Genomic DNA, 60,948 nt, shown 5'->3' with positions numbered 1-60,948 from the left:
AACCCCGGCCCTGTTCTCGCCCGTCGGATGCTTTCTCCCTGGGGGGCCACTCAAGGAGCCCCAGCAATTGCGTTTTCGTGATCTTGATCCTGCTGCACAGGGTCTCAGACCAGGAAGTGTCTCAGCGGCCGTCCGAGCCAGTTCAGGCCCGTCCTCGCGCTGACCATGCTCTGTATATCCTTCTTCCTGAAGGAAGGAGAGAAGGGGCAGAGGTGAGCGACTGGCTGTTCATGCAGGAATTTCTCCTTCGTCGTTATCAGACAGATAAATTTCTGGGCAAGGGCATCCAGGGAGGAGGGGCTGGCGCCCTGACTTGCCCGGGGGAGAAGGTGGAGGGGCATCTGATAGTGGGGACCTGCCAGAGCGCACAGGGGACCCGCCCAGCGTGCTGTTTGGACGGCTGGGGTCTGATAACACGGCCACAGCGCTTTCCCGGGCCCGTCTCCACGACGCCCTTGACCTCCGATGGGGGAGACTATAAAGCCAGAGGAGGTCTTTCTCCTCTCAGTCTGCAAGTGGGGAGCAGCCTCACCCTGCAGGAAGGGGGCCTCCAGCAACAGGGACGATGGCTGCGCTGCAGGAGAAGAAGTCGTGCAGCCAGCGGATGGAGGAGTTCCGGCACTACTGCTGGAACCCAGACACGGGGCAGATGCTGGGCCGCACGCTGTCCCGCTGGGGTATGTGTGGCGGGCAGGTGGGCAGGCAGGGGCCGCTCAGGGGAACGGGGCCGAGGACTACCCAGCAGCAGCTCAGGGCCGGGATCCAGGTGCCCAGGACCCAGCCCTGCCCCAGCTTCCGGCCAGGCCTCACCTCCCTCACCAGATGACCCCAAAGGCCCATTTCGGCTCTAATATCCCTGACAGCAGGCGCCTTCGAGGTGGGAATGTCTGAGGACTGGCCCCAAAGGTGCCGCCTTAGATTTGAGAACAGTATTTTCAAAGTCATGTTCCTAAAACTTAAAAATTTTAGAGCGACTTTTAAGTTAAGGGGGATAGGGTTTCTCTGGGCGTTGGGAATGTTCTGGAACTGGATAGAGGTGACGGTTGAACAACAGAGTGTGAGTGCACTGAACACCGCTGAGCTGCTCGCATCAGGACATGAGATGGGGAGCTCACGCTGCGTGTCCCCATGATTGAGAAGCGTGTCGGACCCGCCTCTGCCCGCAGTGTGGATCAGCCTGTACTACGTGGCCTTCTACGTGGTCATGACCGGACTCTTCGCCCTGTGCATCTATGTGCTGATGTGCACCATCGACCCGTACACCCCCGACTACCAGGACCAGCTGAAGTCGCCAGGTAACAGGGTCGCCAGGTACCGGGGCCACCAGGTACATGGCCGCTGGGTAACGCGGCCGCTGGGTATTGGGGGAGGGGGTGGGGGGGGCGGGGCTCGTGCCTGGACACAATGACCCTGCACCGGGCTATGCCACAAAGTCAGAACACAGCACTCAGGAAGGAAGCCCAGAGCCCACGAGGGCCTCCGTGCCACCTGTGGCAGGCCCAGGGCTTCAGGGTTACAGCGGGCGTGGATGGCTCCTCCGCTGCCTTTGATGAGGCTGATGACCCCGGATTATAAAGTCTGCCTTTGGGTTTAGTTTAATCATCAAAACAGAAGGTTTGATTACGGAGACAGTCTTTACAGCACTTCCTTTACACGCTTACAGGCCACAGAGAACGCTTCCGGGAGGCACACGAGAGGCTGCCCGTGGCGGACTGGGGAGCGTGTGCCCGCTTCACGCCCCTCGGCTCTGAGGCAGCTCTCCTGGGGCGCACTCAGAACCCCCGGTTCTCCCCAGGGCACTCTGTCCACAGTCCTGTTCCTCAAGGGAGCGTGGGCTTAGGCTGAGCGTCCGCTCTCCTCTCCTGAGTTGGCCCCAAAATGACAACAGGACTCTAGGGCCTGAGACCTGGAGGCCGCAGCCCTCAAGCCCAAGGGAAGGCGGTTTACCCAAGACGATCGCATGCGGCCCGTCTGCCCAGAGACCAGAACACAGCCCAAGGCGGGTGCCGCCCCTCCCGGCACCCAGCAGCTCAGCGTTTATCATCTCGGTAACAACCCAGAACACCCGCAGCGGGGTCGCTGTGACCCAGGGAGGAAAACACAATCCACAAGCTAAGAGAAGGCAGCTCAGACGGGGGGCGCACCCACACTTCCCTCAGGCGGGCGCCCCCGGGTCGTCCTCTAACAATCCTGACCCCAGACGGCTGTGCCGGGTGACAGTTTTCAGAATCAACCAACAAAGCACAGGATTTCACTGTAATTCCAGAGCAGAACGTGACGTATCACAAACTTGAGAACGTGACCATGATGTATGATATGCCTTTCAAAACCCAGAGGATGGAGGGCAGGCCAGGTGGTCACGGGAGGCGGGACAGGCGCCAGTTGCCAGCTGGTGAACGCGCTACTACAACACGAAGAGGCCGTGGGGTGTGCCCAGACGGCAGTGGAGAGCTGGCCCTTTCCTAAATTTAGACCTTTCTGACGGCTTTTACTTTAAACCACGCACAGCTGTCACCGTCACAGCATCCGTCTAAACAACAGATCCCTCACTCACTTACTTAGGAAGTCACCCGCAACAACTGCGCACTGGCCAAATAAACCGCGCAGCCTTCCAGAACAACACACGACGGAGCAGTCGTGGGAAGGAGGAGAGTCGGGGGAGCCGCCAGGGAGGATGAGGACCCACGTCGGGAAGTGAGGAAGGCGGGCCAGGCACAGTGCAACCCAATCACGTGAAGGAGACAGGACACACATCTCTGCATCTGGAGTCACAGAAACAGGAAGCTGAAGGATGCACCCTAGACGTGAGGTTGGGGGATCCGAGGGCTGCCGCGTCAACACTTGTACACGTCGACTCTTCCTGTTTTACAATTAATAGGTTGTTAGGTTGCTTTTTCACTCAACCAACACCAGTCACGAGTTTTCCGATGTGCCTTCAAATACAACTTCACTGGGAGACCAGGGTTAGACCCTGTGTTGAGTTGGCACCTGCAGAGCGAGCGTGGCCACCGGGTGGCGCTGGCACAGGCCTCATGTGCACAGGGAGCCCGCCCACCTCAGGCATCGGACAGGCCTCGGTGCTCCGACTGCATGGTTCCCAGGTGGGTGGGCAGGGCCCCGGGGCCTCCTTGTGGTGCAGAGGGACGCCTGGCCACAGCCTCCTCACCTGGGACCTCTGAGAACCAACCAGGCGCAGCCTGGACCACAGCATCCTACATCTACATCCCACGCTCGCCTCCAGGCTGGCTTGGCTCTTGGGCCACCTGCCCATGCCATGGTGAACAGCGTGGATGTGGTAAACATTTGGGGAAGCTAAGGAGGAGTGTCACGCTCTCTTCCCAGGGGTGACTTTGAGGCCGGACGTCTACGGGGACAAAGGCCTGGACATTTCCTACAACATCTCCAATAACAGGACCTGGACAGAACTGACACTCACCCTCCACAACTTCCTGGCAGGTAAAGTTTAAAATGCTTCCACAGTCCTATTCTTTCTTTTTCTGAGAGAACGTCACCGCAGGACGTGGGTGTTGCCGCCCTCTAGACCACGGTGGCGGCTGCGGCTGGAGGCAGTGCCCTCGTGTGTCTGTCCCCACAGGCTACTCGCCAGCATCCCAAGAGGACAACATCAACTGCACCTCCCACAAGTACTTCTTCCAGGAAAGCTTCAGGGCCCCCAACCACACCAAGTTCTCCTGCAAGTTCACGGCCGACATGCTGCAGAACTGCTCGGGGCTGGTGGACCCCAGCTTCGGCTTTGCAGAAGGAAAGCCGTGTTTTATTATTAAAATGAACAGGGTGAGCAGCGAGGGGTCCTTGGGAGATGGCTGTGGTATGGGGGTCAGCCTTCTCGTGACCGTGCACCCTCCTGTCCAGGGCTCCAGGGGTGGTGGGGCTGGACTTGCACAGCTGCCCCTCCCCGCTCTGCACCTCCCACAGCACACACCTGTGGCCTTGGCCACTGAGGCTGCGTCTCTCACACACAAACTGAGAACCGCCCGTTCAGACACGGCACTCAGGGGGCCGTGGCATCTGGACGCCTAGCAGCAGAGCACAGGGCTGCTCAGGGTGGCCGGATGCCACGTGTGCACAACAGTGAGACAGAAGCCAGGCTGTGTGCGGGTGCTGGAAGGACACCTGGGAACTGCCCAGAGCAGAGGTTTCCAACCTGGGCCCGGGGCCCACCAGGGCTGGACACGCAGGGAGGCCGACCGTGAGAACAGAGCCAACTCAAGCAAACCACAGGAGGGCATGGTCCTTTAGCCACCCGGGTGCAGGGGAGCAGCGGCATCTTGGCCCAGACCCGAGGAGGGGCGGGATCTGGCTGGGGGAGGGGACCCGCTCCACGCTGACCAGCAAGTGCAGCCTGGAGGCCAGGACCTCTGAGCGCCTGCGTGGGGCACCACTGATACTCCTTCCTGAGGCCTAGAGGAAGCCATGCAGTCGTGCACTGCACACGCGTCCCAGGCCCAGCTGGGGGCTCATTAGGGCTGCCCAGCAGGTGTGAGAGCAGCTCACCTGCCCAGAACAGGAGGGCTGTGCACACCGGGAAGGTGTGCGGGGGAGGCAGGCGCTCTGCTGGCCCTGGGAACAAGGAGGCACAACCGAGGGCCGGGATGTCAGGAGGCGAGAAAGGCATGAACGGGGAGACAGTGGGCCGGAGAAGTCTGCCCGGGTGCCGTGTCAGTGCCCGCAGAGCGCCTGGGAGCGGCAGCCTCAGCTCTGACACTCCTGCCCAGCTCGCCAACCCCCAGCGCCCAGACCTCAGCCCTGGGGCGGGGCTTCTGGTTTGAAGCAGGAGCTGGCGACAGCCGCCAGGGTGACGGGGACAGGAACCCCCCGGACCCCTCCCAGGGCCGGGAGCCACAGGTCCCTCTATGCTCGGCCGACATGAGAGCTGCCAATGCCTTTCCTTCCAGATCGTCAGGTTCCTGCCCAGCAACAGCACAGCCCCCAGGGTGGACTGCGCCTTCCTGGTGAGTGCGGCCGCCCGTGCCGTCTCCTTTACGTGAGCAACCTGCGGGGGTAACTTCCCTGGTTTCCCTAGAACGTCTCAACTGCAGCCTCATAACCAGACACACGATCGCATGAACCACCACTTCAACAGTTTTATTACACAGGCTCAGCACCCAGGAAGAGAACAATGCTCCTTAGTTATTGTTTTGCTTCAAAAAGCATCGGGGACAGGACATCACTAACTTCAAAATGTTTGGGGCAGTGTGGAAAAGCCAAGGTACCTCCTGGTTTTGACCTTTTATTTGCTCATTTACAGAAACGTGCCGGACCACAGCAGCTACAGTTGTTTACAGTGTGTGTACACAGGCCACTAAGAGCTGGCATTAATTTATCACAGTTTTCCTCAAGTCGTTTTTAAGTACAAGACGAAAAAACTAAATGTCTTCACTGAATATTTTCTAAACTTTATTTTCACTGTTACACCCTCAACTGTTGCCTCTGGCAGTGGGCACCCCACACAGGGATTCCACACACCAGACCCCTCAAAGCAGGGAGCTCCCCGGGGCGCAGGGTCCGCCTGGCACACACGTGGGCTGACTTGAGATTTTAGCAGACACCAGGGTTCCTTCATCTGTTCTTGACAAGCTCCAGCTCTCCATCAGGCAACTCACTGACTCTGACAATAAAATGAAACAAACCCCACGAGCGCATGTTGACCTCACCCCAGAGAGTAGCCCACACAGCTCTTCCCCACCGTGCGAACCAACAGGCACGTTCTTGGCTCTGTCCGCCTTTATTATCCCACAAGGACTCGAGAAGGTAAAAATGCAAGCTTGAGAAGTCACCAGGGGTGCTGCAAACTGACAAACTGCACCCCTAATGGGATCTTGGTGCTGACTGTGAAGATGAGATCTGGTTTACGGTAACTGTGCAATAAAGCGTTTACGTGGTCACCTACACAGTGCACACACATGCGCACTTGCACACAAGGCACACGCATGCACGTTATACACAAGCAGGCACATTAGACACATGCAGACACACACACACACACCCAGATGCTGCCTTCCTCAGGCGGTGGTCTCTGCCCCCAGGACCAGCCCCACGGGGACGGCCGGCCCCTGCAGGTGGAGTACTACCCGCCCAACGGTACCTTCAGCCTGCACTACTTCCCCTACTATGGGAAGAAGGCCCAGGTAGGTGTGTCTCCCCTTTTCCCAGACAGCTGCTGCTGAACCGTCTCAAACTCAGCAACAATTAGCACAAGGAAACACTCGCCCCACAAACGTGAATGCAAGGAATCGCTGAGCTCACCTTGACCTCCAGTGCTCTGGTCTTCCCAAACCCGCGTCCCCATGATGACCTGAAAACACACCACTCTCACAGAAAATGCTGAGTCTAACTCTTTTAGGTTCTGAGGGCCTCCCAATCCTTTTAGGACCGTATATACATTTCAAAGCATTTCCTCCAAAGCTCTTGCTTTTCTGTTTTATTTTTATTTTTATTGTCATCAAATACAATTTGGAGCTGTTGCTGGTACTGTCTGTCCCCTCCAGACCAGCCCTCCTTGTGGTGAGGTGGGGAGACATTTATCCCAGTGGGGGCGGGCATGTGGCAGGCCACGTGCTGGCGACACGTCACTCAGGTCTTACAGGGACGGAGCCACAACAGGGTCACCCCCGGGCCACCCGTGCGTCGACAGTTGCCACGAGGCCCTAACATGTGTGCTCTCTCCACACGCCCTTCTCAGCCCCACTACAGCAACCCTCTGGTGGCCGCCAAGTTTCTCAACGTCCCCAGGAACATGCAAGTCGTCATTGTGTGCAAGATCCTGGCCGATCACGTGACCTTCGACAACCCCCACGACCCCTATGAAGGGAAAGTGGAGTTCAAGCTTAAAATTCAGAAATAAAGGAGCAAGGAGGCGCCTCACAGTCCACCCATGGGCCCCCAGGCCAGCTCTCCAACGCTGACCACCACAGTGCAGTGCGCTGCTAACCCACGGGCACAAGCACGTCAAGCACTTGACATCAGAACCAACTGTTTCTCATTAGATCTTTGCTATTTTTCAGATGGAATTTGTAGCTTTGATAAGCATGTTGGCTAACGTGGCCACCCTAAGGCAGCAGCTGTCCCACTGACAAGACCCTACAACGCTTGTCTCCCCTATCCAGTCACAGCTGTCCTCACTGTCATTTATTTTTCCCATGTCGATAAGCTACCACCCACGTTAATATAAAGACCATTAACGCGTTACCATGAAACGCGACTTACAAGTACACTCTGAATGCTTGCTTTAGAGAATACGACTCCTAAACTGTAAAAATGACACATATTAAAGTCACTCTCGCTCTGCGTGGAACAGTCCTGTCTTTCCTGATAAGGGGAAAAAATTAACTAAAAAACCAAACACCTCTTTCCTTAAAAATCTCCCATTTAAAGATTCAATTGCAAGTTGGGGAAATCACAGGACAATACTGGAAGGCGTCCCGAGTACATGGGCTGGTGAGGCGTGAGGGTGTCGCCCCGTGATAGAGCCAAGGACAAGGGACTCACAAAGGGTGGCCAGTGTCCCGCTCACAGCAGGTCCCCCAACCCAGACATGCGGTCTGCAACGCTTGCCCCTCCGGAAAACCCGGAAGGAGAACATTCTGTCCAAACACACAAATGGCCTCAGCGTGCACAGCGGTTTCTCACCCAAACCAGAGCGTGAGGCCTGGTGTCCTGACCCCGCTAGCACCAGCGCCACGTCACTGCCACAGAGTGACAGAAATGGCTCCGTGCAGCCACTGGACAAGAAAACCCATCTACCCTAAACGCCAGCAGCCCCAACACAGACTCAGGAGAACAGCAACCCCGCGACTTTCTGCAGGAACGCTGAATCCGCGTCCACTGGGCGTCTCCACCACGAAAGACACTGGGGAAAACGGCTCCATTGCTGACCCTCAGTAAAAACTGCTTGAGGCACCTCAGAAATGTCATGTTATGTCAGAGGTCAGAAGTCAGGCCACCTCAGAAATGTCATGACCCACCAGAGGTCAAGCTACTTTAGAAATGTCATGTCAGAGATCAGGTCAGCTCAGATATGCCATGACACACTGGAGATGAGCGGTGAGGCCACCTCAGAAATGTCATGTTATGTCAGAGGTCAGGCCACCTCAGAAATGTCTTAACACCCCAGAGGTCAGATGTCCGGGGTCTGGTCACTCCAGATGGGATGACTAGTCCACACACATCAGGCTGTACTGGCTGACCTGGTGCCAGGCCGCTCCTACCGATGGTCCATGTGGCCAGTACTGCTTCCCATTTCACTGAGAAGGAAACAGGCCAGCAGGCCTGAGCCTGGCAGGGAGGGGCCAACCAGCCTAGGAAGGGAAGGGCACGTGAAATTTCAAACCCGCTGCATCCAGACCACAGACTCCCCTAGGAAAGGACTTCAGGGAGTTTCCCTCAAGTCAATGTTGAAAACACAGAATGACCCAAAGCCTAGGGGAGGCGTGGCACAGGCTCTAGGGTCAGAGGTCAGAGGCCCAGGTTGCTTCTCCTCCCCAGCTGACCTGAGCCATTCTGCCTCGTACCAGCATCACCAGGGCACTGGACACATGTTGGCACAGGTGGGGCACACGCCAGCACAGGCCGGCACACAGAGGCACATGCTGGCACAGGCGGGCACACACCAGCACAGGCTAGCACAGGATGGCACACACTGGCACAGGCCAGCACACACAGGCACACGCTGGCACAGGTAGGGCACACGCAGGCACAGGTGGGCACACATCAGCACACACTGGCACACACCAGCACAGGCGGGCACAGGTGGGTACACGCAGGTGCTCAGACACCCAGGATCACTGTGGTGCCAACATTTGCAGAGTCAATTCTTGGCACAAAGAGTCACCAGTCTTCTTGTTTTTAGAAACCCAGCACTCAGTGTTTTAATCCTTGTAAAATGTGACCTTAGCAAACACACACATCCCCTAAAGGTCACACAACACCATGGGGAAGTCAAGGACCAAAGGGCACAGGCATGGATGCCCTCATGGGGGACGCTCTCAAGACACAGGATGAGATAACCGGGCCATGGCCAGCCACTGACAAGGAAGAGCAGGTGAGAGGAATCGCCTGCCCAGGCATCTTTGAGCAACCAAACCAGCCACAGGGTGGACCACAGCCCTGCTCGCCCACCTCCAGCCGACACACCCCCAGCCTTTCTGCGGTCACTAGAGCCCTTCGCTGGTGGAAAGTTGGTGCTACTTCCTCCCCGGCCCTTCAGAACTGGCTGCCCTTGCACGCGTCACCGCCTTGCACATGTCACCTTGGTGGGACTCAGCTGGGAGACACACCCAGCCCCACCCAGGCACAGTGGAGTGAAAGAGGCAGCAGGGACTTAGTGACCAGGGGCCGAGGCTGAAGACGCGGGGCTGGCTGCGCGTTCACCCACAGGGCACTCTGAGACTGTGCCGCACGGCGCCGTGCCACAGCCCTCAGGACGTTACAGGAAGTCCCCCAGGAAGGAGCATGTGCTGCCACTTCCTCCTGTGGGACATCTGGCCCCCGTATGGCATCCACAGCCTTTCACTGAGACATCCACTGATTCACTCAGCCAACTCCAACAGCCCTAACTCTCCTTCCCCACTTGCAAACTTAGTCTTTTTCTGAAAGTCAAACCCATCAAATCTGTCTCGACTCCCAGGTTCAGAAGAAAGGCAAGGAGCAAGCTCTCCCCACCTCCAGCCACTGGGGAAGCGGCCTCACTCTGGTCAGCGTCCACTGTGACCCCTTCCTTGGCCTCGTCCCTGGGCAGCTGCTGGACATGCTGAGGGCCAAGGCGGGTCTGGCCACCGCTCCTGGGCCTGGCAACCTCTCCTTGCTCCAGCAAAAAGCCAGACCAACAGTGTAAAGTAACTTCTAGACGGTCATCCTGAATTAGAGAAACACAGAGCTTGTTTAAAATGCCCATGCGAGTTTTATTAATAAAAACTAACAGTGCCAAGTTAAACAAGTCGAACAATTAAAGTCTCTTTATATTCCATAAAATATTACAGAAAAGTTTATTTGTGTTTCAATAAAAAGACTATTGTTTTAGAACAGGCAGCTAACAGCAACTGTGCAGTTAATGGTTCTTGGTGAATAAATTTTAAAAGAGACTACTGCCTGTCCCGAAATTCCTTTTTCCTTTTATAAAAAAAGAACTATTAAAAATGATTGACAAATTTTGAGTTAAAAAACTGTTAAAACATTCTCTATATTTAATTTCAACTTTATAATAGATTACAGGAAGATGCTGACGAAACAAATACAACATTTGTTTCCGTACGTGTCTTTAAACCATAGACTTATAAGTATGTAAACAACTATATAATAAAAAGTCTCCAAACGCTGCCTGTAAGAAATCAGGCAAATTTTACCATAAGCAACAAACACCCCATTCCAAACCTCCAGACAGTCCTCCTGGCTGCACCAGCGCGGCAGGACATTTCCCAAACAAAACGAAAACAAACAGAAATGAGACAGCTTCGCGATTTCTCTGCTGTGACACAGCAAACACGCATCACCTCGATGGAATCGCACAGTTGATATAACTTAAGGGAAACAGTTATAACGCAAGTTGTGGCGCCTCACGCGGATGCAGACGAGCAGAGCCCTGCCCTTCGCTCAGCTCCGGGACGCGGCGCTGCGGAGCCTCACTCCGCCAGCAGGGGCGCCACTCACAACGGCTGCAACCAAGCGGCTTCCGGCTGCACGGGCACAAGCGACAGGACGGCGTCTGACTTCGTTGATGAGCGTAGAGCACTTCTTCAGTAAACTCAGCAAGAATCGTTAAAGGGAAAAAAACAAACTCCAAATTTAAAAAAATAGAAAATGAAAACACAAAATCCTACACAGTGAACAGGCCCTGCATCAGCACACGGCACCCAAACACACCGCGGGCCACCTGCGATCCTACGGAGACACCCTCGCCTGCTTGTCGGAGACGCACGTCCAACTCAACAGCTTACAGCGTCTTCTTGGGAGGAGGCCAAAAGGAAACAGAAAAACCCACGCTAAAAAGTGTTTCTCCTGCACGTGTTCCTGAAGCTGGATGTGAGGGCGGGGCCGGCAGGCAGCATCAGTCCTCCTCATCGTTTTCATTGAAGTCGTCCTCGTCCTCATCGTCCTCCCCGACGTAGGAAACGGGGGTCTCCACCCTGGACCCGCTGTACTGAGACCCGCTGGAGCTTGTGGCCAGCATGCCGTCCGCACCATTGGTCAAGTCACTGCAAGGACAGGAGGCAGACGAGGCAGTCAGTGATGCACGTCCATGGCTCATGCCACAGACAGGTCCGCATTTCAGGGAGGTTTGGGGCATTTCAATTATAGAAACAGAAATGGAGGGGCTGGCCCGGTGGCGCAGCAGTTAAGTGCACACGTTCTGCTTTGGCGGCCCAGGGTTTGCCAGTTCAGATCCCGAGTGTGGACATGGCACCACTTGGCACGCCATGCTGTGGCAGGCATCCCACATATAAAGTAGAGGAAGATGGGCATGAATGTGAGCTCAGGGCCAGTCTTCCTCAGCAAAAAAGAGGAGGATTGGCAGCAGATGTTAGCTCAGGGCTAATCTTCCTCAAAAAAAAGAAAGAAAAAAAGAAAGAAACAGAAATGGAAAATTTCACGCATCTGCGGTACAGAATCCCTGCACTCTGCTGCGTTCCAGCTCTCAGACCCTCTTCCCGTCCTCCCTCTTGAATACCCCACAGATGAAACGAGGGGGTACAGCGGGCCACAGTATTTAGTCTCCCCCTGCACCCTGTTTATTCCAGTGCACAAACCAGAAAACCACCAGATCTTGCCTTCCAGGCCTTTTACTTATGAATCTCCTTAACCTCTGGGGAAAGGTGGAAACCGATTAGGAAAAAGAGGCCCCAGAAAGGATGACATGGCGCCCTCCAAAGAAAGGCTGCCCAGACGGCAGCATGTGCGAGGGCGCCCCACGAGCCGTGTGTGCACATGTGTGTGCATGTGAGCATGTGTTTGTGCGTGTGATAGTGTGTGCATGCATTTGTGTGTGTGCACACGTGCATGTACACAACGTCCCCTGGCCCCACCTCAGCTCCTCTGGCACCTGTGCAGAGCCCAGGAAGCTGAGCTGTGACAGATGGGTCTCACAAAGATGCTCTGCAGCCTGCAATTCCAGGAATGCTCCAAGGACCCACAGCTTTTTAGCTTTGTGAACGGCATTTGCTGAAAGTCAGTGGGGCTGGCCCTGGGCAGGGGCCACAGCTGCCGGGCTGGGCGCTGGTGGGAGGCAAGGCTGCCAGCCTGACACCCCGGTCCTCGGGTGGGTGTCTGGAGCCCACCTGCATTATGTTCCTGAGAGTCACAACCGGGACATGTGACAATACGGCTGTCACAACCTGGGGGGAGGTGCTGGCATGTGAGGCTGCTACCAAACGCTCCACATAGCACAGGGCAGCTCCCACAAGAGGGTCATCCGACCCAGAACGTCGACAGTGCTGAGGGTGAGAGCCTAGCTGAGAACAGAGAGAGGTTTAGAGCTGGGGTCCCAGGCCGGGCCAGTGGTGCAGTGATTAAGTGCACACGTTCCACTTTAGCGGCCCGGGGTTCACCGGTTCAGATCCCGGATGTGGACAAGGCACCGCTTGACACGCCATGCTCTGGTAGGCGTCCCACATATAAAGTAGAGAAAGATGAGCATGGATGTTAGCTCAGGGCCAGTCTTCCTCAGCAAAAAGAGGAGGATTGGCAGTAGTTAGTTCAGGGCTAATCGTTCTCAAAAAAAAAACAGAGCTGGTGCATAAATCAGTAGCATTTCTATACACTAACAATGAACTAACAGAAAAAGAACTCAAGAACTCAATCCCATTCACAATCACAACGAAAAGAATAAAATACCTTGGGATAAATTTAACCAAGGAAGTGAAGGATCTATACAATGAAAACTACAAGACTTTCTTGAAAGAAATTGACGATGACATAAAGAGATGGAAAGACATTCCTTGCACATGGATTGGAAGAATAAACATAGTTAAAATGTCCATACTACCTAAAGCAATATACAGATTCAATGCTATCCCAATCAGAATCCCAAGAACATTCTTCACAGATATTGAACAAACAATCCTAAAATTCATATGGGGCAACAAAAGACCGCGAATTGCTAAAGCAATCCTGAGCAAGAAAAACAAAGCTGGCGGAATCACAATCCCCGATTTCAAAACATACTACAAAGCTACAGTGATCAAAACAGCATGGTACTGGTACAAAAACAGGTCCACAGATCAATGGAACAGAATTGAAAGCCCAGAGATAAAACCACACATCTATGGACAGCTAATCTTCGACAAAGGAGCAGAGGGCCTACAATGGAGAAAAGAAAGTCTCTTCAACAAATGGTGCTGGGTAAACTGGACAGCCACATGCAAAAGATTGAAAATTGACCAGTCTTTTTCACCACACACCAAAATAAACTCAAAATGGATCAAAGACCTAAAGATTAGGCCTGAGACAATAAGTCTTTTGGAAGAGAATATAGGCAGTACACTCTTGGACATCAGTTTCAAAAGAATCTTTTCGGACACTGTAACTCCTCAGCTGAGGGAAACAATAGAAAGAATAAACAAATGGGACTTCATCAGACTAAGAGCTTCTTCAAGGCAAGGGAAAACAGGAATGAAACAAAAAAACAGCTCACTAATTGGGAAAAAATATTCACAAGCCACTTATCCGACAAAGGGTTAATCTCCATAATATACAAAGAACTCACACTGCTTAACAACAAAAAAACAAACCACCCGATCAAAAAATGGGCAGAGGACATGAACAGACATTTCTCAAAAGAAGATGTGAATATGGCCAATAGACACATGAAAAGATGTTCATCATCGCTAATCATCAGGGAAATGCAAATCAAAACTACACTAGGATATCACCTTACACCCGTTAGATTGGCAAAAACATCCAAAACCAAGAGTGACAAATGTTGGAGAGGTTGTGGAGAAAAAGGAACCCTCATACACTGTTGGTGGGAATGCAAACTGGTACAACCACTATGGAAAACAGTATGGAGATTTCTCAAAAAGTTAAAAATAGAAATACCCTATGACCCAGCCATCCCATTACTGGGTATCTATCCTAAGAACCTGATATCAGAAATCTCAAGAGTCCATTGCACCCCTATGTTCATCGCAGCATTATTTACAATAGCCAAGACGTGGAACCAACCTACATGCCCAGAAACTGATGATTGGATAAAGAAGATGTGGGATATATATACACAATGGAATACTACTCAGCCATAAAAAAAGACAAAATTGGCCCATTCACAACAACGTGGATGGACCTCGAGGGCATTATGTTAAGCGAAATAAGCCAGTCAGAGAAAGACGAACTCTATATGACTCCACTCATAGGTGGAATTTAGTATATTGATAAGGAGATCTGATCGGTGGTTACCAGGGAAAAGGGGGGGTGGGGGGAGGGCACAGAGGGGGAAGTGGTGTACCCACAACATGACTAACAAAAATGTAAAACTGAAATCTCACAAGGTTGTAATCTATTATAACATTAAAAAAAAAAAAAAACAGAGCTGGGGTCCTGGTGAGCGGCCCCTGGGCTCAGCCACCACCCGGCCTCCCAGCACCGAATGAGTCAGACACAATGGGCCAGTTATCATCTCAGGGCACTGACCAGTGACAGTCCATGCCAGCCCCGAGGGGGAGGGACAGACACACGTTCCACTACGAATCAGAACGTACTTACTGGGTTACAGTCAGAAGTAATTTCGATTTCTTAGTATCTGAGCTGAGCAGGAAGAAAAGCATTCTGGACTCAGAGATGCCTCCTGTCAGTGTGTGGAGGCCTAGGTGCCCTGGGAGCAGCCTCACGCACAGCTCCCTCCAGGCAACTGAAGGCCTTCACTGCTTCCCACAAACTAAGGAAATCATTTTTTAAACAATAAATCCAGTTACAGATAGCAGGACACGAAAGGGTCAGAACCCCACTGGAACTGCGGCCGTTACACCCAAGCAGAGGAGTCCAGGGGTGTGCCACCATGAACCGCACGTGGGGCTCTAACCCAGCAACAGAGGTCAGGAACCTGAAGGGCCGTGGCCACAGGCCAGAGCCGAGGCGCGTCTGCCACAGAGACGCTCCTATCCAGGCAAAGCCACAGGCACACGTCTTAACACCTCTCACTGGTATTACTAACGCTACACAACAAAAACTACCACGTTACACTCTTTGACAAACTAGTTCCACAGCCGAGAAATCAGCGAGCGACAAGCCAGAAAGCGTGAGCAGTTCAGCCACAGAGCTGTGCACTGGGGACGTCCGGCCACGGAGGGCAGCCCAGAAAGCACCGTGCCTCCGTAAACACCGTTAGCGCCAGCTCCTCTGCAAGGGCAAGGGCTTTGCTTCGCTCCTCTGAAAAACTGACGTGAGTCTCCAAAAACTTAATCAACAGAAGAATTTCACGAAGATGAAAGTTTAGAAAATACCCAAGCTCCACCTCTTGGGATAACCAGTGTTCAGCATTTTACAGCCTGACTGCTGCAGACACACGAGGCAAGAGACTCAGAATGAAAAACTGTGCTGACCTGTCGAAACCTGACCACGTGCCAGACACCCCACAAGGAACTTCACGCCTCTCGGCCCACAGAGGAGCAGGGACTGACCACCACCAGCCCATCTCTGGGGAGTGGGCCAGGGCCGCAGAGCCGACCCCGGCCACGCCCTCAGGCCGGTGCCCAGCGCCCTCAGGGCCACACTGCATCGATGCCACGCACACGCTGCCATCTAGTAGATCAGTCCCGTTCTGGAGGACCTACAGACTGCTAGCTCATCTCATATTTTAAGAAATTACACATTTACTAGCATTTAGGATTAATATAAAGTAATATACTTGATGTACAACACAATATAAAAGTTAATAAAACCATCGTTTTGTCAAAACTTAATGCTGAAATTTATCTTATAGTTACTTTAAAAAACTAAGATAAACGCTCAGGGACGACATAATTCTGCTCTATGGATTGCTAGGTCAAAGATTAAACACACACTGGTTTAAATAAAAAAGTTCCTTCAATAACATAAAAAATACATACAATAAGAGGTAAAGTGAAAAAAAGCAGAGAAAAAATCACGTGTACGTTGTGACTCAAGAGCATTAGAAAGAAATTGGAGGAAACGCCGGGGGCGCCCACCACTCGGGCTCTGGCAGGGGCTCTGGGCAGTTTCTGCACCCACTTCCCTGTGTGCTACTTTCTAAAAATAAAAACCACGTGTGACTGTCCATTTTTGGAGGGAAGAACCCTTTCCACATGGGGTCAAGCTACGGGTGTGACTTTGGGACCCATGGCTGATGTCCCCCAGGTGGGGAGAGGGTCCTGTCTACACAGAGTTCAGTCTGAGCAGCTTGGAATCGGGTGGCTGATGCGAAAGCTGGGGTCCACTGCCCGCCCGCCCGCCCTGCAGTCACCTGGCAGAGAGCCTCGTGCCGTTAGAAGTCGACACTGACGACGTGACGAAGACACCGCCGATTGATCCCTGAGCCATTTCTGGAAAGAGAAAGAAAATAAATCACACGTCACAAAACAGAGACCACAGAGACAAGGACACACGCTGATGCCGCATGCCACGCCCACAGCTGTACTGGCCAGCCCTTCTGTGCTGCGCCACCACAGGAAGCAGCCCTGCTGGTCTGGTGCATGGCCAACGGGCCAGAGGTCTGTCAGACCTTCCTTCACATGCAGGCACTGATGACAACCCAGCCGGGCAGTGCACCAGAAGCCATCATCATGAAGCAGAGCAGACAGGGAAAGGACCATCACCCACTCCCATCCTGGAAATGGCAGTCTGCACCGTGGACAGGGCCAAGACAGGGGATGTTAGGGACACGTCGCCTTGCGTGTCCCAGCCGGGTGGTGGCAGGGGTCTGGGGGCGGGCAAGAGTCAGTCTCAGTGGACGACCAGATGCCTGCGGCCAGATGCCCACTTGCTCTGGACGCTCAGGAGCCCTGTGTCCCACCCAACACAGAGCTCTCGGGAACAAACCCACACTGCACTGTGGGGCAAAGACGGCAGCTTCTTGCCACGACACTCCTTCCTTCCCGAGGCCAGGACCCGCCAGCTCAGCGAAGGACTCGCCAGACTGAGAGCCGGAGGCCCCACTCGCCCGGGCAGCGCCTCCGTATCCCACGCTACAGGGATCCATCAGCACCCCAGGGGCACGTCCGAGCCCGCCAAGCTCCTCGGCAAGTTTCACTCTCCCCACCAGGCCCTGCCTGGAAGGTGACATCCTGACTCACACCTCATCACAGAAACCGCACGGCAGGCCACAAATGCACGTGTGGACAGCCGCGCCCATGGCCTGCCCACTTCCGCGGTCCCCGGACGCTCACGTCCCTGGGCTGGAGGCTGTCCCTTGCCCTGGCCACACAGCTGCCGTGGCCGTGGGACACAACTGACCCGTCACATAGGGCTCCAGCGCTTTTGGTACCAGGCTCCTCACTACTTTCAGGTCTTCGGCAGAGCAGCTCCCGGACTCCAGCCCGCAGGCCATCCCCATACGCTTCAGCACCTCGATGTCATCGTGGATTTCAAATGTGTTGTCAAAATTGAACAGGTACTCGAATCTGGAGGAGAAACTGACTGTCAGAGAGGCACCACCTTCACGATGGAGACCGATGCGTTCGTTCAGGGCCCAGAGCAGGGCACCCGTCCACCCCAAGACCTCCTCGAGCTACCCTGTATCTGCTATCTCTACAAAACGCATCGACTCACAAACAGTGACATGAGAGGCTGAGACAGCCTCACAAATCCCCCCAGTTCAACAGGCCTGGCCCCAGGAGGTGGGACCGTCCACCTGCGGCTCGGGCTGCCTGCCGCCCAGGGACGGACAGCAAACACCGCCCGCTGTCTGTGCCACGTTTACACGGCTGTCCTAATCACAATCCTGATAGGTTTGACTTCTCTTTTCAAAAGAGACGCACAATCAGGGAAATGAGAAGTGAACCTAAGTGAATTACGCTAAGAGGCAGTATTTCATAATTGTATCATGAACACGTTAACCAGACGGCTAGTCTCTTCTTCACACCACTGACTGCGGCCTCCGTCACGTCTGACTCGAGACTCACAGCAGAGACTGCAGGGCGGACAGAACCTACTTGTCATTAGAAATGCTGCAGTCGATGACGGTCTTCTTGCTGGTGTTCACGAGGATGAACGGCAGGTGGATGACAGAGTTGGGCGGGGGTGGCCGGCTGGCCTGCTGCTCTGCCTGGCGGTTTCTCTGCACCAGATTCTTGAAGGCAATTTGCTGAAAAAGATGAGCGATTGACACACCACTGGTACCTAACACCTTCTCCCAGCGTCCATGATGACCCTCCCCGAACCCCACCAGACGGCAAGGGGGTCTGGGCCCCCTTAGAGATCAGAGCAAACAGCTGGGGTGCTGCAGGCCCCGGTAGGCACACAGCACAAAAAACGCACCCTAAGAAACCAAATACCCAGAGAACTGAGCCCCTGGAGATGCAGGCCCTCACAGTGTTTAGACAGAAACATCCTCGCAAAACAGGAATAAAAGATGCATCGGCTCTGGAGGTTTCACTCCTTGCCCTCTCTGGGAAGGGGCCCTCAAGTGCCTAAGCCAGCCCACCCATGCATCGCGGCCTCAGAAGGCTGGGGGGGGTGGGGAGGCAGTCGTGGCCCTGGAGCCTCCCAGGAGAATAGGTGCGCCCCGTGGACCTGGAGGCCAAGGGTTCCCCTCCAGGGCTGAGTGCTCAGGCCTAACACCAGAAAGCCAGGTCCCGGAGCGACGTCTGCCTTCAAGGTAACTTTCCTGCTGCTAATTTAAGCCTGGAAAGGTCCCCTCCCTCCCCGACTGGCCTCTCCAGCGCTGCCCGGCTATGGGACCCAGGAGCCGCCTTGGGTTTTCTCTAAGTAGCGAGGAGGCACTATGGAGACAGGAGGGAACAAGGCATTCTAAGGGGGCAGCCGACTGGAAGGAAGAAGCAGGGGTCGAAGGAGCCCCGACCCGGTGCAACCTCCCTGCCGGCAGTTCTGTCCATCTGCTCTTCGTTTCCTGCATCTCCTCTGCCCCCTTGGCCCTTGACTGCTTCCCATCCACCAAGGCCACCCTCCCCTCGGCTGGCCCCCAGGGAGAGGGTCCCAGACACCTCTCCTGAGGACAGTGGAGAGACTGAGACTCAGGTGAGGTGCCCCGTGCTACACACACCGGCCCAGGTGCCATGCTCACCCTCAGCCGGGGTCCACAGGCTCTGCGGGCGCTGGCTGGCCCTCCTGGCCTTTGCCCAAGTTTTGAGACCTCCCTCCCTCAGCGGCTGGGCCTGTCCCGCCCCTGTGCTTCCTCCCAGCATCCTCTGCCTGCCTCAGCTTCTAACACCCCGGTCCTTGGGTTCATGGACACACGCCCCCAGGGCCCAATGCCCTCTGACCTCACACAGGGCCTGTGGCCTCATGACCCTTGGGGTCCAGAAGCAGCTCAATAAATCACTGTGAAGCCACCTGCCTTCCCTTCCCTGACCAACCGCTGCTTCTGCCGGCAGCTGTCCCCACCCCGGGCCCCCGCCAGGCTGCCTCAGTCCAGGACCCACGCCCCTCCAGCAAGCAACTTGCACGCCATGCGTGCGCTTTCGCTTCCAACTCCGAATACACATCTCCAGAACCCAGCAGAGCTGAGGCCCGTGCCTGGGGACGTCTCTGCCAGCCCAGGGGATGGCAGTGTGCTCACTGACACACGTGTCTGAAGGGACAGGGACAGTGGAACGCTCACTGACACGTCTGAGGGGACAGGGACAGCGGCACGCTGACAATGTCTGAGGGGACAGGGATGGCAGCGTGCTGACACGTGTCTGAAGGAACAGGGACGGCAGCATGCAGACACGCGTATCTGAGGGGACAGGGATGGCAGCGTGCTGACACATGTCTGAGGGGACAGACACAGCAGTGTGCGGACATGTGTCTGAGGGGACAGGGATGGCAGCGTGCTGACACATGTCTGAGGGGACAGACACAGCAGTGTGCGGACACATGTGTCTGAGGGGACAGGGATGGCAGCATGCAGACACGCGTATCTGAGGGGACAGGGACAGCAGCGTGCAGACATGTGTGTCTGATGAGACAGGGACGGCAGCGTGCTGACACATGTCTGCAGGAACAGGGACGGCAATGTGCGGACACATGTGTCTGAGGGGACAGGGACGGCAGCGTGCTGACACATGTCTGAGGGGACAGGGACAGCAGCATGCAGACACGCGTATCTGAGGGGACAGGGATGGCAGCGTGCTAACACGTCTGAAGGAACAGGGACAGCAGTGTGCTGACACGTGTCTGAGGGGACAGGGACGGCAGCGTGCTAACACGTCTGAAGGAACAGGGACAGCAGCATGCAGACACGCGTATCTGAGGGGACAGGGACGGCAGCGTGCTGACACGTGTCTGAGGGGACAGGGATGGCAGCGTGCTGACACGTGTCTGAAGGAACAGGGACAGCAGCACGCAGACACGCGTATCTGAGGGGACAGGGACAGCAGCGTGCAGACATGTGTGTCTGATGAGACAGGGACGGCAGCGTGCTGACACATGTCTGAGGGGACAGGGACAGCAGCGTGCTAACACGTCTGAAGGAACAGGGACAGCAGCGTGCTGACACGTGTCTGAGGGGACAGGGACAGCAGTGTGCTAACACGTCTGAAGGAACAGGGACAGCAGCGTGCTGACACGTGTCTGAGGGGACAGGGACAGCAGTGTGCTAACACGTCTGAAGGAACAGGGACAGCAGTGTGCTGACACGTGTCTGAGGGGACAGGGACGGCAGCGTGCTGACATGTGTCTGAGGGAACGGACAGGACACGCTGACGCGTTCTCTGACCATACTTGCCAACCTCTGACTGGTAATTGCCAAGACGCACATCAGGCCCACGCGCAGCTTGCATACTTAACCTGGGGCTTGCCGCTCAGAACATGCTTCACATGTGTCCCCAAGATATCCCCCTGCCACTTAGACATTGTGAAAAGTGATACACAAGCTCTCAAGTGTGCACATGCTCACGCTCACACTTGCACACTCTCTCTAGGAACAGGGCCCATGTCTGCAAGAGTTTGTGTCAGTGACCCCGCCACAGGAGGAGCTCCATGACTCTATAAAACTCGCGTTCCACACGTCCAAGCAGAGATTTTATTTACCACGTAGGAACGTACTGTTGTTGAGAAAGAACTAAATTATAGAACGAATAAAAGCTACCGTGCCTCCAAAGATAAGCATCTCATTACCTGCAGAATGAGTTCTTGAAGCTGGGACTGTTTCTGTTTTATTCTTTCAAGTCTTCTCTGTCTTTCTACCTTCAAAAATAAACCCCCCATATGGGAAGTCGTCACGACTTGTTTAACACAGGACGTTTCAAAACCCCCATCAACACAGCACCGCCCAAGCAGGCTCTTGCCAAAGACGTCGGCCCTGAATCTAAGGGTGGGGACAGACGGATCTAGAGAGTGGCAGGCGCCACGGGACACGGGAGTTTCTCTCCAATCTCAAAACGACACATTCTCCTCCTGTCTTCTCTGGTTTTCTGGATATGGTTAATAACGATATTAAAAAAAAATCCCACAAGCAAGGGTTCAGAATTTACCTACACTGAAGACCACGTCCTGACAGGGCCGACCACCCCCCGCCCAGCGCGCATCTGCAGAGCCCAGGCAGGCTGGACGGAGAGCGCGCCGACATCAGATGGGAAGGGACAAGCCTTGACCAGACACCTCAGGACACGGAAACCACCTGTCCACCTGCTCCAGGCAGGCCTAGGGCAGATGGCACAGGCCCTGTCACAGGGAACAGAGCTGCAGACAGCGCTGCTTTAAGCAGACAGCTCACAGATAATCCCCAGGGATATCTGGGAGGTGACGGGCCAGGCCGTACCTCCAGGTTCTGACATTCCTGAGCCGAGTTGGTGGGCAGGCCGATCCACTTGATCTCCTTCTTCTCCTTGGAGATGATATTCATGGCCATGAGCACGTTTAAGGCATCGTAGACTCGCCGTCTTATGTTCTTCTGGTCGTAAGCCTGGGAAGATGCGGGGGATCCCAAACGATCCGGAGCAGCTCACGGATCAACGCTCACACGTCAGACCCCGCACACACTCAGGGAAGGGTCTCCACTGCAGCTCGCACATCAACGCTCACACGTCAGACCCCGCACACACTCGGGGAAGGGTGTCCACTGCAGCTCATGGATCGACATACACATGTCCGACCCCGCACACACTCGGGGAAGGGTCTCCACTGCAGCTCATGGATCGACATACACACGTCTGACCCCGCACACACTCGGGGAAGGGTCTCCACTCGCCCGTGTGGTATAAACTCATCGCAGCAGCTCCCAGCATCACTCCTAAGAAGTCCACAGACCCCGCATGGCTAATGACGTAGGGCGGCCGGGAGAGAGCGCGTTTCTGTTGGGGGAGGTCACCCGACACACGGCTGGAGCCCACGTGTGGGAACATTTGGGGACGATGGGGCGTTTTACCCACAAATGTGTGAGGAAGGGTCCTGCAGTTCTCAGGACTTCTCCATACATTTGCAGTCGTTTCAAATGGAGACGGAGCAGGCGGTGGCTGCCTGTGCACTCTGCTGCTCGGGACCCCGTGCGTGCAGCACACTTACGGACTCGCTGGGCAAGATGTGGTTGTCGGCGGCACTGAACTCCGCCACCAGCTCGTCGGCCACCTCGTTGTAGGACGTGGTCCCCTTCCTCTGCACCTTCTCACAGACCTTCATGGAGAAGTGCCGCAAGCCCTTCCCGTTCTTCTCGCCCTTCCTGTTGCGTTTCCTGTGGACGCACCGGGGGAGGCAGCAGCCTTAGTGTTCGTGGAACCGGCCCTAAGACGCACGCTCACCTCCAGGGTGCGAGTCCTGCCAATGCCAGAGCCACACGCAGCCGGGGCCCTGGCTCCACCTCAGCACAGCGGCAGGCGTTGACGTCTCCTTGCTTTGAAGACCAGAAAACCAACTTCGAAGTGTCCAGCCCTGATATCTGTACCTTTAACTCTCAGGAAAATGGGGCAGAAGTCCAAAAGGGCAGGACAGGACCAGCACCTGTCTGCTGCGCCTCAACACACCGAACACCACCTCTTACAAGATGCCGACCAGCATCAGGAGTTAGGCGAGTTCTGCCACAAACTTAGGAACTTTCAGGGCGAATCTGAGGAAGCTGAGACGGGCCAGTGGGCATGCCACGCTGAAAAGCAGGGTGGCCTCAGGTCGGGGGCAATCCAGCATCTTGACTCTAAGTCACCACTCGGAGGAAGGGTCCTGACCTCCTAACTGGGGGGACTTCAGGGCTAATGGGTTTGCTCTACAGCTAGCCAGACATGGTTCTGCGGCTTTGTTTTTGTTTGTTTGTTTTTAGGGAAAGTCACACAGCTGACCTTCGAGTAAAATCGTCTTCACATCAGTTTGCGTTAGTGGAAGAAAGGATCTAACGGTGTGGTGGGCCATGCAGTGGGGCTGTCACTGAACAGCAAAGTCATGCATGGCTGCAGCGGGTGAAGCTGCAGAGAGACCATCGCATTCACATGACAGTCCTGAAATGCTATCCCTCAAGGCAGACAACGGGAACCTCAGTTACCCTGTGCTGAGAAGCCAGCTTCCTCCTCTTCCCACCAAGAGCTGACCACCTTCTACAGCGTAGCCGTCACCCCACAACCACAGGGGTGGCTCTCCCTCCCACTACAGTGTGGCCTCCACCCCACAGCCACAGGGGGTGGCTCTCCCTCCCACTACAGCGTGGCCTCCACCCCACAGCCACAGGGGGCTCTCGCGGCCCCCACAGCGTGGCCTCCACCCCACAGCCACAGGGGGCTCTCGCGGCCCCCACAGCGTGGCGTCCACCCCACAGCCACAGGGGGCTCTCGCGGCCCCCACGGCGTGGCCTCCACCCCACAGCCACAGGGGGCTCTCGCGGCCCCCACGGCGTGGCCTCCACCCCACAGCCACAGGGGGCTCTCGCGGCCCCCACGGCGTGGCCTCCACCCCACAGCCACAGGGGGCTCTCGCGGCCCCCACGGCGTGGCCTCCACCCCACAGCCACAGGGGGCTCTCGCGGCCCCCACGGCGTGGCCTCCACCCCACAGCCACAGGGGGCTCTCGCGGCCCCCACGGCGTGGCCTCCACCCCACAGCCACAGGGGGCTCTCGCGGCCCCCACAGCGTGGCCTCCACCCCACAGCCACAGGCGCCCCTGTAGCTGACCTGTCCTTCACAAGGAAGAGTGTGCCATGATGACACATCTCTTCCAGGCGTGCGGTGGACATTTCTCGATCCTCTGGCATGAGGCAGGCCCTGTGGCCAGAGAGCAGGGTTACTGTTCTGGCAATGTGCTTACCCGGCAGACCAGGGTGAAGGCTCTGAAGGCTGGTTCTGGGAGACAAAGTGGGCGCTAGGCGTGTGCGGGCTTCCGACCACTATCGTGCTGGGCGCCGCAGGCCGCTGAGGAGTACCAATCACCTACAGCCAGAAAGACAACCAGATAATGAGGATCCATCCCACAGGCGATGCTGTCATCTCATCATTTCTCACCGCCCACAGCCAGTGCTGAGCTTTATAACCACGCACATCAGAAGGAAAGGGACAGTGTGAGGACCCCTCAGCACCTGACTGCACCGAGAGCATCCAGCCCGCTCTGAACGTAGCTTTATTCCCATCAGCCTCAGGCAATAACATCCCCAGCCAAACAGAAGCACAGAAACATCAGGCAGCCTGATGGGCCGCCCACAGGGCACACACCTCAGGGCACGGCCTGGATGGGGTCACGCTCAATCTCATCGTGTGGGGTGTGTAAATCGGGCGTCCCAGGCATGGACCTCACGGGGGACCCCACACGCCCCCATCTCCCTCTCGGCCTCTCCTACTTTCCTTCCTTCATTGAAATGGACAGGACAGAACTCTCTCCTCCAGTGGTGCCAGAGAGAGGCCAAACAGGGAACAACTCTCAGAACAAAAGGGACATAGGGTAGGACACGTGGGGCCCACCAGGTCATCCACGTGAGGGGAGCCCCATCCCGACAGCAGCTTTGTAGGGGAGCTGGGTACCCCAAAGGCAGGGGAAGGGAGGCAGTTGGTGCTAGGAGCAAAGGCAGGGCTCCCCGCCCCAAGGGACGCACGCGGGTGAGCACACCTCAGGGATGCAGCACGCAGCCGCCCCCCGCCACGGCATGTCTGGCACCAACCACCTGCTCCACTGAAGGACAGACAGCCCTGCTGTGTCTTTCCACAACAAAGATTGAGAACGTGGGTCCCGTCAGTTAATAGTCAAACGTCAACACCAGGACACACAGTCATCGCCTTGCCCAGACAAGGAAAACCCCAGCTTCTCAAAGATCTTATTGCATGACTTTATCTAAACCAATGAACTGAAATTACTCAGAAACGCCATTTCTCAGTCACCACACAGCACAGGGCCAAGGGCTGGGTGGCCCAGCGGGAGGGCGGACCACAGCCTCAGGACTCAGTGCAGCCGCTGCCCAGGCTATTTCAAGCTGGATGCCCCCTCCAGTCCCCTTCTTAGTGGGATAAGTGTGTTACCTGCGCAGCCCTAATTCAGCTGACGGGGCACTCAGTAAATTCTCCCTAAGCCCAGGTCACCTGTCAATGTTAATGACCCACAAACCATGGCAAGAAAAACAGCTCCACCAGATTTCATCTTTTAATTCATATTTCCAGTGATGAAAGCTTCGTCACAGTTGTTCAAACCATAGGTCAGCCTCATTTGAAAGCCATGAAATCAAATAGCAAACTTTCTGAAAAATGACACAGGAGAGAGAAGAGGACAAATCTCCCTGAGGCGGGAACGTGCGTGAACTTCTGCTTCTGTCCAGTGAGTGTGTGACGGGCACGGGGGACCCCTCCAGCTGAGGCTCGTGTGCACAGTGTGTGCAGCACGGATCCGTCCCTAGGTTCCACCCGGACCCGCTGGCCACACTCTGCAGGGAGCAGATGCACAACGCCAGCACCCCTGCAGCAGGCAGAAGCAGACGTAATTGGCCTCCCGTGCTTGCTCCCCCAGCAGAGGGCTACCTAACTCCAGACAAATGCCCTCCCTCTCGTCCTCGCCCTGAGTTCACTGTCGTGCAGCAAGCGTGGAAACCCAGAGAGCCAGGTGTGACCGCTCACAGGAGGGCCTCCCAGAAGATGGACAGGTGAGCCCCAGAGGCTCCTAGTGCCCACGGGCCATCACCTGTGGCACTGACATCTGCGGGTTTCTCTCCTTTGCTGTTTCAACTATTTTACATGGAAATCTTGTCCCGAGGGGAACAGTCTGGGCCATGAGCCAAGTGCCCACCACCAGTCAGGGGAGGGGGCCCACAAGCCCCGGTCACGTCTTCACTCGTGTGAGGATGGAGCCTTGGCTCCAGGCAGAGCAGCCAGCCCTCATTTCTGACCCTGTGACATGCAGGATCCAGGAGCCATGTAAGGTGGGCGCTCCAACTCACAGCACCGGGATCTTGTGAAGGATGAATTACCTTTACAAGCTCCACCCAAAACAGCTTAGCATCACCGATTTAACTTCAGACTGATAAAGTTTAAGGTGCACAACAGAAAAACCTTTACATTAATTTTCCTCCCTACTATTTATACTGACAATAAGAACAGAACTGTTCCTATACTTGATGAGGTTTATTCCCAGCCTAAACCCTACTATAATACACAGTGCCCATAAAATAAAATTGTATGCGTCACAAAGTAAAACATAAAATGGAATAGTTTATACCAAAAGACATTTATTGAAAAGCTGTGATGTGCCGAATATGGCCTAGGACTTCCACACACTATCGCTTTCAAAACCACCACAGCAATTCTGCTAAGAAACTGTGGTCACATTTTCCTGATGGGCTGGGTGACGGGCAGCAGCTGCACACCCGCCTGGGGTGGTTGCCTGGAATGGGAGCAAGCTCAGGGGGCAGTAAACGCCCTCCTTTCTCACGGCCCAAGAGTAGGGATGACTTCAGCCTGACCAGCATTATGCCTCGAAGAGGGCCAATAAGTCTCACAGGTGGAGCTGATCATGGGTGGGGCACACAGGAGGGAGGGCGCCAGGCATAGTCCCAGGAGCACAGACTCGCCCTGGACCCTCCTGTGGGGTGTGACGGGAGGGGACAGGCAGGGACACGGCCATCCTGCAGAGCGCCAGACCCACCGTGAGCTCCGCACGGACACCACCCCCGTTTCCCAGGCAGGTAAGCAACGTCCACCCTGATGAGGGTCAAGGCCACGCTGCCCTGCCCTGGGCTGGGTCCCACATTCCAGCCGCACAGACGGAAGCCCCAAGAGGGGGAGGACACACAAGCCCCGGGAAACCCCTGCGCAGAGCCAAACGCTCCCAACGTCTGAGCAAGGGGACCTCCCCGCCCCGCAAGCACTCCGCCACAGACCGCAGTGGCCGGCCTCCCACCCAGCCTCCGCGCGGAGCCCGGGGCCACCATCCCAGAGCCGCAGGCCGCCCGCCCGGCCTCACCACTTGCTGTGCGATGTTGACGTTGGACTGTCCGAACGTCTTTGGCAGGAGCTGCTTCCCGAGCGTGTTCACTGTGGACGGGTGGACGGCCACCAAGGACACAACACCTGCAACAAGCAGAACGCAGTCGGTTGTCTCCTGAATTGGGGTAAAGGCGACAGTTCCAGGACGACGCTGCTTCTAATTAGAAACCCACACTCCCCCACTTTCACCATTTTAGATCTGTGGTCAGCTGCAAGCACCTCTACGAGGCTTAATTCTCAGTTTGGGGGGACTGCATGGATGCTCACTCTCCCAGACAGCCAGCCCCTCTCCAGGCACTTCTGCATCCAGGGGCTGGGGGCTCAGGTGGCCCCGGGTGCATCGACCTGCTCTGAGCCCCTGTGGGGTGTCTGCCCACTGATGGAATATTCTGGTAGGATTACAAGACCTGGAGGTGACAGCTCTTAAAAGCCTACAATTCTCCGAAAAATACAGAATAGAATTTTAAAGTCAGAATTAACTTGTATCCCACCATTTCTCTATATTTTCACAAAGCTAGAAATCCAACAATCCCCTTTCCTTGAGAAGCGGAATCACATTTCTGCTTCCAGGAAGAATGCCCGTGAGGATGCTGCCCCCTCCTTGGAAACAGACGACCTCAGGGCAAAGCCGAGGGAAGGCCCACGTGGGGAGGGGAACAATCACGCGGTCAACAGGTGAGGCCCAGAGAGTCCGTGTGCCTGCACCGTCCTAGGGCCTGGGGATACAACAGTGAATGAAATAATAAAATATTTTATTTTACGTAATAGATAATAAAATATAAAATAGAGTAGAAATGATAAAATTTCAAAATATAAAAATAAAGCCCTTGCCCTCATAGCCTCAGAGGGCTGAGAGAAAATAAGCAGAGGAAACACATAAAACGGGTGGCGGTTCCCCAGGAAAGAGGGCAGGGCACATGGCACCCACAGGAGGCAGGAGGCAGGCAGCTCGGCCCTGGAGAACCGGAACCAAGCAGCACGGTGCAGGGGAGCTCAGCCCACAGGCACAGAAGGGCCTCAACACCCACAGGGAAGGCTGGCGTCTGTGGCTTCTGCCACACGAGGGGAGGTGAAGCCCAGGCTGGTTGTGCTACTGGACCCCCCGGGTCTCCCCAGAGCCGAAGGGCCTCCTCCAGCCGGCCAGGGGCAAGCGGGGAGCCGGGCTTCTGTCCTCGCAGGGTTGGAGGTGGCGGCTCTGCGGGCGGGGCCTCCACAGAGGCCAACCTGGGCCGGCACTTCCTTCACAGCCCTGTTCAGAGTCGCGATGACGTCCAGACATCCAACAAGACATCGTCTTCCACGTGGCTCCGGGAAGTCTCAGTGTTGAACCCTTTACAGTCCGTGCATTTTAAAGAACACACTTCTTCAAAATTCAACAGAGAATGGACTTGGCTCTACATGTGAACACTGAGTAATTTCTCTTAGTGACCTAAGGTGACGGAGACAGTCACCCCTCAGTTCCACTGGCTAAATGTTAGTATTTTTACCAACCAACAACAGATACTTAAATGACTTTCTGTAGTTTATTTGCTTAGAGTTTCTTATTTTCCTCTAAAAATAAAGATTTGCATCTTAACAAAAGTAAATTTTTAAAATTGTTTTAGATATATGGAAAATATTTTAAAAGACAAAAATAAAGTTATTCTATTTTGCGCTGAGAGATTTGAAATAAAGTTAGGCAATAAAACATTTCCCTTTTTGGATTCTCATACAGATTATTAAGTAGTAAGTTTCCAGGAATACGGGATTGATTCATAAAAAAAGATAACACCAGATTTTTTCCAACTTGAAAATGATTCTCTAATTTTCAATGGACCTTCTTTGATAGAAGCTTGCAGAGTCACTGTCAGCATCAACAGTTCAGCCCATTCTTACAACATCGTATTTTAAAGCTTATTTTGCATGTCAAAGACATGAAGTCAGAACACGTCAGTCGACAGGACCAGGCAGTCATCCTAAATGGCTAGACCCGCAGGTCTGGCCAGAAGACTGCCCACTCACTCCACAGCCAACATGACCCCCCAGGGCCACAGGCGCGAGACGACTCCCATTTCCTCCCAGCTGGGGTCTGGGCGACAGCAGAGCTGCGAGGCAGCAGTGGACGTGCCAGGGGTCCGCTCCCTCCAGTGCCTCTCCTTTGTGCTTTCATTGAGCGAGAAATTCTTCAAACACAAGTACTGCGTTGCAGCCTGGCTTGCTCCAGGCACCTAGACTCCACTCCAGTGACCACGTCACCATAGCTGCGGAAGAGACTGAGCAGCAGAGCCACCTCGCAGCCCCAGTGTCCACATGGCAGCTCTCAGGTCGACAGGCACGTCCGTCCATTTCCCACATTCTCCACGCAAGACCATGGATCCAAGAACGACATGAGCACCGTGTGCGTGGGCCTTAAGATGCAGAAAAGGGTGTCGATGGCAGGCATCCTGCATCTCTGCTCACACTGTCTCAAGAACTTCAGGGTCAATGGAGAAGTCTAGCTGACGTCCTTCACACAGCGCCATGATCATGGGAACACGAACAGATGGCACGGAAAACGCCCTCGCTCTGTTCCACGGATGCTGCAGCTGACATCAGGTGGGCCTCCTGCGGCCAAGCAAGGCTTTCTCTCAGGTGGACCCGCCTGAGAGTATCTCATTTTTGGTTTAATCTGACCATAGAAATTAGAATACTTAACACATCTCCCTGATAAAGTCGTCGCAAACAGTCTCTTTATTGAGGGGGCAGGAACTAGCATCTCACTAACAAGACAGGTTAAACTGAAACACAGCCTAGGAATCTACTCAACAGAAATAGTATTGTTTCAACCATAAAATGTGCTTTCATGCAAAATTCTGCTTTCATCAACAGAAAAAGGATTCTAAAAATATTACAGAAACACATTTTTGTAATTATGAATCGTATTCTGTTAATATAGGTTTTAAGATAAATTGTGAAAGCGTAAGATTTGGTGTTTTCTTGAAAATAATTTTAAGCAAACATTTTTAAATTTTCAGAACCTAAAGTTTTAAGAGTTACTATTTCGCCCACCATGCTATCAATGTTCTGTCTGCTGACAAGGCCACAGGGCGCTACCGCGGCCTCTGCCCGCCGCCTCCTCACGGCTCTGCCACAGGCGAGGGCAGCTGCTGCCCCACGGGCGCCGGGGTGGCTCTCCTCTCAGTCCCAGGAGGAGGAGCTTCCTCCCTGCGCAGACAGGCCGCTCCTGCGCGAGCCTCGTAAACTCAGGAAGAATGGGCTCTGGGGGAGCTGCTCCATGGAGGGAGCTGGTCCTCGTGCATCCTGGGCAGTGACCCGCACCACTTCCCCTTGGGGCAGCGTTTTCCTCAAGCCCAGGAGCACGGCTCACGGGTGGGACATCGTCACCACACTTCAGGGACGGAGCAGCGAGAGCTGATGCCTCTCGCCGCATTCCGTGAGGGCTGCCACCGGGGCCGAGCAAGTCCCGCCGCTTCCTCCACAGTGGGCTCCACTCCCGACCGTGGCAAAAGGCCAGTTTGAACTTACCCAACACGCGTGTGCAAGCGTGTGTGTGCGTGTGCATGTGGAGGGCACAGTTTCAAGAACTATAAAGAACACGAAGTTTTCAGTCACACATCACTGCCAACTTCTCACCCCTCCTGCCTCTGCACCCTGTTCTACAGCTGAAGACACTGAAGCAGGACACGCCACGCCACAGGGCCAGGCGCTCTCACCCATGACACGAGGACGGCGATGGGCAATGCTCCAGGTGAGAAGAGCGTGGAGGCGGCCCTGCGGCCCAGAGCTGAAAATGTGACTGCACGCACCTGCACAAAGGGCTCAGAGTCTTCAGGAGAAAGACGAGTTCGTGTTAATCATCCACTGACAGGAAGGAGAGCTCCATCAGAGAGGGGCCAGGGAAATACGGGTGGCTCAGAAACTGCCCGGAATGGCCCAGCCACGGAAACCGAAGTCACACCATCACCTGGAGCAAGTGTGTGCATCTCAAAACATCACAGGCACACACGCCGGAGTCAGAGTGTCCCCAACAGTAAACATGCACCAACACCCACCATGACATTCCTAACTGTCCTCACAGGCACAGGAGAGTCTCTCGCAGTGAGCAGGTTACTTGTATGATAAACAAAAATTTCTCAACTTGAAAAGGCAGCAAGTATGATGAAGGGCAGACAGACAGCTGCAGACCAGAGAAGAGGGCGCACCAGCAGCTGTGGCCCCAGGTCAGGTCTGAGCAGAAGACCGGGAGGGAGCAGGGTGTCGGGAAGGGCGCGTGGCGCCTGCCTGGCAGAGGCGGCGGCCTGAGCCCAAGCAGTGGCTCCCATCTGGCTGGAAGAGAAGGCCCATGCAGGAGCGGTGAGAAACAGGTGAGAAGACAGCTGGGCAGGGGCTCCCCCAGAGGAGGGGTGGGCGCAGGGCCCCCAGGACCAGGCAGGGAAGTGGACAGAATGCCAGTGGGTCGGGGCCGCAGGAGGAACGCAGGAGAGGAACACCGGTGAGGACCATGAAGTCTGAACACTGACAGCTCCAAGATTGGTGAGGATGGGGGGGTGACCGGGCGCGAGTGGCGCAGCCACGAGACCCAGCTCCCACTCCTGGGAGTGAAAGCCAACGGCTGCAAAGGCTCACGCGGCATCACGGCCACGAGCAAAGCCTGGCGCAGTCCCGATAGCCGCTCTTCGGGGCCCGTGGAGACCAAAGGCTGGCATTCAGTGCGTCTTTCTGGGAAATAGCTTTTTGAGTCTCGCAGGGGGTGATGGTTAACCCTGTGTGTCAGTCTGCCGAGTGCTAGTCCCCGGTCAACAAGCTGAACACCTGCCTAGGACTACCTACCTGACAGACAGATGGGATGGAGCACATGTATGAGAGGGGCGGTCAGACGACCTGGTCCTGCTCCCTCCACGGGGAAACCCCCAGTGCCCGGAACAGCATCTGGCTGCACATTCAGACGGACGGCAGCTCTGTTTGCTACAAACGAGTTCTCTGGAAGGAGACCCGCGGCGGCCTCGCCTGTGTGGGCGGGGCGAGGGCTGCGGAGCGGGGCTACCAGTGCCTTCTCATCCCCAAACCTGCTGTGAGGCAGGAGGGACAGGAGCCCCGAGCGCCTGGGGCTGCAAGGCCCAGCAGAACCGCAAGCACAGAGGGAGACGCAGGAGAGCCAGGGAGGGGTGGCTCAGCAAGCCCCCCGCCCACCACGCGACTAGAACGAGCCCAGCCAGGAGGACAAGGGCAGCCCGGGCTTGGCGCCGGCACTCCAGGTGCAGACATGAGAGAGCTTCAGGACCAGTGACAGCAAAGGCAGGTCAGACAAGCGAGGCTGGAACATGCACAGGGCAGGACAAGGGGGCCGCAGAGCACCAGACCACGCCCAGAAAGGACACAAGATGTAAACGGCAAGGGAGCTAACACCAGAACACTTCAGTGGCGTCAGGAAGCTATGATTTTCCAATTCCTCCAATTCAGGCCCCTGGTTCACAATTAAAGCCAGTGGGATTTCAACACAGATTCGTTCATAAGAAACAAGACAGGCGCGTGCAGCCCTAAGTAACCTTACTCGGGAACATTCAAACCACAGGGAGTTCAAATAAAGGCCAGACCAAAGACTCCCATCCTTCACAGGGGAGCGCAGTTGGGATTTTTCATTATTACTTCTGCTTCATCATTTAACAGCACATGTGATGCCTGAAATTTCGGAAAATTTTTAATGTCCAACGAGTTACACTGAAACATTTCACTGGAGGAATCTGTGAATGCTACAAATTATCAAGATGAAGTTCACAAACACTGAATCCCTCAGTGAACGACTCGGACAAGAAGAGGAAGAGGAGCAGCATCGGCAGAGAAGCAGGGGTCCCACGACGCCCCAGAACTGGAGAAACCGGGGGAGCACAGGCGGGCCGGCGGCCGAGTGGCTGGTGTGAGAGGAGATCGGCCGAGCCCTGGATGGGGCGAGAGCACAGTGGCCAGCACTCGGCCGTGTGTGAGGCTCCGCAGGCGGAGAGCCACCACAGGCACCAGAAGGGGAACTCCCGCTGGGACAGGACGGGCGTGGGTCCACCAGCCCGTGACACGCCGAGTTTGCTCAGGCATGCGGGGAGGGCCCCGAGGGCCTGGGGACCTGGTTCCACACGGAGGCGTGTGATGGGGAAGGAGAGGGCTGGTTCCCATCAGCGCTCACCAGCAACGGATGCACACGAAGGGGCTGGGACACGGTGAGACCAAGTAGGGGCCCACACCCATCTCAGATTCTCCAAGGTCACGGCAGGTGCCAAGGAGGACCTGCTAGGGTCTCGCTGCTGCAGTGAGAAGTAACTTTATGTATGAAGGTCATGAGAAAAACTACATCTAAGTGATCCCTAACCAGAAACTAAGTCCCACCCCGCAGGCCTCCCAGCCTCCAGGACGGCTGCCAGACAAGGGGGATGCGACACGGCAGCCACACACGCCCTCCCCTGCCCCACAGCAAACTCTGTAAGACGAAGCCCACTCCCCAGGCCTCCTGGCGACATCACACGAGCGGCACCGATGGCCCTGTGCAAACATGGATCAGAGCTCCAGGCAGCGCAGACGGCACAGTCAGCCGGCTCGTACATCAGCTCGAGGCGCGTGCCCAGCACCACCGAGCCGGCACCTCCACGTCCTGGAGTTTACCTGAGGAATAACCGGCTAGGACCACATGTCTGCATGTCATCACGTGGAGCCTTTAGGAGGGAAAACGCAGACACAGGACCCTGGAGGAAGGGCTTCCACCGACCCGGCGCCACGTCCTCCCCTGAAGTCCAGGGATGCAGAGAAACACGGCTCCCGCGAGAGCTCCTGACTGGCGGAAGACACTGCTCCACCCAGCGCATGCGCCGCAGCCCCGTAGACTAGAGCTTGTTTCCGCGGTCGTCGGTGCGGCCACAGGGCAGATGCCTGGAGAGCCCCCAGCAGCCGTGAGGCGGGATCAACACAGTGACCTGTGTTTTCTTCTTCACAGTTTTCTACCTTTCCTGAATTTCTGCAAATAGTATGTAACTTACAAACCAAAACACACTCAGGCCTGACAAGTATCGTGGGTGCCATGTCTTGGCCATCAGGGGATCCAGGGGCCTTTGACAGCTGACGAAGGGCTTTCACATCAGAGAACCTCACACACACACCATGCTGGATTCGCTGGCTGACGCACACGCGTCCCCTGCACACGGCCTTACCTTTTCCAGGACTGAGGTTCTGGTCTATGAAGACCTTTAGCTCCCCGTTGGCTTCAATTAGACCGGCCTGCAAAAGGCAACAACAACATCAATAAATATGTGACATGGAAGAGGACACAAGGCTGAGGCTGTCAGCGAGCATCCTCGTAAGAGGCTGGCGAAAAGCAACACACTCAAGACACAGACGATCACTTTCAGCAAACGAGGGCAGGGGGCCCAGGACGCCCCGGCCTGGCGCAGGAGCCAGTGGGGCCTTGGCCCCGAGTTACTTGAGTGTGATAATCAGCTTAAAAAGATCACTCGAAGATTCCAGCTTGAAGGCTTAGCACTTGAAACACTAAGGAAATACTGCTTTTACTTGAGAAATCGGCACGTGCGTTATAAATGGCAGTGTCTGAGGCTGGCCGAGGCAGACCCGGGTGGACATGGAAGTTCATTCAACCACCTTGAAGGCAATCTGGCAACTCGGCCTGAGCACAGGCGGGGCTTGCGCCTGGTCAGAGCCGGCGCAGGGATGCCCCTGAACAGGGAGCAGACGTGCCTCCGCGCACAGGAGCGCCAGCCTGCGCAGGCAGAGGGCTCCATCCCTCCCCTCCCCTTAGTGACCGCGGGATGCCTGATAGCCCAGCACCCCCACCTCACAATGCTGTGCCCACATGGGTGTGCCAGGCAGGGCTGGTACAGTGGGGCCCACTAACGGTACCAGGCACACGTCAGGTCAGATGAAGGGCAGCACACGCCAACACAGCAAAGTCTGGGCACTGACACATCACAGTGACCCTCTCTAGGTCCAAAAACAACTGGTGACCTGTGTTCTGCTTCTGTTTTTCTGGATCCTCATCAGGAGAATTCACACTCATAAACCACCACGGGCATGGTGCAAGGTCAGCGCTGGGTTTGTGCGCTGCCCGCTTTCCCACATCTGAGGACCATGAGTTTCCCTGCTCTCCACTGAGCACTGGGAAGAGCGTCAGCACCCACAGCAAACACCACCACGGTGTCATGGAGGCCTCGATGGGCGCGAAACTCAAGCCTCCCAGCCCCTGACCTGCCACCAGACACCACACGTGTGTGCACACATACACACACATGCATGCAAACACACTCCCATGGATACACACCCACACACACCATATACATACACACACCCGTGCATGCAAACACATACAGATAGAAGTGCACACACCTGTGCACATAAACACACATACACACTCATACGGATACACACCCACACACACCATACACACACACACCCCTGCAGTAAACACAAATACACTCAGATACACACCCACGCACACACACCTGTGCACATAAACACATATACACTCATGGATAACCATGCACACCATACACACACACACACCCCTGCAGTAAACACAAATACACTCAGATACACACCCACGCACACACACCTGTGCACATAAACACATATACACTCACGCGGATATGAGTGTATCCACACACACATATGGATACACACCCACACAGACCCTACACACTAACTCGTACACATGCACACACGTAAACATACACCTACACACGTACACATGCAAATGTACACACATGTACACACCTGCACATAAATATACACACATGTACACAAACGATGAGACAGCTGAGTGGACCTGGGCAGACGAGCCTCCCCTCCCTCAGGTCGGGGCCTCCTACCACCAGGGACCAGGGCAGCAGGCTCCAGAGAACAAGCCCCCAGGAGACCCGGGGACCCAGCATGCAGGGGCTCACACCCATGTACACAGTCACTTCGCACACGTGCACCAGAGCAAGCGTTGAAACACAAGCTCACGCGCCCGTGCCGCACATCTGGGTTTCCCTCCAGGACGCTGGGCACGAGGCCAGCCTGTGAAGGCCCCGAGCACAGCTCCCAGCCCGCCTGCTTCTCCAGGAAGCCAGGGCCTCTTCCAGCTTCTATTCTCTTCCACTTTGGGTGAAATGTCAGTCCCCAGGGGCCCAGTGGAGGCTGGAGCCCCCGTCCCAGGAGGAGCCGCAGGCCTGTGGCTTCCAGAAGGGACATCCTCCGGGCGCACACATGGCAGCGACCAGCCTGGAGCACATACATGCACAGCCCCCCAGAGACTGGCTGTGGGAGACGGCCCACCTTGGGCCCCGCTCCAGGTGGGGACGGACTCACTGCGTCCACAAAGCACACAAGAAACCAAACACACCCAAATGCATAATCCCACAAGAAATCGTGGCAACACATCCCGACCCGCTGACGTGACCTGGGATGGAGATCAGGGCCATGCGGCTGAGGGGCCACCACCAAGCCTCAGGGCCCAGCAATGCCAGGTGGGCTATTTCTTGGACTCTCCAAAACTCCAACCTCCCCCCAGAAAACAAGGAAACTTAGGGCCTGCCCACGAGGACGATCACGGACAGAAGATCACCTGGGGACCTGATGCATTCATATTGCCCTGTTCCGAGCCTCCAGCCAGGAGGTGGGTGAGGATGGACTTTGTGCTGACCGTTTGGGCCACTGGCAGGTGGAGCAGGACAAGCCAGCATGCCTGGCCAGGAGGACAGGACCAGGCAGCCGGGCTCAGCAGGGTGTCCAGCTCTTGAGTGAGGAGCCAGCGTGATGCTGGTCCCAGCAAGTTCCTAGGAACACAGGCCCAGAGCTCCCTGGAGCCACAGGACGCTAGCTGCCACAGAGCAAGGACCCCACTGTGGCCGGGAAGGACTGACTAAAGCCATGCACCTGAAAGAGGCAAGGAGACAGCCCGGGTCACCCTCCCGCTGGATGACAGCCCATCAGATGGTCTGGCTCCCACAGATCTCGCAACCCCCAGAATTCATCAGCTCCACACAAGGTGGCTCTGACGACTGTCCACCATCCTTCACCACCAGAACTGACACACGAGTGGACGGCTGGCGGACAGTGGAGTCAGCAGCTGCTGACTGTGAAGACTCAATGAGAACAGGGGCTGTTACTGCTCCTGGAGGTCTGCCTCAGTGCAACCGGGCCTCTGTCTGCCCCGCCCCATCACAGGGCCACTGCGGCATGCTGCTCCATGCGCTGGTACACTGACCATACGGTAATCAGCGTTTCACTTTAGCCGAGGAGGCTGCAAATCACCTGCCATCAGATGGGAGCCTCTGGCACGTGGCAGGAGCCGCCAGATGTTTCTCGGTCCTGCTCCACCTTCCGGTCAGCCCCAGCAAGGACATGACCCTGGCAATCACTGGGCAACCCAAACCTGGGAAGCTCAAGGTCCCGGGAGCTCACCCCCGTCACTCCGCTGGGACACACAGCCTGACTCAGACGTGTCAGTCAAACCTGCTCTCTCTGGGGCAGAAATGCTTTAGCTTCCCTCAGCCACACGCTTCTCGCACTAACTGCCCAGTGACTAGACGGGCCAGGAGCGCACCGGCATGGCCCTTTCCACAAAAGTCTGAGAATGGATAAGGAGGCCCGTCTTTCTCTGCAAGCCTCGATTTTATGATCTAAGGCTGAAGAGCAATGGGAAGATAAAAGCACAGGAAATAAAGGAAGACAGCTGGCGAAGAGATAAGAGAACGAAGCAAATCCACACGAGCGCGAAACTAGACAGAGGCCTTCACGCCCACAGTTCCAGCCACAGCTGCACTCGAGCAGCCTTCCTGCTCCTGGATCCCAGAAGATCCGTAAATGCACCTGCTCACGCTCATTAAAACTACATTCTGTCCCTCAAACTCCAAGAAGAGCCTCAGGTAGAAAAGCAGGCTGGAATTTTGAAACCCACACCTGCGTCTGCTAACTCCACTGACCCTGGTCAGCACTGCATCTCACGGTTCCCATCGGCCCTTTGATCTCGACAGCGAGAACCCATTGACACACGGGGCGTGCAGCAAAGCGGAGTGGACTTCCAGGCGGGCTTTCTCAACAGCAACTCGACCGCCTCTCGGGCCTGGACAACACTGGCCCAGGGCTGTCCTCACTGCAGGGTCAGCGTTGCCCTGAGGACACCCAACCCACAGGCGTGACTTCCGGGGCTGCACTGCTTCTGAAAGAGGCCCCCTCTGCAGAGCTGTCGCGTGAACAAAGACAAACCCAGCCCAGCAGGAGCGGGAGACCACAGGGCGGGAAGTCTGACTGGAAAGGAAGCCGAGCTGCTGGCGACCGCTGTCCTGACCCCACCTGGGGCAGTGACCAGCTCACCCCAAAGCACGTTTTATGGGCACAGAAATCATCTCTATTTGACAACACTCTGTGTGTCGAATCACAGAGAACATGCAAGCTTGCTTCTCCACCGAGATGAGAAAACAAAAACGCCGCTTTTGTTCACAGATCATTTGAAGAACGGCAATGCAACAACCTTCCAGAAACCAAGCCTGGAGGACGGTGACCTTCCTAAGACGGAACCAGCAGCCCACAGACCCAGGCGGCTCGAGGAGGGACGAGCACCCAGCCTCCAGGAGGCCCCTGCCCACCCATCCTCTCCCTCCCAAGTCGGCTCTGGCCCGTGATCAGATGGAGACCACGGGAACGGCAGAGTGTGACCCGGGCTGGGTCACTGTCTTTCTGGACTGCTTGCTCAGGGAAGCTGGCGGCAGGTGGAGGACGCTCCAGTGGCCCCACAGAAGGTGGCGTGGTGAGGCACAGGCGTGCTGCCCATGGTCTCCTCAGAAGCAGGCTCTCCAGGCCCCCAAGCCTTTGGAGGACGGCAGATCTGGGCGACATCTTGACGGAACTTCCCAAGTGAGCCACCCCCAAATTCCCAATCCACAGACCTGTCTTGGGGGGATGATACGTGTTTACTGTTATTCTGAGCCACTGAACTTTGGGCTCATTTGTTTCACAGCAATTGATAAGAGTGGTTAAAGGTTTTCCCTAGAACATAAAAAAGCCCTTCTTTTCCTCAAACCAAGTAGTCACAGAACGTATTTGCAGACACTATGTGCAGCTTTCCTGATGTCACAGGACTGACTGCAAACTGCCAAAGAAAAATGGTCATGACCAAAATAACTTACCTATGTCTCCTGATCTCAGATAGAGACCCATAACAACACTGTCGAGTCGTCTCTGTGAGGAGCGAGACCCCAGGAATGAGTGAGCTGCGTGGCACCTGGTCAGCCAGGTGGGAGGCTGCTCCGAAAAGCAGGACCGTTTCTGACAACTGAGGAGTTAAAGGTCTTACAGGAAAACATCAGAGTAGGACAGATCCTCGAGGTCGACTGGCCTCCACCAGGACTCATCCACACCAGTTCCCACCCTGATTCGTCCTAAACCTAAACACCAGAGACACTGCACCACACATTTCCCCAAACCCAACCCAAATCCAAGGCTCCCAGCACACTGCTTCTAAGTCTGCTCTCTGAAGATGACAGAAGTCATTCGCGGGCCTGAAGACCCACTCAGAGCAGAGACGAGCCCGCCTGCTGCAGGCCACGTGTGGCACAGCATCACTTTTGTCTCCACCATCCGCAGGTGCACAGCCCCCAGGACAGAGCCTCCTGTGTGCACAGTGGCTGGTGCACGGGACACAGCTGTGGTACTGTGGCACAGGCCCCAGCCCTGTGAGAACACAACACTAGGCGAGATGGAACCACCGTGACAACGTGGAATTCAGGAGAGAAGCTGGTCTGTCTCGAACCCACACGAACTAACTCAGGGACACGTGGAAAGGTCATCAGCATTGTCGCCCACAGAATCGCAGCTTCAGCCTTCTCATCATGGTGTTCCCTGAAACACCGCCCCTTCGTGGAGCATGTCCCCAAAGGACAACTGGAAAACCTCAGAGACCCCACTGTCGATGACGGTGAGGTGCAAGAACCAACTAAGCCTGGTTAGAAACACTGTTGTTTCTCCTAGAGCTCACTCCTGCCGTGCAATCCCCGTGTGGTCAACGGTAGGACAGCCCACTGACGTCCTGACTCTGGCCTGTCACTGTCACTCACTGCTCTCCACCTGCAGGGAGGACACCCACCCCCACCTCTGCTCCCTGCTCGCTGCACCGCGGCCCAGCGCCCCATGGCTGGCGTGACCCTGAGTGAGTCTGAAGTCCCGCCTCCATCCTTCCTGCAGCACCAGCCCCCCTCCTGACAAGGATCACAGCTGGACAGGTGAACCTTTAAAGATTCACAGGGTGAAGGGACTAGGGGGCCCTGACGGGTCCTGAGGGGGTCCTGCAGGCTTCCTGAGGGCATCCTGTGGAGGTCCTGAGGGGGTCCTGATGGGGTCCTTTGAATGTCCTGTGAGTGTCCTGACAGGGTCCTATGAATGTCCTGTGAGGGTCCTGTGGGGGTCCTGAGGGTGTCCAGACAGGGTCCTGCGGGTGTCCTCAGGGCGTCCTGATGGGGTACTGTGGGGGTCCTGAGCGCATCCTGAAGGGGTCCTATGGGCATCCTGTGGGGGTCCTGATGGGGTCCTGTGAGTGTCCTGTGGGCATCCTGAGGGTGTCCTGATAGGGTCCTGTGCCCTGCAGGCAGGCATCCTGACGGAGTCCTGAGGGTGTCCTGTGAGTGTCCTGCTTGTGTCCTGAGGATGTCCTGTATGTGTCCTGAGGGTGTCCTGAGAGGGTCCTGTGAGTGTCCTGCGTGTGTCCTGAGGGTGTCCTGCATGTGTCCTGAGGGTGTCCTGAGAGGGTCCTGTGAGTGTCCTGTGTGTGTCCTGAGAGGGTCCTGTGAGTGTCCTGCGTGTGTCCTGAGGGGATCCTGAGAGGGTCCTGTGAGTGTCCTGCGTGTGTCCTGAGAGGGTCCTGTGAGGGTCCTGCGTGTGTCCTGAGAGGGTCCTGTGAGTGTCCTGCGTGTGTCCTGAGAGGGTCCTGTGAGTGTCCTGCGTGTGTCCTGATGGGGTCCTGAGAGTGTCCTGGCGTGTGTCCTGATGGTGTCCTGAGAGTGTCCTGCATGTGTCCTGCGTGTGTCCTGAGAGGGTCCTGTGAGTGTCCTGAGAGGGTCCTGTGAGTGTCCTGAGGGGATCCTGAGAGGGTCCTGTGAGGGTCCTGCGTGTGTCCTGATGGTGTCCTGAGAGTGTCCTGGCGTGTGTCCTGATGGTGTCCTGAGAGTGTCCTGCATGTGTCCTGCGTGTGTCCTGAGAGGGCCCTGTGAGTGTCCTGAGAGGGTCCTGTGAGTGTCCTGAGGGTGTCCTGAGGGGATCCTGAGAGGGTCCTGTGAGGGTCCTGCGTGTGTCCTGATGGTGTCCTGAGAGTGTCCTGGCGTGTGTCCTGATGGTGTCCTGAGAGTGTCCTGCATGTGTCCTGCGTGTGTCCTGAGAGGGCCCTGTGAGTGTCCTGAGAGGGTCCTGTGAGTGTCCTGAGGGTGTCCTGTGAGTGTCCTGCATGTGTCGTGAGGGGATCCTGAGAGGGTCCTGTGAGGGTCCTGCGTGTGTCCTGAGAGCTCCTCAGAGCTCCTGCAGACATCCTGAGGAGGTGAGAGGGGTCCTGAGGGCTCCAGGCGGAGGAAGGCTAGTGCTCAAAGCAGGGCGGTCCTGGGCCTGCCGCAAGAGGTCACTGAGCAGTTTTTAGTGATGCTCCACACATTTGTCGGCCAATGACAGCGCTGGTGTAAACAAGACTCACAAAGGGTGCCGACCAGCCTGCCGTGCACACCTCCTGCCTGTGCCCAGGCTCCCCTCTCCTCTCAGAATCCAGGACTCGGGGGTCTGGCAAGCATGGGGGCAGTGAGTGAAGCCCCTGCCTGTCTCACCTCCACAGGTCTCTAGACAACCGGTCTGGCCGGGGCCACGCACCAGCCACAGCAGTGGGATGCACCGTCCACAGGAGGACACCCCACAGTGGACCCGCAGCCTCCGTGGACCTCCATCATGAAGTCACTTGAGTGGTAAACAGCACAAAATTTCAATGACTCAACTACAGACACCGACTCAGAAAAAACATTCCAGATACACCAGGTCTCCTGCCTCCACTTGCACCACAGCCACACCTGCAGGTGTCGAGGACTTGCACAACACGTGTGGTTTTTACTGTTGACAAGGTACTACTGACACTGCAATTAATTTTAAGATAAGTGCAGTGGACCGATTGTCCTACAAAATCATTATACTTACGAGGCAAACCTCGCTTCCTGCAGGGAAACAACAAACTGCGAAATGCGTCTACACACGCCAACAGCACGGACACTCACTGGCCAACTAACCTTAGTTTTTCTTAGAAAAACTGTATTTAGCCTTTTGTGTTTGTATGTTAATGGAAATGAAAGTTGATTATTCTCTTATATTAAACTAAAACACAGTCTGCTACAAAAAGCTGAACCAATCAAAAATGAAAACTACAAAAGTGAATACAATGATTTTACTTAATTTAGAAACCATACTAGTTTAGAAATGGGAACCGATTCAGTCCCCGTGGATGCCGCAAGAGAGTGCTATGACCGCCATGCTTCACAAGTGGCCCCAAAAGGAGGGAGCTGACCCCAGGCCAGGCCGCGTGTCCCCCCACGCTCCACATCACCTCACTGGCCTCCCAGTTTCCCACCCGCCCACCTCCTCCTACACCGCATGCGACCACGGGTCCCTCCCATGGCCTGCAGGAGAACCTGCAAACCCCCCACCTTGATGGAGAGCCAGGGACCCGGACCGGAGCCAGGGCCCGCCACCCTCCTTGGGGGCTATGAGACAGGAGTTTCGTGAGTGGGCAGCAGTACACAGTTCAGGCCATCTAAGCCGGGTGCCAACGTGGCAAGGGTCCCTCCAGGTAAGAAGGGGAGGGTGGTCGGTGCTGGCGAAGTGGGCACAACCTGGGAGAACCCCTCTGGGCACCACCAGTCCCCCAGCCCCCCAACGTTTCCTGCGGCCCTACCCTAGTCCTTGGGCTCTTCCCAATAACGACATGAAGACCTGAAAAAGGGGCCGGCCTGGTGGCGCAACAGTTAAGTCACATGTTCCGCTTCTCGGAGGCCCGGGGTTCATCAGTTCGTATCCCCAGTGCGGACATGGCACCGCTTGGCAAAAGCCATGCTGTGGTAGGCGTCCCACACATAAAGTAGAGGAAGATGAGCACGGACGTTAGCTCATGGCCAGTCTTCCTCAGCAAAAAGAGGAGGATTGGCAGCAGATGTTAGCTCAGGGCTAATCTTCCTCAAAAAAAAAAGGAGAAAAAAAAAAACCTGAAAAAGATACCACATAAAAAGAAAACTACGAACCAATCTTACTTACGGTTATGTACACAGAAACACTGGCAAATATAACCTTCCAAGCACATTAAGAGTGCACAACGGCCACGTGAGGGGCAACGCCACAGTATGAACACGCGGAACCTGCATTTATTTTATAAGGTCCGCTCCTGACTTTCCTACCAGAATGGGCTCCCTTGTGAACGACAGTTCACACGCACGTCAGTCACCAGCACCTGACCAACAGCTGGAGGTCAGGAGCACCTGGGAACCACAGGAACACCGAGCACCCTGGTGCCGCCTGGCGGCCCCTGCGCCAATCAGACAACTGACCAGAAGAAATACAAGATTCATCACTACTAGTCTGCATGAAAACCATGAGAAAAGCTAGTATCCCACCAACAGCTTTCCTTTCCATGGGCAATAACCTGGCATAAAAGATAAAAATTAAGCCCCTTTCACAACAGTGATAAAAACATCAACTACCCAGGAACAATCTTGATATGAAAAGTAGCAGAGCCACGAAGAAAGCTCTGTAACTTCCCTGAGGGACACACGCGTTAATGAGCAGAAAACCTTGACTCTGCAAATTACACTTCACAACAAATGCAACTTCAATCAATATCACAAGCTTCAGGTTGTGAATCAAGAGAGAACCTTGACGAACAAACTGAGAATCAAGAAATTTTTAAAAGGCCTGGGGAGCAGGCCGACCCCAAAAGCGGACCCAATGGTGGAACCCCGCCTGAAGGCCCCGTTCCCGCCACGCGAGCCAGGGCTCTCCTGGCAACAGCTCCTCCTGAGACCCGGCCCCACCCGCTCCGTCCTGTGGTTCCTGCATAGCCCTCCCTCAGACTCCAAGTGGACAGGGCCACGTCCCCGGCACCTTCCAAGTGCCTGGCCGTGGACGACTCCAGACCAGGCAGGTCCAGCAGATGCAGCCTGGGGCCTGCTCTGGGAGTGGACACCCTGCAGGCCTGGAAGTGCCCAGCGCCAGGAGGTGAGCTGGCCTCCCGCTTGCAGGACTTCACGCCCCTGCCCAATCCCCCCTTGAGCGTGGCCTGACCTAGTGACCTAACCTGCAAAGGCCAGGTTAGCTCTCAAGAGACCAAGATTTCTGTCTTGCTGGCCCATGTGCGCGCACATGTGCACGCATGCACGTGTGTCTTTCTCTGTCTCTCTGTGTCTCCCTCCCTCCCTGATGATGTAAGCTGCCCCACAGAGCGGCTCACACGGCCAGGAACTGAGGGCCACCTCCAGCCAACAGCCCTCACGGGATCTAATCCCAGCACCACGCTTGGAAGAAACGGCAGGGAAGAGAACATGTAAGTTCACTGATGCAAAGTCGTGTCATGTGTGTGTGTTTAAACACACATCTAGGAACCATCCCCCAAATAATCACCAAAATATAAGAGAGTCATCCTGGACTATGGTTCCAGATGACTGTTAACTTTCTTTCTGATACCATTTGAATTTTTAAATAAAACCTCTATCGCTGTAACTGGACAAAGCCTAGGACTGTCGTCATTTTCTAAACAAAGGACACAGAGTTCCAAGGATAACGAGATCTGGGATGGTGAGGAGAACACTGCACAGCCGAGTCAGGACCCCAGGAGCATCTGTGCAAAAGAAACCAAGACGGCGGCACGAGCCAGCGGAGCAGAGGCCACGTCCAGACAGCGTGGACAGAGCAGGACGGAAGGCCCGGGACAGCTGGTCCTGAGCCAGCGGCCAGGCAGAATCAGCTGGAGAACATAAAGCCGAGAATCTGGAGAAGAAACGTCCAGGCGAATGCCAATACTTCCCCCACAAGACGTGGAAACTGCACTAAGTGGGCCAGAAGAAACCCACGTCCTCAAGGGAGAGTCATCAGCCAGTCAGTGAGGAGAGGTGGAGGCAGGAGTCAAAGCTACAAATTCCAGCAGGTCAGAGGAAAGGGAGGAACAGGGGCAGCAGGGGGGGGGTGCTTTTGGTGCCAAGAACAGAGGCTGAGTCACCAGAATCCGAAATTCCAGGGAGACCCCAGGTTCTCTGCCGGGGGGCCAGGACATCTACGATTACACAGCTATAGCTGCCCTTCCTCCAAGACAAGCGAACCGGGGCTCAATGGACAGCACAGGTCAGCTTCCTCAGCTCTGCCCTGGGGTCGGAGCCAACCGTCTCCAGCTCCGAAATGCTGGGACTCTGGTTCCTCCACAGTGGTGTGTCCTTCCGCCTCCTGCCCACGGCCTCGGAGCCCAGCCATCAGGGGCAAGTGCAAATCAGCACTTTCATCCACCTCCTGCCTGCCACGCGGACCGAAGTCAATCCAAGGCAGAACCACTTAAACCATCATTCTCCACCCCCCAGCGGCGCCCAAGGGCACTGCCTCTGCTCACGCGGAAACATGAGGTCCCTGTGCTCCTGGATTCTGTCTCTCAGTCCCCGGAGTCACAGCCCTTCCTAGAAAGATGCAGCCGACGGCACAGCAGCTTCTCCTAACCCGTCGTCATCTGACTGCATCCTTCAGGCACCACTTCAACTCTCAGCTTTTCTGCCAAAAAAATATCAAATTTATTCTAGAACAGACACAAATGCAAAACTGCCTCGAAGAAAACATAACATGGCTCCAAAACAGTTTTTAAATATTTGCTTATGTCCCACTTTCTCGAGTTTTCGTGGCAGATTCGCACTGGGTTAGCTCTGAACGGCACGTGCTGCATTCTCTCACCTGCTGAGGGGTGAGGGTGAGACTGCTCCCCGGGACCTGAGGGGACACTGAGGCAGTGACTGGAGGGCACATGGCAGGCTGGATCTGATTCTCCAGCAAGCCATCCCAGGGAGAACATGACTTCACGTTCACTATAACGACAAAGGCTGAACCAAGGGGAGGGCTGCCGAGTGGTGCTCTGCTGAACAAAGGCCCGGACCGCGCTGACCCACCCCACGTCCACCCTCCCCCAGCCGCAGCCTCTGAAGGGGAAACCCCTGGGTGTCAGGGGCTGCATCAACCCAACCCCATTCGAGCAGGCCCTGCTGCCCACTACCCACTCAATTCATCCAAATTGCAGCCAGGGCACGATGGAGGTGGGAGGGACAGAGACCTGCCTGCAGAAAGAGTGGAGAAGAGGCAGGGAGCGGGGTCAAAACAGGCCGTGTGGGCCCCGGGTGCTCATGGCAAAACACCGGTCCCCCTGGACTCCCGTCTCTGGCGGCCTGCCTACTCCACTCCTGAGCTCAGGCCCTAACAAGGAGTAGATCCCTTGGCCGCACGAGGATCAGGGTCTCCCCCAAGCTCTGATCAGACCTATCACTCCTGGCCAAGAAGCATGCTCCAGGGCCCAGGCCCAGATTCCCTCAGAGCCTCACACTTTACTCTCCAGAACCCTCCGAAATGCTTCCAGGGCCAGCCAAGCACGGGATGTGTTACATCCTTTAACCTTCGCTACCCGAGAGGAGGGCACCCTGTTACCCTCATTCTGTAGATGAGTCACTGAGCCCCGGAGAAGACGCTGCCTGAGGTCATGCCGCCAGGCAGAGCTGGGACCCGGAGCCAGGCGGGGCAGGTCCCCTCAGACCACTGCCTTTGTCCTGATGTGGAAATCGTTTCCAGGGAAACACTCACGGTCCTGTGGCTTCCCATGTGCTGGAGCACAGCCCGCCACTCCAGGACGGTGGGGAGTCCAGGCTGCGGCCTCTCCTGAGAGCAACACACCTGGGGATGGAGATGCCTTCTGCTCATCTAGTGGATTTATTCTATGAGCTAATTTTTAAAATAACCACCCGCTAATCTCACTTCTCTCCTGGGAAAGGCGTTGCAGGACACTCTTCTCGCTTTAGACAGAACCTAAGTCCTTCTACCAAAAACCAACTCATCGAGGCCGGGAGCTGGAGCGAGGACAGTGCTCCTCCCAGCCTACAAGGAGGGCCCTGGAGCCCTGGGGCCAGGCAGGCAGCGGACTGTAAGGACGGGTGGCTCCCACTGCACGATGTGCTGTGACAGGGCGTCACAACCTCCCACCCTCAGCCCTTTCTCTTCCCAGGGAGAAGCACTCAAAAATACACACTAAGCAGAGTTTCCAGGACCACGGTCCACACACTATCAACACGTCACTCAAACAACGCCTGGGACATGGGGAGGCTGGAGCCACCGTCATCACATGAGGGGTCAGGGCCTACAGTCATCCAAGAAACTCAGCCCTACACAAACCGACCACTCATCCTTTCCCCCTAAAGTAAGATCTAGTCTTGCAGCTCCCACGGGAGCCACTTTACAGTCTGTCAAGGAAAGAAGGGGTCACGTCCAGGAGAGGCAGGTGTCCCTGGCAGCTTCCGCTTCCGGCCTAGAAGCGCTCTGCTACCGTAAGTCGCCAGGCCAGGATTTCAAAGCTCTGAGTTGCAAAACCCCATGAGATTGTTTAATTCTGTGACTTCCCTCCAACCCACACTGCATGTGTGCCGGGGGAGGGGTACGTCAGGGCCTCACAAAATGAGGGTGAAACACCCACAATCCACAGCCATGCTCACCTGCAGCCTGCTTACCTGGACAATATTAAGGCAAACATTTGTCTCTTATGCTGCACGTTGTTTCAAACAGGTACCGAAGTTTAAAGACAATTTTCAGAGCAGCGCTAGAGCAGTAACAACCTCCAAGAATGGACGGCTTCCTTACCTGGGTTAGTCTAAAAGTACCAGGTCAAAGATGGCACGACTTCACAACTGATCCCAAACAAGAATGGACGGCTTCCTTATCTGGCTTAGCCTAAAAGTACCAGGTCAAAGATGGCACAACTTCACAACTGATCCCAAACTCAGCATGACACGAATTGAGAGGTTGAGTTCTGACACAAATATCTCCAATATCTTCTTCCCTGCAAAGAGGGCTTAGGTTCTGTCAACACTGGTGGCATAAGATATTTTCACTCAAATCCTGATTTTTCTGAAAAGTAAATCAAACAACAGAAAAGTAAGACCCACACTAGGTACTCCAAGTCATTAATACTTTCAAGCAGAGGAAGTTAGGTATTTTGCAATAGCTGAGAAGACCCAATGGCCATCCTTGAGCTGTGCTGTAATCGCTGACCCAGGAAGTCACGAGGGGGTGGACGACTATCGAGAACTTGGGCTCAAAGAGTCTCAATGACACTGAATAGAGACGAAGAAAACATACTACCAACCAGTGAAGGAAGGACGCCAGACCACCCAAAACCACCTGTACTTCACGTCGCCATTCAAGGCATGCTCTCCGTGGGTCTGCACTGAAATGACGTTACAATTACAACCCCTGCTGGGCTACAGAAGGAGACCCAATGTTAACATTCTGCTGCGAAACAACGGACAAAGGTCACTATCTGTAATTTATAGAGTGGACACAAATCAGCAGGAAACAAACACCTGAATAGAAAACAAGCACAGGACACATTCATCGATTCACAGAGAAAAATGGTATTTTAAAGGAAAATATTCAACATCTAAATCAAAAAATGCAAACTAAAACAAAGCGCAATTTAAAATTTCACCTATCAAATGGAGCAAGTTCTATGGGTTTTTAAATCGCTATTATTGAACTCAATGTTGAAAAGGGAACGTTAAAACAGGCTCCCTCCACCAACTGGATGGAAATAAGTGTAAACTGGTGCAGTCATTCTAGAAATGTCTTACAGACACGGTGCAGACATGTGCATGCCGTCTACACGTGTCCACGTGGACCCATGCACATCCACACGCACCCACACATGTCCACGCCTATCCACGAGAATTACACTCCCCAGAAGTTATCCTAGGATATCACCATGGACCTGTGCAAATGCGACTAGGGGCCAGGACTCACAGCACAACCACACAGTGAACACGGGCTCTGCCCAGGTACGCACCATTCTCCACACTCCCGGGCGAGGCTGGCGGCTCTCAGGACTCTCCCAGATGCCCACACACCTGTGCCCCAGCAAGTCCAGCAGCACATACCCACTGTGCCCTGCGCACTTCTGAACACCAATTTACGCCTGTGAATTTGTTACGAGAAGCATGGAAAAAACTGCAAACAGTCCAGAGGCTGCATTCTGTGTCTTTAGGTGTCTTTTATTTTCTCCATCCTCTACAGAAATCAGAACTGGACATTACGGTTCATGTAGGAAACTCAAACAAGTGGACCCGGACGCCAAGGGCCTCCACCCTATAGCCAGAGGACTGGGGAGCAAGCATGCATTTGTTTCAATTTAAAATGACGTGTTCAGGTACGTATCATTTTTATTATTTCCCATTCTAACTGCTTCTCAATAACTGACCATCTACAATTCCCCCACACATCAAATCAATGTGGAGCTGCTAAAAATAAAGCAGCAGAAAAAAATGACTGGCTTGGGGAAATACTGACAATATGTTCAAGAGCAAAGGAAGATAAGAAATGGGACACGCAGGACACTGACATCCTTATAGAGCACGCCTTGATCACATGTGACTAAATACAACCCAAGAGGAAGGTACTACAAATTCGACAATTCCTCAGACACTGGCTAACAGATAACTTCGTTCTTTTTACTTTCCTGGAACTTTCTAGCTGTTGTACAACTAACATTACTTTTATAATCAGAAGAAATATTATTTGGGCTTTTTCAGTAATTCACACATTTTTCTTGTGGAAATTCTGCTACACGGATAACCACATGACTATGACAGAAAAGCTTGGGGGTGTGACAGGAGGTCCTTCAATAAAGACGAAACTCACAGCCCATGCTGAGCACCGCCTGCAGGACACAGAACAACCCGGGAATGATGGATGCCTCCACAGGAAGAACCATGAAGGCGGCCAGCTCACCTGTCACGGACCGCCGGGGTCGGGGGCACAGGACAGTGCTGAGCCGCGGGGTCTGGCCATCGCCACCAGAGCTGCTCACCATCTCCCTCCCTCAGGTCCTGGGTGACAGGGGTTACTGCGCGGGACTCGGGGTGCACAGGGCAGGCACCTGAACACAGGTGCATGTGTTCAGAGGGGCCGTACCTGAGAACCCAAGGGACACAGAGAGCTCTTACTCCAGCAAGCCAGAACTCTCTTTAGAACTGGGCTGTGGAACACAGGGCTTTGATGAGCAGAGTCCTAATTTGACAGGAAGACGGAGACGCAGCCCTTCACTCTGGAGTCTCCACTCACCTGGAGCCTCGCTGGGAAGAGCCCGTGATGAGCAACAACCGAAGAGCCACAGTCGCCTCGGCACACGGGTCCCAACCAGAGGCAGGTCGGCACGGTCACAGCCACTGAGCAAGGACTGACTGACAGCCCACTCCCCCGAGGCCGGTGCCACGGGACACAACGTCCCTGCTGTCCACGGCCAACACTCTAACAACGACACCCTTCGAGTAGGAAGGCACCTGGGATGAGTCCCAGTCGAATCCCGCCAAGGCGACCCCCCACTTCCCAGAAGACACACGGCCCCGAGCTCCGGCCTCAGCCCTCAGCAAGGACCCACAGGGTGACGTTGCATGCAGCCGGCCATGCGCCACCTCTGACCCCGCCACCCCGTCCCTCCTAACAGTACAAGACACGCACGAGAGAATCCAGGCGCTGACTGCAAAGGAGAGCTCTCCAAGCGTCCTACGCTGGAAAACAATGTAATCCCTTAAATACTAAAAGAGAAGACGTTGTAAGAAAGGTGACCGTGTGAGGAACACGTCACCTGGAAGCTACACGGCGAGCCAGCCCGCGCACTCCCACCACAGGCGGGTCTCCTGACCATCTCACAGCCAACTCTGGGACAACGCCTCACACACCAAAGACAGGGCGGAGAGAGCTGATTCTATGGGGAAAAAATACCCCTTTTATCTTTTGAATTTTATACCAGGTGTTGGTCTAACAGCTCTTTTAAAGCAAGATGTTTCAGGGCAACACTTTTGATTAAGCTGTAATTTTCTGCTTTTTATTACCATCTCAGAGTTTCTCCAATTTTATCCCACGTAGAAAGAAATTAACTCAAACACAAAAGCTTATTGCAAAAGCAAGCAGACCGTTACCGCCTTCCTCACCGTCCACACCCGAGGGGCCACACTTCTACCCTCTTCATCCCACGCTGAAGTCGAGGTGCTGCCCGAGAACTCGCCAGCACCAGAGACGGAGGGAAACGGCAGCCTCAGGCTCTACCAGCTTGTGTCCTCAGCCCTGACCCCACCATCCAGGTCTAGCTGTGAACAGTGCTCAGAATGAGTGCCATGGACAAGCTCATCCCTCCCCTGCTGGTACTAAACCAGGCCATCGTATCATCCCTCAAAAGCTGAGATACGAGCATCTTTCTCTGGTCTCCAGCTCTCAGTGATACAACTGAGGGACTTTCCCACAAACTCACAGAACAAAGTGGGATCACAGAGCAGCCTCCAAAACTGAGACCCAGGAACTCTCAACAGTAACTTACGGCCTGGAAGGGAACTACTGTCGAGGTCTCCCGTGAGTGCCCACAGGGGACCGGGGCCACATGCGGGCTGTCCCTCTGCTCTCGTGCCCAAGGCTTGGGGACCATCCTAGAAGTGCATCTCGGAGGGTTTCCCACAGTCCTGTGGAGACAACTGGGCAGGCTACCACCTCCCCAGGAGCATCCGGGGCACTGCCCCCTACCTCGCAGCCACCTCCTCCCCAGAAGCATCCGGGGCACTGCCCCCTAACTCGCAGCCGCCTCCTCCCCAGGGGGCGTCCAGGGCACTGCCCCCTAACTCGCAGCCGCCTCCCCCCCAGCGGGGCGTCCAGGGCACTGCCCCCTAACTCGCAGCCGCCTCCTCCCCAGGGGGCGTCCAGGGCACTACCCCCTAACTCACAGCCGCCTCCTCCCCAGGGGGCATCCAGGGCACTGCCCCCTAACTCGCAGCCGCCTCCCCCCCAGGAGCATCCGGGGCACTGCCCCCTAACTCGCAGCCGCCTCCTCCCCAGGGGGCGTCCAGGGCACTGCCCCCTAACTCGCAGCCGCCTCCCCCCCAGCGGGGCGTCCAGGGCACTGCCCCCTAACTCGCAGCCGCCTCCTCCCCAGGGGGCGTCCAGGGCACTACCCCCTAACTCACAGCCGCCTCCTCCCCAGGGGGCATCCAGGGCACTGCCCCCTAACTCGCAGCCGCCTCCCCCCCAGGAGCATCCGGGGCACTGCCCCCTAACTCGCAGCCGCCTCCCCCTCAGGAGGGCGTCCAGGGCACTGCCCCCTAACTCGCAGCCGACTCCCCCCCAGGGGGGCGTCCAGGGCACTGCCCCCTAACTCACAGCCGCCTCCTTCCCCGGGGGGGGGGAGGGGGGCGGGGGGCGTCCAGGGCACCTCCCCCCACAGTCATCTCAGCATCTTCCTCCCACACGGACATCTGCCCTGTGGCCTCGCATGCAGTCCATGGGGACGCAGGGCTGCAGTGCAGGCTGTCCCTCTGCTCTCACACCTGAGGTCAGGAGGGGAGGGAGCGCCTGGGACAATCTGCGCCTGGACGTCTCCAGCAAGGAGCAAAACGTCTCCTGCCATTTTACAAATCCACTGTCACCTCCCGTTCTTTACAAACCTTCCCGGCATTGGACGAGGAGAAGAGGACCTCCCTGGGGGGGAGAGAGGCCGTGCACTCCTCCTCCCCGCACGCAAGGAAGCACCTGGGAGCTGGGATGGCGCTGCTCGTGACCTTGAGAAAGTATGCACCTCTCCCCACCCTCCTCACCAAGGCCCCTCCCGCCCCGGTTCTGGAGGAGCCCGGGCCACTGTGCTGGCCTTTCCCTCACACCTACAGTTTTCCGAAGGTCACAGCACCCGCTGCCCACGCAGCTGCAGCCGGGACAGAGACAGTGCGCAAGGGCAGCCCCAGGCCAGGACACGCGCATGTGCACACATATGCATGAGTGTACACATCGTGCCCGACACCCTGCACTGCTACACAAGCGCACTTCTGCACACGGTGCGTGTGCCTCTGACAAAGGCAATTCTGCTGTTCCCCTTCAAGCTGGCTTCACCTCAGGAGCCATCCTCGGGCGGAAGGCGCGACCGCGCTCCGTGAGGCGCTGCCCAGTCATGCTCTGCCCACAGGGCTCATGGCCGGCACAAAGTAAAATTCAGACACCTGGTTTCACACATCAGTAAAGCAGTGAACTGCATCTGTCACCTACCAGGGCAACAGGACCACGACGGAGGAGCGGGGCCCCAGCCATGGGAGCACAGATCCATGCAGCGCCAGGGCAATGACTGGAAGACACACCGCGCTGGCCGGGGCCTGCCCAGTTCTCTCCACAGGACTGTGGGAAACCCTCCGAGATGCACTTCTAGGATGGTCCCCAAGCCTTGGGCATGAGAGCAGAGGGACAGCCCGCATGTGGCCCCGGTCCCCTGTGGGCACTCACAGGAGACCTCGACAGTAGTTCTCTTCCAGGGAGCTCTGAGGCCCCACGGGGTCGGCAAATCCAAGTGGGGCAGCCTTGCAGGCCAATCCCCCAGCAAGGAAATTCTTACCCCAAATGCCAACAGCAGCCAAACAATTCTCTCAGGTTAAATTTCTGGAAGTGACCCCCAAACTGTAGCCAGTGGTCACCTGGAGAACGACGGGGCTCTCGGCCTTCACAGCCTGCATGCCACATGTTTCTGCACCGGCTGCATCCTTCCGCCCCAGCTTTCTCCCCAGCCACACCACGCATGAATGCTGGGTTTGAATTTTCACCACTTGGATCTTTCACCTCGTGTATATACCAACTTAATTCAAATCAATGAATGTTGAAAGCAAGAGCGAAGCTGGTTTCCGCCCAGATCCCGTCCTGCTCCCCAGGCCACCCGGCCTGGCTTCCCCGAGACATGCAGGAACGGGCACCTCAGGGCAGGGGGCAGGACACCCCAGGGGGATCTCCCCTCTCCAGTGACCAGAGTAGAACCAGAGAAGCAGGACAGACACTTGCTGCGAGGGCACCTCGCGGACGACGCGTGCCTGCATTTCAACGCTCTCCATAGCGTGCCGCCAGCGGAAGAGACGTGCTTCTAAAGTGCCATGTTAGCTGCTGACCACCGAAGACTCAGGTTTATTTCCACGTGTTGCTGGAAACTGGGGGCTTTTTAAACAAGGAATCACAGCGTTTTGTCCAGATACCTGTCGTAAAAATACACAAACACTTAACGTATCTGTGTTCTAGAAAGAGAACACGTTAAGGTATGCAGTCGGTGCCACACACCCCCCGCCTGCATATCCCTCTGCCCACTGCCTCGCCCGCCCATCCTGGTGAAACGGCACTGCTCCCGAGACCCCGACCCACCCATGCTGGTCTGCACCTCATGCCTGCAGCTTCCCAAGCAGCTGACCCCCGCCCACCGTGGGGCAAGGCACCCAATAGCAGCAGACCATGGACGCCCGGAGAGGAGGGCCAGGCAAGGATGGCACTCTGGCCACTTGCCCCTGTTCCAACACTGCAAGAACTGAGGTAGGCGATGTGTGGGAGTTGGGGGTCGGGAGCCTGGCTCACACAGGGTTCTCAGTGAGACACACCTACCACAGGAAGAGGAAGCTCCAAGTCCTCCCAGAGACCAGCTGACACCAGGCCCCACACACCAAAGACCCAGTTCAGCGGGCCAGCCTGCACAGCCGTCCGTGCCTGGACGCCTGCCCACCAGCCCTGCTGCATCCCACTCACCTGTCAGGAGCACAGCCATCGCTGCCCCCACTGCCACCCCTCCCCAGGCCCTCTCCAGCCCGTCCACCTCCTTCTCCCTCAAGCGGCTGCTCCTGCCTTTGAAATCCGCCCATGCCCACCACCCTGTCACCCCACCAGTGCCAACGGGCTGCTTCTGTCTAGCCATTCCCCAGCTGTGTCCCCGAAACCCGCTGGTCTCCCTGCACCTCCAGTGGAGGTAGGAGACTGCCACACCACTCTCTCTCATTGTCTTCACCAAAGCCTACTGGCTGACCCCTCCCTGGTCTCCTAAGTTTGCCCTCCTCCACTGTGACCCCCGGAGCCTAACTCCAGCCCCCTCAGCCTCCCCAGGCCCAACAGCCTTCCACGGAGCCCCCAGAGCTCCGCCAAGCTGAGGTCTCGGCCCACTCCTTCAGCCGCAGGGGCTTGGCTCCCTCCTGGGATTACAGGCCTCAACCTCACACCTAAGGTCAAACTGGAGCACCACTGCGACATTAACCATGGCGGCCTCCCGCCAGCCCTGGCTGCAAAGTCGCCCTTCCAAACCCAAATGTCACCCCCACTTGAAAACGTATTGCAGCCAGAGAAAAGGCCAAATGCCTGCACTTGCCACAATCTCCATTCCAGCCTGATCCCCAGCCCTGCTGGCACCTGGGGGCAGCCGCATCTGACCTCGCCAACTCTCAGGTCAGGGAAGACCCCCTCACCTCCGCTCTCAGCCTTAAGTGCCCACCATCATCACAGCACCCAACCCTCCACGGGCTCACCTACTCACAAAAGGACGATCCGATGTCAGCCCTGGGGAACCACCCCGCCACCCAGTCCCTGGGTGGCCTGCAGCTGCCCTGCATGTTGCAGGAAGCGACCTGGGAGGAAGCTGTTCACACGTCCTTCTCCCTGCACCCAGGCGGCAGCAGCCTTGACTGTCTTTACACCTCCAAGGCCAAGGAGGAATCAGGCCTCCTGGGGAAGGAGTGGCTCCCTCTCCTCCAGACCATCAGTAAAAAAGGGCAGATAACTGGGTTCCCTGAAACTCACATCCCAGACATGTAGCCTAACAGGCTCTGGGGCCGCAGCGCCCTCTGTTAACACGTCTGCGACTGAGCCCACGCCGCCTGCCTCACATCCTCGGGGCAAAGACACCAGAGAACGGGGTACAGCCATCGACAACTGTGATGAGATGACACATCGCCTAACACCATACACAGAGTATGACTCTCCCTTAAGACACACCACAGGGTGCAAATGTGTGTTCACACACACCCGCCACCAAATTAAAGCCAGCGCCTGATGTGAGGGCGAGCCCGGACGTCTGCGAGGCAAGGGGCCCTCTCTGTCACTTGCAGAGAACTTCAAACCCTCTGAACACTTACTCTGTCCCCAGACGTGGACACACCTTCAGCACCTCTGGTGGTGATGCAGGCAGACGCACCTATCGGAGGAGCGTACGTACAACTCTGTGCCACAAACAGCCTCCTGCACCAGCGTTGCCAGAGAACGCATCCTGAGGCACGCAGCAGGCGTCTAGCAAACCTAAGTGACATTACCGCTATCTTGTGTAAAGAACCACAAGACCCATTAAATAGGCCCTGCTTCTGCACCTAAACCCTATTTGTTGGAACAAGTTAAAAAATTATTCAGTATATTCTGCAGTTTCATGAAAACTACAAAGCCAGCTAAAGAAGAATTTTTCACCTTTCATTATTCACCGAATTTCATTTTCTGAGGGGAAAAAAGGGCCAAAACAAGCGCTCAGCACTGGATGCAACCCAGCGGAATTAACTTCCTACACTCCAGACAAGCAGCTCGGGATGCAACCAGCGCCCGGCCCAGGCTCATCCCAGTGACTGAGGGCGTCTGTCCTCCAGCAGGACACTCAGAGTCACACGTCCACACAGTCTGAGAAGACCAGCCAGCGGTGTCACTGAGGCTCGTGACGTCTGTCACCGGGTTCAGATGTAAACCCAAGTGGAAGCCAGTCCCACTCCACGAAGTACTAGGTGTCCCAACGTCCTCACCTTGTGCTGTGCATCTGCTTTAAGGACCGACAGCGACACCGGCGCTCAGGGTTGTCGCTCTGAACCAAGGCGGGAAACCCACAAAGAACACGGGGCCAACGGGTGTCTGTGCACGAGGCGAAGATACTTACATCTTTTGCCATGTTACCAGATCCGTGAAATCGATGCTATAAGTGTTCACCCTCCAGAGAAGAAAAGTGATTTTTCTGGTAAGAAGGAAGGAAATACAAGAAATGAGTAAGAACGAAAAAACAAGTTAGCAAGAGCTCAACCTTTCCCCGGCACCTCCACCCGGGCCGCCCCTCCAGGGTGCAGGGCCTTCCTTTCCAAACCCACAGCCCGGCCCCAGAGCGCCGCTGGCGAACACAGCCCGACGCCGGGATTTTAAGTCACCCCGGCGAACGGAGGCGCATCCGACGGCGGGATGCCCAGGGATGCCCGGCGGTGCCCCGTGCGCCCCCGCCGCGGCCCGGCCTCCCCAGACGCCCACACAAAGGCCCCGCGCCTCGCCGGGCGCACGGCCGGCCGCCAGGGCACAGGGACCGCTCACCCCGCGCCCGGGGGGGACCCGCCGCCTGCGCAGGGCGCACCCCGGGGCGCTCGGCCCGCCCGCCGCCCCCCGCCCGCGGCCCCCACGGCCGCCAGCGGCGCTGACAGGTGGGCTTCCGGGGTCCCGCGCGCCGTCATAGGCCGCGGCCACCCCCGCGCGCCCCCAGAACCGGCAGTCGGGGCAGCGCCGCCCGCGGACCCCGGACCCCCGACCCCGGGCCCCGGCCCCGTGCGCTCGGCCGCCCCCGACCCACACCGGCCCGACCCGACCCCGCCGGACGCGGCGCCGCCGCTCCGCCTAGAGGCCCCGCCCGGGTCCCCGGCCCGACCCCGCGGCCGGGTCACCTGGGAGCCCGCGGCGGGCGGGGCGCGGGGGTCCGGGGCCGCGGACGGGAACCGGCGGGTCGGGGAGCCTCCCGCGTGCGCCCTCCGGGCCCCCGGCCGCGCGGCCCTGCACGCCGCACCTGGCTCGCGGGCGCGGACGCGGGGGAGCGCGGGGCGGTCCGGGCAGCTCCGGCCCCGGGGGTCCCTGCCCGGCCGGGGTCCTGCCCTGCGAGGCGCCGGCGCGGGGCTCACCCTGGAGCGAGCGTCGGGCGGCGTGACGTGCGCGGCGCGGTGACGTGGGCGCGGGCCCGGCTCCCGCAGCGCGCCTGCGCGCCTTTTCGCGCCTTCGGCTCCCTCCTCCTCCTCCTCCTCGCCCTCCGCCTCCCGCCAGTGCGGCCCGCGCTCGCGCCCCGAGGGGGATGGGCTGCGCGTGCGCGTGTGCGCGGTGCGTGCGCGCGGCGGCCGAGAGGGGGGCCCGGGGCCAGACGCGGCGGTGCGCGCGCTGGTGCGCACGCGGGCGTGGGGCCCGGGGGTGCGCACGCTGCGCACACGGACGAGAAACGGGGTGGGTGCATGTGCACACACGCACGCGGGGCAGCGAGGGGGCCAGGTGTGTGCATATGCACATGGATGTGTTTGCGGGTGCGTGTGCACACAGGCAGAAAGGGCGCGGATTTTGTTCGCACGGGTGTTTATGTGCGTACACGGAGGAGCAAAGGCGATCGACTGTGTGCGCGCACGTGTGTATGTGTACTCGTGGAGGAGAAGGGCGGGCTGGGGATGTGCACGTGGGCGCGTTTGGGCGAGTGCGTGTGTAGGTGCACAGAGGAGATGTGCGTGCGCTCAGCGCCCAGGGCCCTGTCCACCTGATGGTGCTCTCCTGTCCCTGCCCGGCCCCCGTCGGTCCAGATTCTGTGTGTCCTTCCTGCAGAAGGGTGCAGGGGAGGGAAACGCTTCTCATCGCCATGAGGGCCTGGTGGACCCAGAGCCCTGGAGCCTTGTCCCCCCCTGGAGCCCGCCGCCACCAGTGCATTGTCCTCCGGGCTGGAGACCCAGCAGAGGGCAGGCTGGGCCTGAGAGTCAGTCCAAAGTTCAGGGCTGCATCAGACGGCGGTGTGCAGCGTGTACTGGCATAATTACCGTCTCCGAGGCCCTGAGAGGCATGGAGCAAAGGCCTCTGCGCCCACGGGAAGCGTGTTTGCATTGCACCCTCTAGCACTAGGTGGCTATTTAACCACTTTTCTGCCCATCACGCCCACTCAGTCCACTCTGGGCTGGAACTGTTAACACCTTAATTAGCATTGGTTTCTTCTTGAATACAGCACGTGTCTTCATTCTTAGTCCAGATTAGCACACAATGGACACCGAGAAACGGTGGGGTGATGGGGGTGCACAGAAGGCTTCCAGAGGGAAAGCGCTACAGAATGACCTTACTTCTCTGCTGCTGAAGTTGTTAGCGGGTGCCCATGATGCCTGACCCTACATCCCTCGTTCTGTTCCTCAAGTGGTCACATGTTCCTAGCTCCATTTTTCTTTCACAGTAATTCTTTCTTTTTGACTGTATTTGAATATTCACCCCCCGGTAGCGGCCGGAAGCCCCCCTCCCAGCCGTTGGACCCAAGTGCACAGGACAGCAAGCCTCCTGTGGGAGGGTGGGGAGAGGCGGGGGCAGGGGCTCAGACTTAGGAAGAAATGAGGATCAGAGGAGGGAATCTTGAGTAATGTGCCCCTAACTCCCTGCCTTCATCTGATCCTCCATCTCCATCTGTGTCTGGGGCGAGGGTTGTTCAGGAGGCGTGACTTCTCGTGTTGATCCACTTCCCAGTGGCTGGCATTCAGCCCCACAGCGTCCCAGGATACCACAGGAAAATGATTCTGCTTTCCGTTTTATTAGAAGAAAGTGATGGGGTTCTTCCCAGGAAAAGTCCTCATCTCCCCAAAGCTCCCTCTTTCATTGTGTGTCCAGTCTGTTGCATCTTAGGGTGTGGGACAAATCCTTACCCCCTTCCCGCACCCCCTCTAAACTGTTCTTTAAAGAGAGAGGGGACATTTTCTAATCCCTTGAAAACATTCGTTCTGAATCTGTGTGTTCAGCATCCTGTTTGTCTTTGGCTCCCTGATCAATGACACTGGTCTTCTCACCAGCCGTGTCCTGCCTTCTTGGGTCGCCTCAGTAATGGTGACATCAAGAGGCAGGAAGACTGGGAGGGGGACAGGGGGCCCGTGGAACTCACGGGGGGATGATCCTGGACGTGGACAAGTGACACTTCCTCATTCTCTGGTAAAATGTAAATAAAGGCACCTTTAGGAAACTTTGTTCTGCTTATTTGTGTATATCACAAAACAAGTAAATCAGCGTGCTTGCTCAACCTCACAATAAACCCCCCCAGCCGTCTCCCCAAAGAGGTCACCGCTTCTAAGCCCCATCTATCACCTGGACACAGGAAGACGTCTTCTCTCTCTCTGCTCTTCCTCACATCATGACTCCTTCTGAGAACTTCCAGTCAAATCCAACATCCTCCTCTTGGAAGGAGGGTCAGTCCCTGACCTTCTTGCATTATTATGTTCTGAATATTGCTCCTGTCTCCAGGACTTGAACAATCACTTACAGGCTGAAGCCACAGTCTTTTGAAAAGTCACCTTGGATACAACAAATTCTAGAAGACGACAGCATCCAATTTACTCAAATGCCTCTTACAGCGCCCTTCACTACTTAGACTGCCTTTTCATCTGAA

The 60,948-nt window shown here is 56.1% G+C and overlaps 2 protein-coding genes across 13 annotated transcripts; one reads left to right on the top strand and one right to left on the bottom strand.

The window, feature by feature from the left end:
• The first annotated feature begins 438 nt into the window (after window positions 1–438).
• On the top strand, window positions 439–7,308 carry ATP4B (ATPase H+/K+ transporting subunit beta). The gene is made up of 7 exons (XM_070579427.1): window positions 439–677; window positions 1,167–1,295; window positions 3,343–3,456; window positions 3,596–3,795; window positions 4,917–4,973; window positions 6,048–6,149; window positions 6,704–7,308. Exons 1-7 carry the CDS (start codon window positions 566–568, stop codon window positions 6,863–6,865), a joined length of 876 nt encoding a protein of 291 aa, XP_070435528.1. The 5' UTR covers window positions 439–565; the 3' UTR covers window positions 6,866–7,308.
• Window positions 7,309–9,899: 2,591 nt separating this feature from the next.
• TFDP1 (transcription factor Dp-1) lies at window positions 9,900–58,653 on the bottom strand. 12 transcript variants are annotated; one of them, XM_070579422.1, is made up of 13 exons: window positions 58,466–58,653; window positions 57,472–57,546; window positions 54,626–54,784; window positions 34,670–34,736; window positions 27,478–27,584; window positions 24,349–24,470; window positions 22,630–22,795; window positions 21,887–22,030; window positions 21,244–21,312; window positions 18,117–18,268; window positions 17,419–17,585; window positions 16,430–16,508; window positions 9,900–11,210 (listed from the first exon to the last, which is right to left on the bottom strand). In XM_070579422.1, exons 3-13 carry the CDS (start codon window positions 54,644–54,646, stop codon window positions 11,063–11,065), a joined length of 1,242 nt encoding a protein of 413 aa, XP_070435523.1. In that variant the 5' UTR covers window positions 54,647–54,784; window positions 57,472–57,546; window positions 58,466–58,653; the 3' UTR covers window positions 9,900–11,062. The 12 variants fall into 12 exon arrangements, with proteins under 12 accessions (XP_070435523.1, XP_070435519.1, XP_070435516.1 ...); XM_070579418.1 differs by having other exon boundaries at window positions 54,608–54,784; window positions 58,466–58,597; XM_070579415.1 differs by having other exon boundaries at window positions 54,512–54,784; window positions 58,466–58,507.
• Between the last annotated feature and the right edge of the window lie 2,295 nt (window positions 58,654–60,948).

This window comes from Equus przewalskii, chromosome 16 (genome assembly GCF_037783145.1).
Source record: "Equus przewalskii isolate Varuska chromosome 16, EquPr2, whole genome shotgun sequence".
NCBI classification, from domain to species: Eukaryota; Metazoa; Chordata; class Mammalia; order Perissodactyla; family Equidae; genus Equus; species Equus przewalskii.
The sequence above is the reverse complement of the archived record's forward strand: the minus strand, read 5'-3'. Positions and strand labels throughout refer to the sequence as shown.

Coding starts and splice junctions, on each gene's coding strand:
- ATP4B (XM_070579427.1), top strand. CDS start 566: ATGGCTGCGCTGCAGGAGAAGAAGTCGTGCAGCCAGCGGATGGAGGAG. Junction 678..1,166: donor CCGCACGCTGTCCCGCTGGG/GTATGTGTGGCG, acceptor CTCTGCCCGCAG/TGTGGATCAGCCTGTACTAC. Junction 6,150..6,703: donor ACTATGGGAAGAAGGCCCAG/GTAGGTGTGTCT, acceptor CGCCCTTCTCAG/CCCCACTACAGCAACCCTCT.
- TFDP1 (XM_070579415.1), bottom strand. CDS start 54,646: ATGGAGAGCGTTGAAATGCAGGCACGCGTCGTCCGCGAGGTGCCCTCG. Junction 22,031..22,629: donor ACATCTTGCCCAGCGAGTCC/GTAAGTGTGCTG, acceptor GCATCTTCCCAG/GCTTACGACCAGAAGAACAT. Junction 17,586..18,116: donor TGCAGCATTTCTAATGACAA/GTAGGTTCTGTC, acceptor TTTCTCCTCCAG/ATTCGAGTACCTGTTCAATT.